The sequence below is a fragment of the Phaethon aethereus genome (genome assembly GCF_964289735.1).
Source record: "Phaethon aethereus genome assembly, chromosome: 5".
Classification (NCBI taxonomy): domain Eukaryota; kingdom Metazoa; phylum Chordata; class Aves; order Phaethontiformes; family Phaethontidae; genus Phaethon; species Phaethon aethereus.
The window spans coordinates 36050940-36118945 of record NC_138579.1 but is presented as its reverse complement, the minus strand read 5'-3'; the positions used below and the strand labels follow the sequence as shown (position 1 = coordinate 36118945).

Sequence of the window (68006 nt, the reverse complement as noted above, 5' to 3'; positions counted from 1 at the left end):
CTTTGTTTGGGTGGGTGGTGGGGCAGAGAAGGGTTTATGTAGAAAAGTGATTCATTAATGCCACGTCAGATTTTAAAAGGAGAAATAAGGTAATGTATTTATATTCTCTGCCATCTAAACAGAAATATGGAGGATAGCAGTACGAGAATGTAGAACACTAGGTTCAATTGCGAATAAATACAGTAGAGTAAAAATGATGCAGTGGCTTTTTTTTATTTCATGCTTGTGAAGTGCATACCTATACTTTATTGGTCTTGTAGAAAGAAATTTTAATAGTACTGTCCAATTTATATGCAGCCACATAAAGCTTTTACACAGGTGAGCAGGCTTCCTAAATTATATGTATTAATGGGGAAAGGTGGGAATCTTCTGTAAGGTGATTCAGACCACCTAAAATGGGGCAGCAATTCGACTTCTGACACAGATGGTCTGAATAGCCCCATAGAAGTGCCTTCTTTCAGTCATTGACTGTAGAGCACTAATTTAGTCTTCCAAATTGGGGGCTTAAAATTGAGAGTGGAAATAATTCTGTTTCATTTTCCTAAATAAAATCTGTACAGACATGAAGAAGGAAAGTCCCTTAGGATCTTACGACGAGAAGGCAGAGCATTTAAAATATTTTCTACTTTGTGGGAAGTTAGCCATTTCCAGTAAGGCTCCGATTATTCTTTATCAAATCAAACCTGTACAGTATTGTAATAAACAATATATTTTTGTGCAAGTACCTTTGTATCAACATCATTACATGCTTACTTGTGATGGAGTAAACATGTAGTTTTATCTATTTTTGAGGTGTATAAAGCTCCATAGAAGCAACCCACCCTTTATCCTTGGTGCAATGCACGAGGAGTGAAGAAATGCTTAAAAACTTTCCAAGCTCTTGCATGTGAGGAGTGGCACACCCACAGCGGTACGACCCCTCGGCTAGAACTGGGCTTGCACTGTGTTGACACAGAGTGATAAGCTTTCAACTTAAAAAAACAGCGAGATTTCTTCTTGGTTAAGACTTTGCAGAACAAGAACTCTCATGCTGTAAATTTCTCAGATGTCACCTGAAATGAACACCTTTCTGAGAGTAGGCTCTTATGCTCTGGCAATGCTGGGTGGCATTGTGCAGTATGTACCAGTATAAAGTAACAGAATATGTATACGGATTTTTAAAAGTTTATCATCTTCTGCCTTTCCAGCCCTTCGATTGTAAAAATACTGGGAGGAACTCACAGCTAGCTTGGATACACGTTTGTGCATCAGTTTTAGCTCCTGAGCACATGGACAGACATGATGTCGTTACTGCTGCCTCTCAAAGGAAGTGTTCATGTCTGTGTGTATGATCAGCTCTGCTGTGAAGAAATCCTGAGAAGAAAAAGGCTGGGTTATCATGTTAGACTTGTGGTTCAGCAGGGTGGGGGGGTAGTGAGGTAGAAGAGAGGGTTTTGCACTTAGTCATAAGTGGTGCTGGAGGCAACTAAAATCATTAGTATAGACTGGCTGTGTGGGGGATTCCATTACCAGCAGAGAAGGAGAGATTCACAACCCAAGAGTGGTTTCACAGAAATGCTGCAGGGTGGAAATTCCATTCCCTCCTGAGCTCTGGACCTAGGGGCTCGTTTCCCATTAGGGAACAAAAAAGAAGAAGAAAAATAAATTTCTGTGCAGAGAAACAACACCCATGCACCAGATGATCTAATTAGACACAGATTTGAATGACATTCCTGATGATAAGGGTAAAATTTGTTTTCCTTTCAGTTATTTGGTATTTTGTAGTATCTAGCAAGTAAACTTTGGCATGAAATGCTACTGAAGAGGCACATAAGCAAGTTCAGCATAAACATTTACCTATATGTACGGAAATCAATTGAGTTAGCATCTAGATAATTTGAAAAACAAATTAGAAACAAAATTAGATGACTTACCTGTCTTTTACTGTTATCTCTGTGGTTTTACCTCCTGTAATTTTAATGTTTGTTTCTCCTCTGTTGTATAAAGTACAACATAATTGGTAGGAACCACTTGGCTAAAGTATATCTGATAGGACTTGATATATCTGATTTTTCAGCAAGTAATACATAGCAAAACAAAGAAAACCTTTTTCATCTTATTCTTTCAGTGGCAGTTAGCTAAAAATAAAGACAAGCAGCTATTTAAGTTGCAAGCTGTTTTTAATAGGATGCTATTTCTTAGGAAATGGGGCTTAAAATTCTTTTTTAATTAAAGAAGAAGGAATGAATGCTAGTAAACTAGAGCTCTGCTCCTGTAACAGTAACATGCATTAGTTGCTTTATTTGCATTATTTGACTACATACAAAATTGGTAATTGTAAGAGTACATAAAACTACATATATAGTTGATTTTCCTTGTGATTTCCCAAAAAGTATTTCTTAGATGTTTAGGTTGTCTGTTTTCATCTATTACTTTGTGTGTGAGAGAACCATGCAGTGAACGATGGGCATTCTGATTGCCTTGACTGTCTGACAGACTCCTACATTATTGGAAATGCTCTACAAATCCTTTACTTGGCATGTTCTTAAGGGATGCAAAGCTGCACATGCACTTCCTGAGAAATCCACTGGATTGGTCTTGGATGTAGCGGCACATTATCTTTCTGGATATTTCAGCAGGGCACCTAAGAATGTCAGTGCAGGTTTCCTGCACAAATCTTCACTTTCAAAACTGGAGTTAAAAAGGGAAGATAGATAACCTCAGCACATTCTCCCCATTTCTCTACAGTAATGTCTCATAAAACGGGCACCAGAATCACCCTGATGATACCACATGACTGTGTGACAGAGCATGCACGGACACGCTGGAGAACAAGCTCTCAGTAGAGAGTCATACATACATTAGATCCTAGGGTGACTAGCAAGATCTTCATACTATTTTATGCAACACACATTGAGGTAGTTAATATAGGCTATGACAACAAGCACTGTAGCTTGTTTCATTTTGTTTCAAACAGAAAGGCTCAAGCAAATTATTTCACATATCATGAATCAGCCAGGTTCTGAAAAAATACATTGGTGTAAGATGTATTGCACCAGGGAGATGTACCATCAACTTAGCATAAGGCAATATAAAGAGAAATTTCTCTTGAAATATAAATGAAAAATTGTCATGATTCAGACAGGTGATTTCCCAGAAGAACCTGTTTTCAAAGGAAAAAAACCCCAAACAACAAAAAGCATCAAGTCTCTCTGGCTCCTGGGTGGTGTTGAACTCATTCCTAACTGGTAACCTTTTGATCTTGTGGACACTGATGTTGATATATCTTTCTCTCCGATTCCTAGCCTTTTCTTCCAAGTCAAAAAGGATTTTGCCAGTTTTGTTTAATGTGGCATAGCCAATGCAGTTGCGGCTTCTAGTTCCCATATTGCTTGTCCAACTTTGTTCCTAGCTTTTTTATCAAGGTGAAGATGAATTGAAGACATGGTCTTCCAAAAGAACATGATATTCACTCTATCCAATGACTTGGATGAGTCTTGCAAAGAACAAGGAGTCTTGCACCTCATCAGTCACGTCACCTGGACCAAAACCACGAAAATTTTGGAAAAAAAAATGAGATTCTTCTCTTTGTGCAGGCCAGGTACTGTGCAAAATGTCAATTCTAATCCATCCAATGAGATTAGTTACTATTGCAGTTACTATTGTAAATAACTTGTTTCTTTCAGTAAAATGTGAGTTGTTGGTTCCCTGGCAGATACACTGAGCAGCCTTAAAATGGCAATTCAAAACAAAAATCAGAACGGAGAGAAATTAATTAGGAACCCATTTCTTTACATTTGTATTTCTACACTCTTTGACATTGTATATTGATTTTTCTCTACAGACTCAATTATTCAGAAATATTGATAATGGGGAAAAAAGATACAAAATTAAGATGTGGCAATATCTAGGAATAATTTAAAAAACCAGCCTCAATTTAAAAAAACATTTTTTCTAGCAGTTAATTGATAATGTATCTACTAACATTTGAGTTATTACATGTCCTGACTTACAACCAGACTTACTCTGGATTACACACTACCCAAGTCCAGTATTTGAATTTAATCTTCAATTACTAATGCAATTAATTGTAGCTATGTATTAGCCTATTTTTAACACATCAAGCTCATAGTATAGGAGATTAAGAACTAGATCAAAACCCAATAAATTATGGTATGCTGTATATAAAATGTCATAAGCCTGATTAGATATTCTTTGTAACTGAATTTTCTAAAGAGCCTACAAGACTGAAGAGCCTAATGGGCCCTTTACTTTCTTTTGAAATGTGCCCTGCTGTTTACCCTTTGCATTGTGATAAGATTATTTCAGTTAAGAGGAACTGGCATGCTGAATTCTCTCTTACTATATTGCAATACTGGATGACTGGATAAAGTTGTGCTCTTGCGTACTAGAGAAAGCATTTCTAAAATAAAGGGTATGAATCTCACAATGAGTCCAGATTTCAAACAACATTACCATTTGTAAGAGTTTGGATCTCGGTTCAAAATGACACTTTGCATTTTAGGCCATTTTAAAGTTTTTAATACTTTAAAATTTGCCACGTAGTCAGTATGTTTTCAGAGAGGCCATTTCTAGCATAAAGTAGAGACACAAGAATATATATTGAAAGATTTAACTAGGTTCAATGGAGAAGAATACTGTTTAGCCATAACTTTAAGAAAAAAATTATCAATTAATCTCAATGCTAAATGGTCTGAGTTATTAAATGTAAAATGACCTCATTAAAATGATATGACTAAACGTGGTCATTCTTTTGTCAATCAATGTTTGCATTTAATTAAAATGTTCTCTTATTTACTAAGCCACGTGGTGTTTACGGTGTTTTTATTCAAATGCATTAAAATGGTAGAGCTGCTGAACTCTTTTTATCTATATATTTTTTCAGCCTAGAACAACCAGACGTTACCTATATGCAATATATGAACAATAAATATTATTTTCCACTAAAATAATAAATGAATTCAGAGAAGTAATAAGTGCTTATCGTTTGGTAAACCTTTTAAAAAATAGCTTTTAACTAAAGGGAAAACACCTCGCAGGCAAGTTTTATACATTTTGAATGTTCTATTGCTTCCAAATATAGTCAGTCAGTTCCATTTAATAGGTGTATATTATTCTTCTCTATATAGCAGAGCCTGATCATTTTGCTATATGATTGTCTCCTTTTTAAAAGCTCTTTCTCTAAGGGCCTTTGGTGTTTCCTTACAGAATTTTTTGTTGTTTTCCTTTCTTTCCATCTTAGTTCCAACACATACTCAGGCTGTAAAGGGAACATCTATTTAAGATCTCTTCAGAGCCTAAGCAAATGTATTCTTCTTTGGGTCAACGCTGAGTGACATAGCTTCTTCTTTAATCAACAGTTTCAAAGCTCAGAAACACTGCTGATAACATCTGAAACTTCATGTACTTTTCTATAGTAATCTCTGAAAAACGCTTCTTCCAAATCATTACCCCTTTGCAGTGCTGCTGAAAGGTATATAGTGGAGATTGTCTCTTGAATATGTAATTAAATATTGAATGCAAGGCAACTTAGGCTCTCACTAAAAGGGCTTTTTTCTGTGTCAAATATATACATGATATTTTTCATGGGAGGGTGAAAGTAGATCAAAATAGGAGGATGTGTCATCTAGTCTGTTCTTGTCTTGGTTTTTGACACCCGGTAGGAAACGATATTCAGGCCCGTGCAATATCTCATGCACTCAGCAAGGGACGCACCTAACTGGTTATCGTGTTCACCCAAGAGCAAGGTAGAGATCCATGTCCCTGGTCTTTTATCTGAATGCTTGTGTATATATTAGTGTGGAAACCAGAGTTCAGATGAGTACTCTAGACAGTAGGATAGAGTTTAAGGATTTTTTTTTTAAATTGACTTTTTAAATTATAAGTGTTACTTATATGCTTAGGTGGCTAAGTTCAAAGTAATGAGTGAATCACAGAGATTACAAGGTACACAGCTGTTTAGGCATAGACTTAGGGTAAGAAGGATGTAGTCTCCCATTAAGCACACATCAGCAGAAAGGCCATGTAGTTCCTCCTCCTCTACTGTGACGTTGTTGTCATCTGTTCTTTAAAGAGTGTATAACTTGTTTATATAACAGGACACACATTTGTGACTTCTTAAAAGACAGCAAATAAATTACTACTCTGAGAGGAGAGGGAGAGCGTGGAGGAGAAAGAAGAGAAGTGAAACCCAAGAAATATTTCTAATAGGATAAATTTTGCATTTGGTGAACCAATGCCTGGGAACTTTTTTCAATAAGAAATGTGGTTTTCTCTACTCAGTGATGCATACAGCACTGAACTTTACTCCCTTCTCTCCCTCAACTAATTTGTTCAGTGAGTTAAACATAATTCTCCATTGTAGAATTTCTTTTAACGTGTCTAGTCTTATTTGTCAGGTGTTACATGTCATACAAACAGAACGGTAGAGTCTATCTGTTAAAGAAATGTAAATTTTCCATTACATTTTTCTTACTGGGTAAGTGCTTACCTGACAGGGAGCCTTGTCTGCACTTTTAGATAGAAAGGAAGGGAAAAGAAGTTAAGTTTTCATCTCATCAATTTACTGTTTGAAATATAGGTGGTGTTTCTTTACACAAAAGTCTGGATTGAGAATGGGACTTCAGTTGTTACTCATTTAGAATTCATGTTTCAATATCTATTTGCTTTAATTTTATTTATTTATAAGTTTTTCCCATTTTCAAACCAGGAACAAGTGCTTTCTAAAGCACAAACCTAGACTATAAATGAGCTTTAAATAGATTTCACAATTTTGTAGCATATAGCATTTGCATTCAAGTTAGGTTAGTTTAGTTAATTAACTTATCTGAAATCCATCTGCCACATGTGCCTTTTTCAGACTCAATATAAGACAACAGTTGAGTTAGCAAGTAAGTTGGCGAGAAAAATTTGAATAGACAAAATATAAAAAGATTGCAACACAGATTCTTCTTTAAGCAGTCATTCCCAGTTTCCACAATTAAAGTAACTTGAAGGGCTATCCTTTAACTTACCACTCACTGCTTAACACCAGGTAAAACAAAAACATGGGTACTTGCCTTACATCATACCTATGAGAAGCATATGCAAAAAGGAAGATAACTATTTTACTGTAATTAACTCACCTGCTAACATTTCCAGTTTTTACCTTCTCTTTGAAAGGAACGGTATCAAATGCAGAATGACCCCCTTAAAGCATATGGCAGGTGAGCTTGATAGAATACTGTAACATGAAGTTCATGAACGTACAAACTCTGGCTTAAATCCAAGACTTCAATAAACATCTGAGAGAAAACACTTCTCAAATGCACCTGTGAAACCTGCAGCAACTTATAGTGTGAGAAAAGTTCAGGTCTGACTGTTCAGGAATTTGAACTAAATAGAAACGACTTGCACATGACTGAGAAAGAAAGTCAGACAAGAAACTGGTATCTGGTGATGAGATTAAGGCGCTCTTTTTTGTCAGATTTTACAAAATCACTACCTGACAGGCACGAAGATTTCCCAGAAGCACACTTTAAAAACACCTATCATACCACAGTTTTTAGCAGCACTCATATGGGCTGTGTCAAAATCAAAGCAGAACATGTAAGGACAGAGTAAAACCACAGCTTAAAAACAACATTCCCGCCTTTTTTTCTTTAAGTGGGGCAGTAAGTGCAATGCTTACAGGGTTAGCATTGTGTAAGTGTTATAATGCTTATAATTTTACATAATAAGAACTTACTTTTTCTTGTTTCTAACTAGCAAAATACAATTATTTGGGCTGCAATTCTTCATGACAATGTTTGCCACTAGTTGGGTATTTCTGTAAACTTCAGCTACTGCAAAGGGAATCACCTCCGAGAGTAAAATTAAGAGAGAATACACTGTAATGTCTGTGTTAAAATACATTCTAGTCTTCTGTAGACTGAGAAGATTAAATAATATAGGATCAACCTATGCACAGTACCGCTGTATATACTCAATCTTTTCATGCTTTGTTAAATTCACCAAGCTGATGGTGTGGATTTGCTTGCCCTGATTAAAACTTGTTTCATCTGGTAATTTTGTAATGACTACAGCCACTTTTACCAAACAGCAATTCACAGTTGAAGTCTTTTGTCTAGCCAAGCAATAGTCACATATCTAGTGTCCAGCACAGACATACTCAGAAGTTCTATGAAGTTCTAAGAATTGTTCAATGGTACCATGGCTTGAGGAGCTATTCAGGTTGATTGTTCCTGGACTCATGAGGTAGTGCGTGTTCCCCTTCTAGGTTAAGCCAGAGCAACAGTTTGAGAGTCATACTGTAAAGTGGAGGACTTAACTGATTTATGTTAGAAAGAAAGAAAACGTGCACAAATAAGGCAGATCAGTTGGCTGGCTTAGTTCACAACATAGTCCCACAGCCAGCTGTACAGGTATGAGTCTGGGGACGTGAACTGCAGCACTGGAGTAATGAACGCCCAGGCGTGGGAAGGACAACAATGCCTTAGACTGGCATTACATCGATTCCCTGGAATTAAAGCCTGAGGGGGCAACGAAACTCAGGGGAGTAATAACAGTGACCAGCAGAGCAGCTTACAAATGATACTAATTCAACCATGTTGCCCAAGTCCTTTGTGCAAGTTGCGTATCGGCACCGTTTCAGTTCAACCCTTAACAGTCACCTTGAGATAAAACATTGCTTGGATAAACATCTCTACTTGTTAGGGACAAATCAGGTGAAAAGAAGCATGTTCTTTTGCTACAGCTTAAACTAGTGTTATAGAACATAATGGAGGATTTTATATTAAATTGCCTCTTCCATACCGTTCCTCAAGCTAAGTATCACCCAAGACACAGAAAAAAGAAAGGCACCTGTGGTCTGACTTGCAGCAGAGCTGAGTTTCCTCAGCAGTTAGTGATAAGTATGATTTGAATATAAATTTCTAAATACTTGGAAAACCAGATTACAGGTAGCTTAGATGGGACACCCAACATTACTTGATTTAAGTGTTTGGGTTTTACTCGCAGCACTTTGGTATTCCATATATACAACATAAACAGTTTTTCTTTCAATCTTTACTAAAATGAGTTAAGTAATAACAACAGACATTGTAAAATGGAAGCTAATTATTCTATATTCAGTGCAGACTATAATAAACTGTAAATAATTCATGGAGCAGTATACTGCAGAAAATAGCAAACTGTTCATAGGACCATACAACTATCAGACCTAAATTATGCTATGGGTCACTAAATCTAATTTCCTGCAATTGCAGCCAACTACATAATCTGTTCCTTTTCCCAAATGTTCCAAATTGGTCTTAAGGACTATTGAATTGCTTGCCTATGATAGGAGAAGCCATAACCTAGCCATCTCTGTTTTTTACTGACCATTTTGACAGAAATTTCTAATGCTCAATCTGAATTTATTCATGGGAAGTTTCTATCTGTTCTCGTACTAATGTTTTCCTTCAGAATGAAATTTCATATATTCAGCTAAATGAACAAAGATTTTATGACAGATTGCAATATAGCAGAGAAATGGAGCACCTCCTTCCATAACATTTCTTTCACTCTAAATTCATCTTTCTTGAGCTTGGATGCCAAGAACTGTTGTAGATAAGATAGCCCCTGCACATAACTGCTTTACAACACTACTGTAACAAATGTCATCTGGTACACTTGCCTCTTCCACAGCCATATCACACCAGTGACTCATAAATCATTCTGTGATCAACCACTCACTACAGTTGTCCCCACCACGGCTGTTTCCAGTCAGTGAGCTCACAAATTAACAGGAACTCTCAGTATTAGTCCTGAAGAGTACTGGTACTTCACACTATTAAATTTAATCCCTTGTATATTATTCCAGTCCTTACAGTCACCCAGGTCTTCGTGGATATTGCAGCCGCTTTTTGCATTAACGATAGACTTTTTTTTTTGCTATCGGCAAACTCAATTATCACACTCTTGTATCTCCATACTAAACTTATTAATGAAATTATTAAACAAGAACTGTTTAAAGACTGACCCTTGAAGAGCTCCAGTAATCATACTCTTATAACACCAGTTTCCCTTTCAATGCCACTTGTTATCTTCCTTTTAGCTAGCTTTCTCCCTCGCAATATAGTGCTTTCGAGAATTAGTGAGCATTGATTATCCTGTGCACTGAATGCACAGTCATTAGGCAGGAGTCCTGCAGAAATAATATTTTCGTATTTAGGTAAAGACTAATGATGCATGTTTAGTAAAGAGACTAAAATAAGGTTTTATATAAATCTAGAGAATTTTTTTAATAATAAAAAACACCTTTTTCTACTGTACTATATTTGCAAACACTACTTGAATCTGATACATAATACTAAGAGGTATGAAGTATTAAACTCTAGTTTTTTGCTATTATTATGGCAAAAGTTTTCATTTCATAAATGATGAAATATTTTCTGATGTTTCATTTTAAAAAATCATACCTTGTTTCATTACTGAGCTAAATTAATTGAAAAGACCCAAAAGTTACATGGAATAAATGAATAAAATTCTTAATGACTCGCAATGAAATATTTTTTGTTAATCCAACCTATGGAAAGCACACTTTGAGGGGGAAAAAAAAATGTCCTTTTGACTGACAAAAAATGAATGTACTTTCTGATTGTTTTGATTTTGGAACAGAACTGAAAAAAATAATTTATTTAACCCACCTCTAGTTTTATAGGCAGCATGAATTCTGGTCTCCTCATATGCCAACCCCATCACTTTGAGGGTTTAGTGTTCTTTTAACACATGTTTTTCAGGACACAATTTAAAATTAAATAGCAGTATGGCAGAGACAGCTCTGGTCTTAAAGTTCAGATTGTGACACACTATCCATGAGCATAAATTCTGGAGAAGGTTGGACTAACAGAGGAGTGACAGCGCCTGCAAATCTCCCCAGTCTCTGCAAGAAAGTGTTTCATGCAGGGATAGACACAGTGCCATGTGCATAAACAAGTAGTTCTAAGATGAAGACACAGAAGCACATATCAAAAGCCATATGGACATTTGAGGTAATGTTTTTGCGCTGTTCCTCAGAAAAAGCTAGGAGAAGCTTTAAACAAAGATGAAAACCAATTATAGACAAGCAACAATGTGGACAGAGTGGGCCAGTGAGGAAAAAAGGAAGTCAAGGAAAATCACCCAGGAAACTATTGCATCACATGCATACGGCAGAAATAAAATATTGTTTACTGAAATGGGAAAAAATACTGTTATATATATCAGTTAGGGCTTGTGTACAATAGAACTCAGTATTTATTTGAAGTCGTAAGATGTCATGCTCTTTTGCATAATTAACTACTGGCAGAAACATGTATTAAATAAAAAACCCCGCAGATTTTTTCATCATATACTTTAAAAAAAATCTATTTCTAACAGATACTGTATATGTCAGAGTGATCACATGTACCCTAGCAACCAGGATGTTATTGAAATTCTCCATACAAGTGCATGAGTCATTTGAAGAGATGTAGTAAGTCTAATAATGAATGTTTAATGAATGGCAGAATCAGTAAGATATAAGTTAGATTTTATAAATGTGCGAATCTTGGTAAACTACTTTTGTTCATAAATATGCTGATAAGAAAGGGTAAATATCTGTGCGCTTTTTTTTTCAAAACAATGTTAAGTAATATTTTCTATGTTGTCAAGTTATTTCTCTTATTCATCATCTGAAGCTTTTTACACAGCAACTTCACTTACCTCAGTTGTAAGGATTTGTTCTAAAAACATATATCATGTCTCTCCTATCCTGCCCCAAACCTGAAAAAGAGTCTTCTCTACTCCACATACAGCCCAACTACTCAGGATTCTTTCCTAAGCAGCAGTCTAAGTACAAAATAACCTATTGTAAGGTCTACAACAACACATGATAGAAATGTCTGCTTAGGTAAAAATACACTTTTTAAAAAATCTCGCTCGAAGTACCAATGTATTATATAAATGCAATGTTTGAGGTTGAAAGGAAAGAGCATTGATGCATTCTAGAATGGCAATTCTTACATTCCTAGCACGGACAACATATTTGCTTCTCCTTACTATTCCAACCTCTATTCATCAGCTTAACTGTACTCATTGCTACCTTCTTTCATGCTAATTTGCATAGAGCATCAGTTAATGCCAACTTAAATTTTTTTTTAGTACTCGGCCATTAATTGATGCTGTATATACTAGTCATAACTTGTTGTCAAAGTTGTTTTTCTTAAAATTCCTTTTATGAATCAGGAACAAATTCTGATTAGTTATTAATCAGGTAGGAAAACTAATCAGAAGTTTCCGAACATTGGAAATTCCTAGAATAGTACCCGAAAGAGAAACAGGCCTTTAGAAACACACTCTACATAAGAAGGAGGAGACCTAAAAGTAACTGGAGGAAGGAGGTGGCTTTGTCAACATAAACCTTGTTACTGTTTTAACATAAACTGAGAGTGATGGACATCTAATCCAAACCAACCTCAAGTTTCACTGGCTGTTCCTCATAATATGCACAGGCTGTGTGGGATCACTGTTACATTAGTCTAAAGCACAGCACGCATTTTTCATGCGCAATGAGATGACATCAGTTATGGTTAAGCCAAGGATGGCTTTTTAGCAGCTCAGAAGCCTTATTTATAGACGTGAAACTTGAGGCCCCGATCCATTATTTTAGCCTGTGCTGAAAGAAAAGCAGGGGTAAGCAGCATCTGAGAGAGGCAGTGTGAATGAAAACCTGTCACTTCTGATGTAACTGAACCTAGGGCGTGGTGTGCACTTACTCTCTTAGTGTCAAACCCATCCCTCGGTCTGTTTACAGCAAGGTACTGAGCGAGCCAGGCTTTTACAGCTCTTTTGAACTCATTTGAAAAATTGTACTACAGTTATCAGCACGTGCACCACCAGCAACATCCAAACTAGGCGGAATTTCTCAATGTAGTTTTCATTCTCAATTTAGAAAAAGGAGAAATAGTAAGACCGTAATTCACTCTTAGGATCCTTGCGTTTTCTCAATAGCCAAAGAAATGAGTGCTTAAGAGTAATTCGGATTAATTCTTCATAAGGAATAATTTATTTGATTTTTTTTTCTGCTTTTAAATGATCCAGAAAAAAAAAGATGTACCAGTTTAAAATTGTCTGTACCTGCACAGTCGGTAACCAAATCCCCACTAATCTGCAGGAAGATTTCAAAAAGTTAGCTGTGAACAGCTCTATTTTCTGGTGTACTGGTGACTGAAGTCCTCAGATGTTGTTTCTGTTCTGGTTAATCATACAATAATCGACCAGAGGAATGCCGCACTATGTATTTGAACTGATTTTTAGAGTCTTTCATGGGCATCGGCATGCTAAGCACTGTAAAGACATGGACAAAGTGCTTGTTCCTGCCTGACCAAACTGTGTCTAAACAGGCAAAAGGGGAAATGGGAGATGAGAATTTGACTAAAATAACAAAACTGACTTATAGCAAGCAAAGGAATTGAGATTTCCTGCATTTAAGCCCGATAAGCAGTGGATCAGGCTGCTTTTTACTTGTAAAACTTACAGGGGAAATTAAATACTCCATTTTTTTTACTTGCTAGAATGTGGATACGATATCGGATCAGGAGACAAAATTTTGAGTTCTCTGGTTTTGCCTCTTGTTTTTAGTCTGGTTTCCTAGGGAAACGAAACTTGTGCAATCACGGTGGGTGCAGATGGCTGCCTGCACATGTATTCAAGCAGTAACTTTTGAACCTGTGGGTAAACTGTAGCAAACTTGCACACAAAATATAGGTCTCAAAGATAATGTAATTCAAAGGTGTCGGTCTCAAAGGTAATGTAATACAAATGTGAAAATACTGCTGTATTTAAAGGAAGGAGGAAAGAGAGATGAAAACTGGGGTGAAGCTATGGTCATGATTGAGAATATTTATGTTAGTGATCTCAGACATGATACGTAGGCCAGGTCTGCTGAAAAATATCAGTGTAGACATGGCCTCATTGAGGCTCAGGGAAGGCTGTGATTCAGCTGCTAACATTAAAATACGCAGTTTGAACATCTGTCTCAGGTTGAACTTCTTTGCTCTTTTGTAAGCACTGCTCCTCTTCCTAGCTGGCAAGATACCCTGCCAAGAGCGTGTGAATGAAGCTGGAGAGAGGGTATATTTGTTTCATCTGAGTACTGCTGAGTAGGTCAGAAATTTGGTTTCCCTTTTTAAAACAAGGGTTCCAGTTTTCCACCCTCGCTAATGTGAGCAGCCTTCAACCAAACCAAAGCGCACAATTTCCATTGTGTCACACACATTTCACTCAGCATAAGCATAAAATGGAAGGAGAGAAGCTGAAACTTTAAGACATTTTTACTTGGGATGGCCTATGTAGTGCTTTTCTGGTTGCTATAGTAATGAATACAGATAAAGCTGATTGTGCAATCGCTGCAATTACACATTTAAAGAGGGCGGTACTTTCAAATGGTAGCAATACAGCTGCAGTGCGAGAAAGTGATGTAATCAAGGAAAGATGGAAGCATAAGTCAACAGCATGCTTATGATGTGTCTGTGGGATTATGATGAAGTATTTGAGAGAGTAAGGCTGGTTCTTGGTTAAGATGTTAGCATCAGTTTTTTGACATCTAAATTCTGACATCTAAATTCAGTATTTTGCTCTTCCACAGCTTTATTTTGTGACCTTGACCATGTCATGCACTTCAGATCCAATGAAACATAGTGTTGACTAAAAGTTATAAGCATTAACAAGCCATTTTAGGTGCTTGGCCATGGAGCAGAATCCAGAACCTTAAATTACTCAGACTGACTACAGGCTGCATTCTGAGCTGGGAGCAGTTGAACACAATTAATAGTAATTCTTTCTAAGAGATCATATCTTAAACTACATCATCTGAGGTGTGTAAGTGGTCTTTGCTGAAAGGAGGCACTTCTTTTACTTGAGGTTCTGGAATGTCTCCTCAAGATAGATTCCCTTCAAAGGGCAAGGAAGTCAACACTCTGTTTTTGTAATGTATCTAAATTCAATGGCTGAGATGCTAGGAGCCCTCATAGAGATGCCTTCACTCATGATATCATTATATGAGATGCCTAGGTTCAATTCCTTCCACTGTCTGTGGAAATTCAATCTTACCTCCCCTGTCTCAGTGGAAAAATGTCTTCAATACCAGGCTATAGGATATTTAAAAGGGAAGGGTGCTCTCACTCGCTCCTATTCAATAATTAAAGAACCTTCTGTGTACAGGGAATGCACACAACAAACATTACACAGCCAACTACTAGAACACTTACTTGGGAAGAGGAGAGATTAGGCTCCATTTCTATTATATTTAATATTAAGTTGTCCCTGGATCAAGCTTTTCAACCAACATAGCCAGAGGAGCAAACAGCCTATGGGTTTTGATTGCTGGGGGCTTACTAGCCTGTCCAGAAACAGAGCTTTAGATGCCACCTGATTGAGGAAGCAGTTATGTCAGGGTATTGAGAATTTTAACTTGGATCTAAAGAATTTGGAATACAAAATACTCTATGGACTGAGATGTTAATCATGCTGAACAGTTGTCCACTAGTAAAATGACAGTGTTGGTAGTTCCCTACCTGCTCCAGGTTCTGTGTGATTAACTACATTAAAACTATAAGAAAATCAGAAATTACCACCATATGGCCATGGAAGATAAAAATACAACTGTCAAAGATTTAACAAAGTTAAACAGCTTCCAGTTAAGAGATTCCTTTAAGCAATTTTCAAAGTATCAAAAAGATTAAAAGAATTAAGCTTGCAAAAAGCATGGTATTTAATCAGTCAAAAGATAGCACAAGGACTTTGTATAGTGGGAAGTTTTTGTTGTTTTTCAAAACATAGTCCATAAACTAATTGCAGAACACTTTGAATAATTGTCTTGTTAAATAATTTGCCTTGTGAGAGCCAAAGAGACAGATGAGATACAAAGAAATAAAAAATAAAAAAGGGATATTTGCACAATAGATAAAATGAAATAAAAAAAACCCCACAACATGTGGTGTTCTATACATAAATGAAAGAGAGAAGAAAAATGAAAAAGAGAAGGCACATGATTGAGATAAGCTTTTTAAATAGCTGGGGTGACATCCTGAATTTCCTCTTACCCCTGATGTTTTCCAAAAACACTGAGATTAGAGTTCAAGGAACAGGAGAATGAGGTAAATGATGAAAGTAGTGTTAAGGGATACACTCAGTGCTTGAAAAGGTTTGAAAAGTTAATGCATATTAACTTGAACTGTATATAAGTAAATACAGGCTGTTAAAATAAAACATCAAAACAAAATAAAAAAGTCAATGAAATAACTCTTTCAGTCCTGTGTGGTATATCTAACCATGTTCTGCAATCTACGCAGCTCCAAGGGAACAACTTCATATGGAAGTGTCTCAAACATTAAAATTGTATCTGTTTATCTGAGCATCATCACCACAACTATTAGCCTAGCACAGTCTTGGAAATTTGTATGAAAATGAAATGGTCTAGCACATCTACATACTTGCCCAACTTCTAATGGTGATGAACAATGTTGTAAAGTCAGCATGGCATGTGAAAGCTTCCCACTGATGGATCAAACTGAATCCTCAGCAACTAGTGCATAAATACACTATGTGTCAGAGAAATCATAAAAGCTAGGTAAAAGAGGTATAACGTTCTGAATCTCAATCAGCAATTACTCCTACAGGCTGCTACTATCTATTTTTTGCCACCTATCCTGCAAAAAAGCTGAGGGATCTACAGATCTGTTTTGTTTAAGAGTTTCAACTATTTTTTCATTGCCACAATCACAGACTGAGAGAAAAGCACTTAATCAACCTTCCTGTCTGAATACAAATAATTTGCACCTTGTAAAATAGTGATTTGAATATTGGTAGACTCTGACGTGTCCATTTAAGCACAATTTTCCTTCTTTATTGTCATTTCTTTCTACTATGGAAACAATGTATTTTTGCCTTTTGCAAAAGAAGACATTCTTAAATAATATTCTGTAACTGATGCTGAAAATGATAGTGTTTGGCATGTTCTTAAAAGTGATGTAAAACAATCTGCATTAAGAATACTAATTCAGTTACTCTGGTTCATTAGTCACACGATTTATTGACAATGTTTTTCCCACCTCCTCATTGTTTTCTGGCCTTTTAAAGATAGATACCACTAAGTTTAAACTCAAATTTTAAAATGTGCTTGTATTTGAAAAAGAAATAGCACACTTTTTTTTATGTCAGATTTTTTTAAACCTGTGAGTTTAAACATGAGTTTTTTAAACCTGAACAAACATTAAAAATGCTTCCTTTCAAAATTCCAAAGAAGTGATAAAACAGGACAGGTAGATAGGAAGAGAGAAAACACACACAATCACTTTTCAGACAGAAATAGAATCACTAACTTTCACTACCATATTATTTTCAGGTTGTCATATGACTTCACTATTTGTGTTTATACCACAGGATTTTAGAAGCTTTCAAAAGTGTTAAAGAAAGGTACTGTTAACTCTTTTTTACAGATGATCAAAGGGGCAAAATAAAAAGCTGCAAACTAATGATTTTGAAAAAAAACTTCTAGTTGAGGCTACAAAAAGTTTTGGATACTTTACCTAACCTTCTTGTAGCCTGACTACCAGAAATCTTAGCACTAAAGGTGCTCAGCATATCTTAATAATTGTGCATTTTTTTCTACATTAGATGTTCACAGACACCACTATAATTAGAGACTTAAGTTCCTGAACCTAACAATGTACTTAGGCTATGGCTTTACAAGAACCCCTTAATGTTGCCCCTTGAGGAGCTCCTAGCAAATAAGGATTTCTTTCAAACCAGATTAATTTGTAGCATATGAATTTTCAGCCTGTCCCTATTTGGCATGTTAAAATAAGAATAGGTTTAAATGTGTTTGCTGAATTGGTGCCTAAATACCTTCAGACGATGTGATTATTGATATGGTACTGAACATTGGTTTTGATATATATTTGCAGTTACATTCTGTTCAGTACTGCTATAGCTACTCTCCCTGATTAAAACTGAAGCCAGCAATAGGTAATGCTTCTAATCCAGAAAAGTGACAGTAATGCTTGACAATATTGCTGTTCTGAGCGTCCTTTGAAACAGGAAACAATACACCTTGCTTTAAAGCTGGGAGGGTAAGGAGGGAAAAAATCTTAGGAGTTCAGGAAAATTTACATAATTTTAGGTCTAAGTAATTGACATTTCCCCATATTCATTTTACATCTAACCACAATGGACCACAAACGAAGGTGGTCCATTATCTCTCTGCTTACTCAAAATTTTCTGTATTGCATTCATCTGCATGACCCTGTTCTAGGCATGATTTATTGCAAAGTGTCTATTAAATCCAGCAAACGAACATGTTTTACATTCCCTTCATGTAAGTAGAAGTCTGATGGTACCAACATAGGAGTATTATATTCTCCTATAAAAAGTCTGAGCACAGTTTTGCTGGTATTTTGGTCACCTACCTCTTCAAGGTATTTTCTCCATTCATTCTTATAAAGACTGACCAGTCCATTGACCCACCCTGATGATATTCTTCAGGGACAAAGTAGAAAGTCAGCAAAGTACCGTTGTGTGTAACAATTTTTGTAAACAGCTCTGAAAAGAACAGGGGTTTTTTCTAACTAGCTTCAAATATGTTGTGAAATATCAGTTCTGTTCAACTGAAAGGTATCAAATTCTTCAGTCAAGCACCCTTCCTTCTGCAGTATACATAGACCTTGAGCCTCTAGGTCAAGCTATAAGTATACAGAATAACTGAGAACAAGATAGCATGTGAGAGGTAAGTGGAGTCCTACAAAAATTAATCTTTCCATTCATGCATACATATGGCTGGTAAACTTACTATTTTCAGCCCACAACTAAGACTTTTTTTTTTCCTTTCAAGTAACAGTCAACTTACTGTTAATTCTTGTATCAACAACAGCAGAAGACAGAAGGCCCTTGGCAGCCACTGCTCTCATCTGTAGCCACACTGCCTTTTTTCTTAGCCCTGTTCTGCTTCCTTCTGGTCCCGCAGCACCAAGGGCTCCCGTGAGTTGCTGGATTGTTTGAGGGAAGATGCTCTTCCTCCCCTCTCCTCTCACTTCCTCTCCTCCCCAGCTGACTCACATACTGAGCATAGGGACAGAAACAGAGAACCTGGTGAGAAGGGAAAAGAGCATTTCCCTTAAACCGATGCAAAAGGAGAGTCCCTCAGCAGAGGAGGAGTATGGGCCTTGTCTACGTGGCGTGTCATGTCCACTTACATTTTCAGCATTCAATCCAGTGTTCAGTTCAAATCAGCACAACCTTGCATTTCAGAGTGGAATCCCCTTGGAAAAGGTTCTGATGAGATCAGAAAGGGTGGAGAAACACCACTTCCTACACACCCATGTCCTGTGAAACCCCTGTGATTATTCCTCATTTCTCCTCACCTCAGCTGTCACTCCTGCTTCTTCACGCAATCCCGACCACTGACTGTCGCTGCATGTAACAAGGGCAAAATCATTAATACTGGCCTTGAACACTGCAGCAGCAACATTAAATTTTGCGCACTCAGTTTTTGGAAATTTTGAAGCAGTTCTGTCAGAAACAAACCATGTGGAAATCAATGTCTACGTTTCTTTCCAACTCAAAGGAGCACCGTAATTTTAGCTGCTATTTGTCAAACAGAAAAATTTAAAGTAAATATTAAACAAAAAAAACCCCAAATCACTTCTGTGATTTCACACCACTTTCACACCACTTTCATCCTGTGGTACTTTCAAAGGGACTGTTATGTCCACAACAATGTATCTGTGAAACACTTTTAAAAGGTTAAATACACTTCATATATTTCTAGTGAGTGGTGTCTTGCCTCTTGCTGCTGACCAAGAAATATCCTGTAAGGGAAATAGCTAATCACTGTCTCCCTGGAAAATGTTTACAAAGGGACATTTGGGATGATGTTATCTACAACCTGTTTAAGCAGCTGTTTTGTTCTTTTACATCAGATGCTGAACGAAAAAGAAGCATTCTTGGTAGTATTGTTACGCTTTTCCTTTCTGTATCTTGAGTCTCACTGTTTCTGGACAGTAGCTATTTCAAGGGTACCAGCTGTTTTTCACTTTGTCTATCCATACTTTATACACATGCATTTTAAGAAAGAAGGTGTTGCGGCACGGTTGGGGTTTTGGGGCGAGTGGGAGGAGGAAGGGAAGGAGATTAATTTTTGTGCAATTCTTATCAAAATCAATTGGTAAATTGTATGTACATATAAGCATTCTGATGACCTGAATCAAAACTGATCAAGTATATTAATTCTGAAAGACCATAAAGGAAAGAAAATTATTTTGCTATGGACTACTGGAGGGAAATAGAAGTTATGATGATAATGCTCTTGGACTCAGTTATAACAAAAGCTTTTATCTTTCTCTGATACCAGAATGAAATGTGATTTTGGTTTTAGTGATACAGAACACAGATTTCAGTTAGCAATACCATTACCTTTCACTGCATATTGCAGTATCATAGTGGCACCATTGTGTATGCAGATGATCCTTCTAGGCAGATGATCAGTGCTTACTGTATTTCAGCATTCTCCTAAATAGGAAAACATTAAAAGCTTTAACCAATAGAAAGGCTGAGGTATTACTTGTAGGACTGAGCCTCAAAGCCACACAAATCAAAGTGTGCTTCTACTCACTTCATCTTGTATGATATGTCTGAAAAGAAAAAAAAGGGAAGAGGAATTTGGCCATTTTGGAGGGAATTTGTCTCTGCTCAGAATCCCAATCAGGGTACTGCTGAAACTCAGGTACTGGTGCACTGTATGCACTGCCTGATGCATATATCCATCTATCAGTGTCAAAGTTCCTGGACTGAATGTGAAATCTCTAATCTGGGCTGCAAAATCATGCACTCATGTATACTGTGCATCACTGGAATATATGAGCACTTTCACAGGCACAAATGCAATTATTTTCAGCATATTACTAAGCAATTGGATAAATTCTCACCAACACAGCTGTAAGTCAAGAAAAGGCTTTCTCAATCATCTTTGTGAAGTACAGCAAGATTGTTTTTCCCATTTAAAAAGGGGGAGCAGAGGCACAAGGGAAAGGCCACAGAAGTTGTGGTACTTGAACTGAGACAATGAGGACCTTTTTTCAAAAAAACTAATTAGCATTACTTAGTCCTTTGCATGATCAAAGTACATGTTTTTATTTATTTTTCACTAGTGAATGCTCAGATTTCTGCAATTTCTGCAAGTAAAAGAATGCCCCATCAGCATCCAAAACCTGAGGAATATAGTCAATACATACGTAGAAAGCTCTTTTCATCATGATTACCTGGAGGGCAAGGGACTCTAGGAGAGTCCATAGAAGATGCACAAGCAGTTTTCAATTATCTCAGCCATCAGACCACAATTTTACTCCCACAATCCTCTTTCCCTAGTGACTACAAGCCATCTACCTTCTGTAACCAAAGCAATTGAAAATTACAACTCCCATCAGTATGCCTCCTTATTTGCCCTTCCTACCTATACATACTATGATCTGAATGGAAGCAGAGGTGCTATGAAAGAAATTGTATCTTGTTTTACTGACATCCATATACACAATGAGACATGAATCTCCTAATTTTGAAGTACACGGTTCTTTAAGGGGCATCTCTACATGGTAACAATGTCATAACTGCTTAAAGTGGCTTAAAGACACAGTCAGGACAAGATCTATATGTAGAAATAATGCCTTTTATTAGACCAAGTAGTATAACATAGGAAAAGGTTGACAGACGCTATTTTTTTAAGTTTAGTAAAGCTTCCAACATAATTTCCTACAATATTCTTCATTCAGTTTGGGACATTGAAGTCTGGGTGGGTGGACAACTACATACCCATCTAGTAAAAAGCTGTTTGAATGGTTAGGCTCAGAGCGTATGGGTTGTACTCCAACTGGAGGCTGGCACTGAGTAGCACAGGGGTCTGTCCTGGTCTGTTCTGAAAAGCTTTCGGAACCAGGCTGTGATTTTACAACTATGTATGTAAAGTAGATTGAAGTGAAAGCTACTGGAAAAAATGTGTACATGGTCTTGCTCTCTTGCCATTGTTTGGTTGTGGCAGCAGTTGAGCTAGTGCGAGTGGGTGGTGAAACTAAATAAATAATTGATACTGTATGAAAGAACATATATCATTTTTAGTTGGGTTGGGTTTTTTGCCTTGATTAATTTTTGTGTGCAACTCACCATGTGGTTGTACAAGCTCTGCTAGTTGGCCCATTGTAAAGAGCAGGAATATGGATGCAGGAAAGATGGCAAATTAAATAAGCTTAAAGTAGATATGAAAGGACAGCTTAAGAAAATTATTTTTACTCCACCTCAGGGGCAAGCTAGGTTTGTGGACTCACACTAACTTGGAGGTAGAAAGGCTTGAAGTAAAACAGAACTTCAAAGACACAGCTTGCACCAAGGCAGTAAGTTGGTCTCTTCACTTGGTTCCAACGGTAAAATCCAATTTATAAGTTATTATTGTTGCAAGATCTTCCAGGAATCTGAGCACAAGAGTATAAAAATGCCTGTCTGGTCATGTTCCCTTGGGAATAATACGGCCCATCCTAGCCATCATCTTGCAACTCTGTTAGCATGGCTCCTTTGGATTCTAAATTCTGTTTTAAAGTAATCATCTGCTGACTGAAGCTCTGAGAACAGAAGAAATATCTTACCTTTCTACAGAGCAAATCTCTGATCCTCTGAGGACACAAAACAGGCATGAATCTCCTTTACATCAGGAAACCATTTCATCTGAAAAGTGTCACATTCAAGGATCAGTATGTCAGACTGCTGTGTGGGCATGTAAGTTACAACTGAGTTTTTGTATGAGATTGTGTACTGTAAGATTTATGTATGGATTACCTTCAGACTACAAAGCTAGAGAGTACTATTTTTTTCAAATCTCCATTTATTTGTGTGTATATGCATGCACATGAACTTCTCAAGCAAACTGTGTAAAAGAAAAAGCAAAAATAGCTGGGATGTACTTCTCTCAAGTAGAATTTGGCAAGGAGATTGGCTTAACATACAGATAATATCACAGACCATGTGGCATCCAGAGGGTAGTGGTCAATGGCTCAATGTTCAGATGGAGATTGGTGATGAGTGATGTCCCTCAGGGGTCCGTATTGGGACCAGTACTCTTTAATATCTTCATTAATGACATAGACAGTGGGATTGAGTGCACCCTCAGAAAGTTTGCAGAAGACACCAAGCTGAGTGGCGTGGTTGACATGCCTGAGGGATGGGATGCCATCCAGAGGGACCTGGACAAGCTCAAGGAGTGGGCCCACATGAACCTCATGAGGTTCAACACGGCCAAGTGCAGGGTCCTGCACCTGGGTCAAGGCAATCCCCGGTATCAGTACAGGCTGAGGGGATGAAGTGAATGAGAGCAGCCCTGCTGAGAAGGACTTGGGGGGACTGGTGGATGAAAAGCTGGACATGAGCCGGCAATGTGTGCTTGCAGCCCAGAAGGTCAACCATATCCTGGGCTGTATCAAAGGAAGCGTGGCCAGCAGGTAGAGGGAGGTGATTCTGCCCCTCTACTCCACTCTCATGAGACCCCACCTGGAGTACTGCGTCCAGCTCTGAAGCCCTCAGCACAGGGTCTGGAGAGGGTCCAGAGGAGGGCCACAAAAATGATCAGAGGAATGGAATACCTCTCCTATGAGGAAAGGCTCAGAGACTTGGGGTTATTCATGCTGGAGAAGAGAAAGCTCTGAGGAGACCTTATTGCAGCCTTCCAGTACTTGAAGGGGGCTTATAAAAAAAATGGGGACAAACTCCTTAGCTGGGCCTGTTGCGATAGGACAAGGGGAATGGTTTTAAACTAAAAGAGGGTAGATTTAGACTAGATCTAAGGAAGAAATTTTGCCCAGAGAGGTGGTAGATGCCCCATCCCTGGAAACACCCCAGGTCAGGTTGGACTGGGCTCTGAGCAACTTGATCTAGTTGAAGATGTCCTTGATCACTGCAGAGGGGTTGGACTAGATGACCTTTAAAGTTCCCTTCCAACCCAAACTATTCTATGACCTGTGGTCTTAGATATATATTAATGTATTTGTGTTTCTTAAACCACAGCGACCTTTAAGCTCTATGCTAGGAATGAGCTTAAAACTTACTCATAATGTCACCCACTGAATCACTGATGTGATTTCCAAGAGTATGTAGGGTTTTCCCTTTTACCTGGAGGTCTTCAGCAAAGCAAAAGTCACGGTTGCACAGCTCCTGTTGTGATAATGGTAGTTACCACTGCCTCTGAGGAAAAGCCAGCAAGCTGCGTCCTTTGCAAAACTGGTCATTTCGGAGACCTAAGGAGAAATGTGCTCTGGTTGTTGGCCGAGAGTTACTTTGAATACCTGAACCTTACCAGCTAGTCTTAAAGAAACAGCTTATGAAAACTGCTTGGATCTCGGTGTGAGGCACAATGGGATTATGACACCCAAGTAATTTTTAAGAACATAAACTGAGCTCTCAGAATAAGCTGTTGACAAGGCAGCGGCCGAAGTGCCCTGTGACCCAGTACTTCTGTGCTGCTCCGTTGAGCGTGTTTCTCAACAAAAGACCATTTGGTCAAACCGTAAGTTACAGGATGCAGGGTGAATTTGCACTTTCAGATTTTCTGCCCGGTCATTCCTCCTCAGAAGCGAAGGACTTGTCAACATCGAGTTGGAAGAGCTCTCAGAAACTTGTAATTGTGATACAAGGGCCATGAAAACCACCGGGTCCCCTTTCCTTGCTCTATTCTTGAACTGGAGGCACAGTGTAAGGTGCCAAATAAGCACAGAGGCTTTTACAATAATAATCGTCAATGTGGGTATCTCAATTTTATGCCCTCACCCCAGCGCTGCGCAGACGCTTACTCTTCCACCTGCGTGTGCCACAAAGAGGAGCGCAGCGTAGTTCTGCCGGCGCCGAGCGGAACGACCCGGGCCCCTCCCCAGGCCGCCGCCGCGCACCACCGGGGGCTGTGCGGCGAGGGGGCCCCCGCCCTTCAAAGCCACTCGCCCACGCGAGCGCTCACCCCCGCCTCCCCCCGCCGGCGGCGCGCAGCGGCCCCCGGCTGAGAACCCACCCCTCCGCCGGCCGTTGGCGAGCCAGCCAATCAGCGCGCGCGGGTTCAGGGCGCGTGTGGGTCCACCCCACCCGCGGTCACGTAACCTCGCGGCGGGAGGGGGGACGGCAGTAAGGTCGCAGGGGTCTGGCGGTGGCTGGTGTTGTCACAGGCGGGGTGTCGCTGCGCGGGGAGCGGCTGGGGTTCGGCCGAGGGTTTGGCTGCGCCTGTCCGCCCCGCCCCGGCACAGCCTTCCCAGGTGCCCCGGCACCGCCTGTCCTCAGCCGGCGGGAGCCTGCTGTGAGGCACGCGCGAGCCCCGGCGGCTCAGCCAGCCGTGCGTGGGGCAGGGGCTTGCCCAGAAGGGAGGGCCTGCCCTGCCCTGCCGGGCTGAAGTTGTGCCGTGGAAAAAGTTGCGGCCAGGCGGTGTGAGCAGGAGAGCGTGTCTTGGTACCTGGTAAATCCGGTGGCTTCGGAGAAGAGCAGCCCAGTAGCTCAGTACTTCCTTCTGCCGATAAGATCTTCGTCTGCGCTCGTCACGGGTGGCGGCTGCCGCCGCCGCTGCCCCGCTTGAATTGGTTTCAGACTCCTCCCGAGGCGAGACGGGGAGCGGGAGAGCGGCGAGGCGGGAGGGGGCGATGCGCGGGGCCGCGCTGCTCCCCCCGGCCTCCTCCGCCCCGCGTGGCCCCGCTCCCTGCGCTGCTGGCAGAGCCGGCCGGGCGGCGGAGCCGCGGCTGGCACCGACATGGGAACCTTAGGAAAAAGGAGAGAAAACCAGTGAGTTCGCGATTGCTGATTTATCCGCCGCCGGCGGTGGGACGGTGCCGCGCCGCGGGGCAAGCTGTGACCCGGCGGAGGGTCTCGGGGTCACACGCCGCCGCGCCTCAGAGCCTCAGGTGCCCGCCCTGGGGACGGGTGCGATGCGCTGCCGCTGTGCTGCCCCCGCGGCGGGGCTGGCGTGGGGCGTGGGGGCGGGAGTCCGGGCGGCTGGGGCTCTGCGGAGGCCGGCCGAGGCCGTCCCGGATGGGAAAGAGAGGGGGAAAGAAGCGCGGGAGGGGGGGCGTGGGGGGAGGATTTTGTTTCACCGCTTTGAGCGCAAGCGTGCGCCTGGCAGGTCGGTCCGCAGGGGCTGTGAACAGTCTGACATGACGGTCCCAGCGTGACGGCCGAGCGGGAGGGCGGCTCGTTCCTCAACCGGGCTCTGGTTCCCTGCGGCACCGCCGGCGGTCTGCCCGGGGGGCGCCGGGCGAGGAGCCGGGGCAGGCGAGCAAGGCTGTCCCTTCCTCGCCGGGGCAGCGCCACCTGCCCTGGGTGTCACTGGACGAGCTGATGGTCACTTGTCGTTTTTTCCCCTCCACCAAATAGCGTGCAGTGGAAATGCAGGGTGCTCGGCCCGTCCCGTCCCTCGCCGCCCCCCCCAGCACAGCTTTAATCTGTTTTTCACGTCAAGTTACTGCTGCAAGGGGATCTGTTCAAATGAATGGTTAGTTTCAGACGTGTCACCTGCTGGGTTTTGCCTGTTTAGTGTTGCCAATCGGCCACAGTATCACTGTACATTTTTGGGGGCTGTGGACGCTTCAGTTTTTCTATGCTCTGTTGCCGGAACCTAAAATACCCTTTGCCGTAACTCCTACTTTGTTACTACTGCATTGCTGGGATTCTCTGCCCTCTGTTGAAGATGCACTGGAATAAAGTTAGGAGAGGGGTTTGAGCTTCTAAAAAGAAAACCCTGAAAGCTGATCAGGCCCTTGCTCTTTTTATATGAGAACAGGAAGTCAGATCACAAAGCTCGGGGGAAATTTGGAGAAAGGGGGAAGGGAAGAGAACATTCTTTGCATAGTCGCTGTCAGCTTAACTACGGAGGAGGTGAGCGATGGTCACTACCTCTGCGGGGTCAGGGCCGTATTTTTCTGGCTTTGAAACTATGGAGGCCTGGGGTCAGTGTTGGGTTCTAAGTGACATCATGTGCAGTTTCGTGGCCTTCCCAGCATTCAAATGAAACAGAAATTTAAGATAAGGCTTGAAATTCACTGGGGCGAGCTAGGGTCCAGTCCATTTTCTGTGCATGTGCATTTCCAGCTTCATCCAGGAGTGCCTATATGGGGATGTGTAATATTTGATTATAGTTATAACTTTTTTCTCCTTTACTTTTGAGGAGCACACAAGTATGTGGTTGTAGATAACTACGTAGCAGTATTACTCTTACATAGTTTGAAGGGGTTTTATGCTTGTGCTGAAATCGTAATGTAAATGTAACTCCCCAACAAAGAAACAAGACTTCTGGTAATCTTGACAAATCGTTCAGGGAGCTCTATAACCGTGGGCTCTACAATCCACATGTAGCATTAAAAAAAAAAAAGTCACTTACTGAGCAGTCTCTTTGTACGTATTAAGTGGGAGGGTTATGTCTTTCAGCACCCTAGCTACAGGGAGTTAATTGTCCTTTAAATCTTGCCTCCTTTCCCATGCACTGCAAAATTCACCACTGGATCTTCTTTCTTGTATTTACTTCACTATTGTGCTTTCTTTTAGGCAACCTGCCCAAGCATGCAGCGCTGCCCCTGAATCAGCACTTGAGCTGAAGCAGATCAGTCATTGTCCCAGCCTTTCAAATCTTACCCAGGTCACGATGGTGCCGTTGGGGCACTTAGCCAAAGGGGCCACTTTGGAAGATCTTCTTGAAACCTGCATTCAGTCTTTTGGTGAGCGTCTGGAGGTTTTTAGAACCGTATTGATTTGTTTGTGTCCTGGCTATGTTTAGGTCACTTACTAGTGAATTACACTGGATTTATTAGTGGAGTAGAAAGGCATAACTGAGAATTTTCTATACTGTAGGTGACCGCATATTTTTATAGGATTGTGGATCCGTTTATGTGTATGTGTGTAATATATGCTAAGAGATTAGTGTGACTGCTGCTTTTTCTTGAGAGGATAAGACCAGTGCTAGTCATCTGTACTTCTATGTGTGTGTTTTATTGTTCCTTCAAGAACCAATTTAGCAACCAACTTTAACAAGTAATCACTGTATTTTGCATATTGCAGTAATATTCTCATAATTTGTATAAACAACATGTTTAATATAAACATTTTGAAATGAGCAGGGCTATTTTTAAACTAGGTGAAATACCACTGGATTGCTTCTTGTATTATCAGTATAGATTTAAAGTTGTTTCTCTACAAAGGAGAAAGGTTCAAAAAGATACACAGTTGTGATTTTTGTTTGGATTCTATCAGTTATCCATTTGTCTCTTCACAATAAGAATTGTAATATATGGACAAGCATGACTATTGCCTGATCCCTATATCCCTAATTTCCTTTTCCAACTTTTTCATCAGCAAATATGTTTATTTTTTATATTATTAAAATATGTTAGTGCTGAAGGCACTCTGAATTATTCTGAATAATTTGCTTGTAAGTAGTGCACCTGTTCGTTAATGCTGTGTCTTTCAGTGCTATGAGCTATTCCTAAAGCACATATGGCAAAGTCTTAGTTGCAGAGTAGTCCTTAGAAAATAAATGTAGTTGAACACTCACTAAGCTCTCAAATAATTAATCTATATAGTTAAAGAGTAACACATAGTGCTGATCTAGTGATACAGCACATAAATACTGTATAAACAATGACTAATCTTTCAGATTCATTTGAAATGCTTTTTTTTTTTAACTTTGAAGCCTTCTAATCAGCATGTGCAGAGAAATTCATGTCTGATAAAAATTGATGACGTGTAATTGCCAGTAACATCTTGTTTCTTTTTGGCTTATTTTCTCCTCTATTTAGTTATTGTGAAGAATATACCCACTGAACTGCTATAAAGCCCTCAACAAATGTCAATGCATATTTTTATAAGTCTTGTCTCACTGTGAGTGAGACCTTCATGCAGTTTTAATATAGTGGCTACTTGACCAATATTAATATGTCCACCTTTTTATGAAAAAAAAAAAGGTATTATAAATGTAACATTATAAAAATCTAGTAAAATTATTAGAGTGATTGATTTGAAATAGTGTAGGTGAAACCTTGAATGGGAGATTGTTGTTGGCTTAATTATTTTAATACTTTTTTAATACTCTGTGTATATCAGCATACACATGCTTATGTGTTCTCAGATTCCTGGGCATCCATATATTATAAGGACTAAGGTGACAAAGAAAAGCAAGTGTACCTATCCAGTTCAGCTATATATGCATGTGCATCTTCCTAAAGGGTTTCAAACTTCAGTTAGAGAATTTACCATAGTCCACTAAATAGGGTTTTCTTGAACCTTGACAAGTGGTACGTAGATCTAGCAAAGTGAATTGTAGTGCATCTGCAAACGTAATTGTAAGCTCACTAAGGACTGCTAGAATTATGTGTGCTGCAGAATTTTAGACTCTTCAATGGGCAATTCATAGTAGTGTCTGTATTTGTACATCTTCTATGACATTATGCATGTTCTTAAGCTGTGTTGGAATTTCCCAGTAGGGTATTTAAATAAATTGTGAAGTGCCACCGTTACAACTATAGATAACCTATATAATGAAGTTCCTTAAAGAAGGTTCTTGTAGCTTCCAACAAAACCACTGCAACTTTAATTCACATCATTGTGCCAATAAAGGAAGACATGGAAAAAACTTTAATCTGGGAGTTTGAGGAGGGGTGGGCTTAGGGAGAAAAATGTGTGGGGAAAAAAAAATAGCTGTAGAATGATTACAAGTAAACCCAGTGATTGAGCAAGTTTCTTCCCATGTGTAGCACTAAAGTGAAGCTATTACCCTGTACTCTTAATAGTTCTGCTCAGACTGAGGTTGTATCTTCAGTCTCAGATATGCTGACCTATAATATTTTGTATACTGTTCTAGAAATTCATTATTGTGATATGAGCAAGTTTTATTTCCACATTAAAAATACAGAAGCCCCCAAGACATAAGTACAGATTTCCTTTGTATATTTTAAGTTTACTTTCTGGAAAAAGCCCTTGATTCATTTGCTGCCTAGGGTTAAGGAGAACAATAGGCAGTAGATAGAGATGATGATGCGTCACATTTCAGAGTATATACTGCATCATGTTAATATTATACTTTACTTGCTAATATTACATATAAAATTCCTAGATAAAATATGCAGCTGAATTTATGTTCCCAGACTCAATTATACAAGTTTGGGAAAAGCAAATAATGTGTAAGAGAGGGTGCTGTCAACAATGACGTGTAAGGGGAAGTTGGCAGCCTTTTGCCACATATACAGAGAATATCATAAGAAGGTCTAACTAAGAAGATATTAAGAATTAATGCACACTTACAGCTGTGAAGAGCACAAGTATGTTATTTATCTTACAGTATGAATAAAGGGAAAAAAAGAGAAAGGGGGATATGCTAAATTGAAGTTAAGAGTGAGAAGGCTAAGCTTTGCCACAGTGTTGTAAATGGATTCCAGGATGTTTTGTAGAAAGACAAGTTTTGTCCAGAGAGCCAAATTAATCCAAAACCTATGCTAAGGAGACGAGGAACGAAGATTGGATCTTGGAGTTAGCGATATTGTCTGTGGGCCTACAACAGTGCTGGGTAGAAGTTCATGCTCGAATGTAGACAGAGTACTGTGAATTACCATTGTGGTGGTGTACCTGCTAATTCCAAAAGTAAAGAGTTAGGAGGCCTTTTCTTTTTTTTTTAGAAGAGACCAAAAGCTTATTCAGTGTAATTAATTTAAACCACTAAGTTTAAGTTAATTACACTGAATACTTATCTACTTTGGGATGATTAGTGTGTGCATGATAAAGCAAGATATTTATAAACAAACCTTAGAAATTCTAGAAACCACTTCCAGACTGATCTGGATGAAAGATGACATGGAATTGTTTTGATAGAAATAAGAAATCTGGCAAAGGTGCTGGTGCTGGTTGCCTCTTAGGTGCTAGCTGCCTAAAACGGTACAAGTTAATGATAGTTAACATTTTCTAGAATAAAAAATAAGCACATTGTTGGAGCTGTCTGGTTCTGTGAACTGATAATATTATTATAGCTCACTTTTGTATCAATATCATGCAAAAATATTTCGAGTCTCAGGAATTCTTTGAGAGCCAGGTAAGTATTGCATCCATTTTACAAACAACGAAACAGGCAAATTAGAGTTCACTCATTAGGAGAACCGTAGCCATTTTGTCATCTAAAATACAGAAAATTTGAAAGTTTTATCCAATTTTTCCCCTTTCAGTTATCTGGAAAAACCCACTCTACTCTTAACATAAGTACATTTCTCAAGTCTGATTAAAACATAAATAACTACTAAAGCAATCACAGTTCAACTACTGAGTTAATCTTTACCCTTTTACCCAATTTGCCATATACCAAATTCTAATACAGAATTATGACTCAAAAGCAGTTAACGTCTTTCAAGGCATGTACGCACCCACAGAAGGCAACTTTGGTCATTTATTTTTTTCTGTTAGGTTTGCCTGAACAGTCATTTGTTTTTATCTCATGCTCCACAAACTTGCAGGGTTTCACCCCTTGCTCCTGAAGCCTAGGCTGAATATTGAGGTTGCCAGTCACCACCCCCAAAGTAGTTAAAGTTTGTTCACTGTATTGTTCTGTATTAAAATGTTGTTGATCATTGTGTGTTAAGTAATCTGGGTACAATTCGGTGAAATACAGTGCAGAAACTTTAGTATTGCTTGGCAACAGAAACTATGTTAATGATCAATTAATGACATTGTGGGAACAGAAGAGTCATTACTGCTCTGTAGAATGCATGACACTGTGGGAACAGGAGAGTAGTTACTGCTCTGGAGAATACTAAGTGCTGTTTAGCTTACTATTAAAGTTAATTGTGATTGTATCAAAATGAAAATAGATTTCTTTTTTAACCTGATGTCTGTGGAAAAAATTTTCCCAAAGAAAAGAAACTTTAGGTATCTTATATGCATTTTAAGGTTCTATATAGCTAATTTGACTTGAGTCTTTTCAATATAATTTTCCAGTGTCACAAAATAAGTAATAAAAGAAAATGAAGAAAACTTAGACTTCTTGCTTTATAAAGCAGTCTCCCATTTGCTTATATTTACCACAGGGATATGACAAAATCCTATCTTCATACCTCTAAATATAACTTAAGAAAAAGCAATATAACTTTTATTTAGCAATGCAAGAAAGCTTAGATAGGAATAGAAAATAATTCTTTCTCCTGAGAATGTTGTATGAATTTAATTCTTTCTTCTCGTCAATTTATGTATGAAGTTGAAGCGAGAAATAAATCACTTGTTTTTTAGGCTTCCCCATACATTTTACTTTTTGGGTTATTTGGTTTGGTTTGGTTTGTCTGTGCTTTAGTGGGAAGTCTTTCAGTGTTTTGCTGTGTATCGCCAAGTGTGAAGATGTATTTTTGCATTGCTTGTTTAAAAGTCTGAAAAAGAAGGGGCTTCCCTTAGATAGCTCAGTAGATCTTTCTGTTATGCAGGACAGGCTGGAGATTAAAAGCTAAGATAACTTTCTAAACATGGCATCACTTTTTTCACCCTTTACTGAGGTAAGAAGGTGCAAGTGCAACAGCTGGCAAAAGGCAAAGATAAGAGAGTACCTGTTGGGAGCTATTAAGATTACACTTGGTGTTGGAGATGACCTTAGGAATCCCCAGACACTGCAGTTTTAATACTCAAATGTATATAGAGGTCATGTTAAGAAAAAGTCAGTGTCTCGTGCCACCTATATTGTGGTAAAAGATCATTTAGGGATATGCCATAATATCTTTCTTTCGAAATATGGAACTCCTCTGTCAGAGAACAATAGTGTGAGATGTCAAGAGCTTCTTTTCTATTTTAAGCTTTACATTTTTTTTGAAAAAGATTCACCTTCAAAATACTCACTTTGGGTATGGGTGAGATTGTGTTCTCCCTTCCTTCAGGAGACCCCTTTATGTTTAATGTCGATCTGCAGTATGCAGTGTTACTCTTCTAAAAGTATATGTTAAACAGAAAAGTACTTGTTTAGATTGAATAACAGAAAATTATCAGATAGCTTTACTAGTAATATTAAGAAATGCCCTGCAACAGTACTTAGGAGGCATAAGACTCTTGCTCTGTGTCAGACCAACTGATACAATGAGGCCAATAAAGCTGACACATGAACACATGTGAGAATGTTTCTCTGATGAAAATTTGGCATAATGCAGCTTGAATCAGCAATTGGGGAGCTTCTTCTGTATGCAGATATTTGCTAGTGCTACCTGGTGATTTGTATGTTTTAAGTTTGGAGTGAAGCAGTGAGGGTTTTTTTGAAACTTTGGTTCTTTTGGTCCATGGTGAACAAGAGGTGTTTCAGTCTAAGGACGAACTGTTGTGGGTTAACCCTGGCCATCAGCCAAGCACCACACAGCTGCTCACTTACAGCCCCCCCTCAATGGGATGGGGGAGAAAATTAGAAGGGTAAAAGTGAGAAAATTCGTGGGTTGAGATAAAGGCAGTTTAATAAGTTTTTTTTTTTTAAAAAAAAAAAAGCAAACCCAACAACTAAAAAACCCAAACAAAACCAAGAAAAACATGTGATGTGAAAAACCGTAATTGGTCATCACCATCCCGACTGATGCCCAGCCAGTCCCAGAGCAATGGCAGCCCTAGCAAATTTCCACCCAGTTTTTATTGCTGAACATGACATGATATGGTATGGAGTATCTCTCTGGTCAGTTGGGGTTGGCTGTCCTGGCTGTGTCCCCTCCCAGCTTCTTGCCCACCCCCAGCCTACTTGCTGGTGGGGCAGTGTGAGAAGGCATGCTCCAGCTGCTGGGTTAGAAGCTAGTTTGCCAGAGAGTCTGTGAACACTAATTCCAGAAATATATCTAGAAGTTTGAGCAAAGACTAGAAGGCTGAGGTATGTAAGGGAGGGAAACCTGAAACAGTAAGTCAGAAATATTACAGCAGGAGAAGAGTTGGAACATGCATCAGTAATGAAAATCAGGGCCAGGAATTGGGATCTAAGTGTTCTGCAACATCTTCAGGTCTCTGAGAGGAAAGCAGCTTGGTGTCTGCTAGTCCATTACAGTTCGAATCTTTGGATGGAGCTGACTTTGTGCTTCTGTGGATCTGATGATTGGCTGCTCCAGGATCAATCATGCAGTTAGAGAGGAACTTATTATAAAACACTGCAGTTATGGGATAAGTGCTAAGCGTGTAGCTGGGTTCAGTGGTCAAGTAGTGATACTGGGCTCAGAAATTTCTGATTCTGTTCTGGGAGTCTCATTTGTCTTACCCATTAGTGCTTCTGCCAGCACAGCAGGGTTGCTAGGCATTATGCTTGAATTATTCAAGAGTTGCCTGCAGCTCAAAAGCTGCACGTGGTTCCAGTATCATCATTTAAAGCTTTGAAAAAATCTTGAATGCTCAAATTATGTTTTGTAGGCTTTGGAGAAAAAGACTACTTGATTAAAAAGTTCTCATCTAAATTTGCTAAAATCATTATTTTAAACATGCTGTAGAACAATGTATGGGGGGGTGGTGGTGTTAACTTTTTGTCTTGTTCTGTGGACTTGATCTGAATTTCCAAGGCTAATGGAATTCTTTACACCCACATTTCATTTGGTTTCTCTCAAGTACGTTTTAATTTCTCAAAATCATCCCATTTTCCCTTGACAAGAGCTTTTATCATCTTGTTTTCGTTTCAAAGAATTACCACCCAGAGCTCTTTCTGCAAGATGTAGCTTTGCAAAAGCTGTTTCTGAGAGAGGGTAATGTCTTTCCCTTGAGATTTTTTCCCCTTGATGTTCCCTACCCTCACACAGAATAGTAGTCTTATCCTTTTTGGATGAATATTAGACTCACTTCTGTCTTGGATATATCTGCATAGTTAATGAGTATTTGGAGGAACAGCAGTGGGTCGTCTCCCCCCTATTCTGTAGGGAATTTGAAGGGGGAAGGTAGACTTGGAAAAACATCAAGTTTATAGGGTTTCTTCCAACATCTGTGTTTACTTGGCTTGTTTAGGGTTCTGTTGGTGCAGGATTAATCACAAAGTAGTATAATTCTTTCCTCTCTGGAAAATTCTGATTTGTTCTCATTTTAATTTTGGAGTTTTTCCTCCTAAGATGAATTACTTGTCTTGATAAATTTATATATAACTCACTCAATAGTTACAAGCATGTATGGACAATAAGCCAATGAAAAAAAAAAAGCTTTAGCACAATTCGCTGCATATTTTGGTGCTGTCTGCTAAACATTATAGCATTCTTGTTGCATGAGAGGGAACACCACCATCCTGTATAGAATTAAATGTAAGCTGGAGAGCTCAAGACTCCACCTGCTTTCTGCTGAGGCTAAAATTAAAGCAATCATTCTTTTACTTAATTAATTAATGTGTCATCTTTGTGAGGACATTGTAATTAAGTCATGTTCTTTCTGAAAGATATTAAGCACTCAAAACAATGATTTGACATAAAAAAATCACTAAGGACAAGTACAAAGTTCTACACTTAAGGTAATCAGTTGTAAAAAGACTAAGGTGAAGTCCTTCATGTAGAGCATTTCTGCAGAAAAGGATGTCTATATGAAGATAGATTTTAAAACTGAAGATGGTTTAATGATACTGTACCACTGCAGAAACTCTTAAGGAGACAAGTGCATGTATAGAGGGAATGTGTGTGCTTATTTTTATTTTTTTTATATATATGTATGTTATATATGTACAATTACATATATAAAATTTATATTTGTATAAAGGTAGTATGTACAGGATATTAAAAATAATATTCTAACTGATGCTGAGACCTCCTCTGGAGTACTATATTGAGATTTGCTTCATAAGGTTGCAGAGGGTTCAAAAAAGGAGATTAAAGTTGACCAGTGATCTAGAAAATCTGGCTTCTGAGATAAAAAATTACGAATTTGGTGTTTCCTCGCTCAGAAAAGAGACAAGGGAAGGAATTCTTAAATAGAGAAAATATATTGATAAGGGAAAGAGGATGTTTTTTCTGTCTGTGGGGGGCCAGGCAGAATGGGCTTAAGCTGCCCAAGGTGCCTGAAGTCTTTGATTAGACAGTAAGGAGAACTTTCTAATGACAGAGATGTTCAAGTGCTGGAATAAGTCACCTACAGAAGCTGTGAAACCCTCATCACTGTAGAATTTTAACAGTAAGTTAAACTGGTTCTGAAGCATATTGGCTTCGAGAAAGTTGATTCCGCATTGGAGCGGGGGAATAGAGTACTTTAGCTCCTAGCCCTTATTTCTGCCATCAACTGAGCTTTCAGCTGTCATTAAAAAATAGAGGCTATTTCCACCGCTGAAAGTAAACACGCTAGTTTAAGTTGAATCTGCTTGCTGAACCTCAGTATCCTAACTGATGAGCAGGATGGTGGTTTCTTATGAGTCTTATTCTGACCAAATGTGATCAATTTAATGAAGAGAGTTAAATGACTAGCCCTCAGGGTAACCAAATGCCAATGTGGCAATAATAAGCCTGTAGTAAGACTACGATGTGTTGCATAAGTTTCAAGCTAACAGGAAACAGCATGTTTCCTATCTGTGAAGGGAAGTTCCAGGCAGTATCCATGAAATACTCATGAAATATTTCATTCAATTTTGGTTACTTCTAGCTGTTCTAAGCGTATCTCATAGTATTGCACCTCGCATGTGGGGCAGAGACATTGATTTATGGCTCTTTCAGTTCAGTCACTAAACCCTAGCATGTAGTCCCATATGTGCCTCCATATTTCACACATGTCTGTTTGTTTCGTCAAGGTCTTTGAGACCTTAGTAACATCAGTTCCCCCAGTTTTAAAATCACATGCTGCTTTAATAATCTTTGCAGACAGTTATAACACCATCCTCACACCATCTTTAAGACATGAGGAAAAAAAACACTTTGCAGAAATCTTGAAGAATTCTATGTTGCACATCAGCATAGCAACCCATGACTTTCAGCTTTGCACTTAATATGACCACCTGGCAATTGCTTGATGCATTTTTACATTGCATTATTTTTGATGCTACTTTGATAACCACTGGAATGCTTAGGGGAGTTTACAAGAAGTTATTTGTGTTCTTAGTAGCTTAGTCACTGATGACCTGATGTCAGTGCTCTGTGATTCACTTATGATTCATTTCAAATTGTACACTAGGTAATAGAGTTGGAACATGCTTATGAAATAAAGACAATGCTTATGAAATAAAGGCCTCAGACCTAGAAAAGTTAACTTTTCTTTCTTGCAAAATTCAGTTCAGTTAAGACATCCTTAGCGTTCTTCCTGTTGCTTTATCATTGCACTCATGAGTACGAAGGTCTCAGTACAACGATCTTGTCTATTGAACATACTCTTTTAACTCTGTGAAGTGTATTTACCACAGGCTTGGCCATCAGGACCTGCTGAAAAGCAAGCAGTTTGCTCTTAAAGCCGTGTTTACTGGCTTTTGAGCACTTTGATTCTTTCAACCATTCTAGGAACAAGTGCTACTTCAGTTATTTCTAAATCACGGATTACAGGGTGCCACCAACTGGATCGTGCAATAGAATGGCTGATGGGCCTAGATTAGGATATTCTTACACTTGTGTGTTCCGAGTCTCACATATGCAATGGAACTTTTGTGATTGTAGTTTTTAGTGGCTTTGTGTTATTACATACATAACAATATTTAGCCCTAAATGTCTTTGTGCTTTCACTCATGCAGTTAAATATTGGAAAATTATATTCAACTCCCGCTTCCTTGTTTGTTTCACAGAAATTTATTAAAACATCTAAGTACAATAAGGGCATTTACAGGAGGAAAAGCATGTAACCAGTATTTTTTTGTATTTTGCTGCAGTGAAACAAAGCTAAGGCTTATGCAGTATTTTGCAGCTTTCTTTAAGGTAAATTGACTAACTGAAGCACACCCATTCCACTTTATCTAGTATTCACTTAGTGGTTTTTGCTCAGCAGGGTGTGTGGTTAGAAACAGGTATACAAACGGAAATGAAAATGAGTCTCAAATTTTTAAAACAAACTGCTGGAGGTTCGAGAGAATACTGCAGAGGTGTTCAGAGACACACTGCTGCAACACAGTCAGGAAAGCCCTCTTATTGGCTCCACCATTTGCACAAAGATAGGTTACCATAACTTTTTTTTACTTCCTTCCACACAGTTATGTTTAGCAGGTTAGATCTCCAAAAAGAAGTGAGCTAGTCATCAGAGGTGTGAAAGACCCAATGACAGCTCTGAAACTGAAACGGAGCTGGATCTCTTCTCGCCTAAGGCCCATTAACTCCATGGATTTTTTTGAACTATGAGTTTGTGAAATACAAATGGAAGTGGAATCAGGTTCAATATTTATCATTTTATATCATTTTAGTAACACTTGCTGTATCATGGTCTATGCACTTGAAAAATGCTTCCTTTTACAATTGGGCAGGAGGATGACATTAAATATTTGATACTACATGTGTTTGTAAAATGATATGCTGCTACACTTCCAGGCAGACTTACTGTTCAGTGCTGAGCTGTACTGGGAACCTTAAGACTTTTTGCTGCAGTGCCTATTTTGTGTTTTAAGACGTTACTAATAGGATGTTTTTCTTTGTGGAGGCGAGCCTTTTAGTTGGGTCAGAGAATGGATAGCACAAAACTTAGTACTGCTTTAATGTGTCTAAAATAACTGCATGTAGTCATAATGAAGTCTATCTCTGTTGTGAGATAATTAGTTCTGGATGTTGTGAAGCATAAATGCACTTTTATTATGCAAGAAGATACCATAAATATGTTGACCTAATCACTAATAGTAGGTAGAATATACTGGCTTCCTCTGCATCTTTGTAAAATGGAAAAGAGACCTTCTGGAGGACAGGAATTCAATCTGGAACATGATGCCAAGTGGTACCGGTGTTATGTCATGGCAGAGGATTTTGGAATGCTTACAGAGGAGAAACTACTAGGAGAGAGAGTTATTTGCTGTCTTTGTCAGCTGGAGATCTATATTGAGCACTTCTGAAAAGCTGGTGATTTAATTAGGGCTGTATATACTTAATAGTATGTGTGCACATAACCATTTGGCTTCCAAGTTAAGCATATATTGAACTGCTTTTCTGATTGAACAAGAGCTGTTGGAGGCTCTGGCAGAACACCACATTTTATAAAATACATGAAAATTAATACAGGCCTCTGTGTGCAAGGCCTAAAATAATTTCACCCTTCCTGGAGTCACTGGAAGAGTACAAAATACCAAATACTGAAGGCATGAACAAGTATTGATTCCTGATGTCCTAGCCTTCCTCTGCAAATTTCACACTTCTCTGGCTGAATACTTTGGTGTTTTGTCCTCAGTGTACCTGCTGTAATACCTAGGCACTTTATATCCCAGTAAGATTCTTTAGGTAATGAATGAAATTATGTGAGAACATGAACAAAGAACACACAAACTTCGGTTCGTGCAATAAAACTGAGAACTTGTAGTATGTCAGAAGGCAGCTCAAGAACTTTTAGTTACTTGGGGCCTATACTGCTCTCATTTATGGGGCTGTTGGAGAGGCAGACTTTCCCCCAGCCCATATTGCTGTAGGGAGAATTGCTCCTTAGAATTTAAGTTTAACTGCAGAAGGTGGATTCAGAAAACAGTCTCTCATGTTCAGTGTTGAAGATCATCTGATGCATAAAGTTCTCATTCTGGGCTTGATAGTGCTGAATGGGTTTCTGCATGTTCACATAGGCTTTGCCAGAACTTACTGATCAGGATTTTTCTGTTTGTCTTGCCCGAGAGGCTGGCTTTAGTAAGATATTCAAGACTGCTCATTGTATTGAGTTTCTTCCAAACTCACTATGCTTTTGCTAGAAGAATGAAGTTACCCACACTGGGTATATGATACCCAGCATGTCCTCTGCTTTCAGGGCTTCAAACACTCAGCTAAAACAATAATTTCACTTGTGAAGCACAGATCTAGGCCATTCTGAGTCACTTTCCTACTAAACTACATCTACTCTGCATGAAATAGAGTCAGCCTGTCTAAATTTGATGGAAAGATAGGAATCTCAAAGAACTGCTTGTGTAGTAGAGAGCCATCCAGATAGGTGCCCACGTTTGTGTAGGGGCGTCTGTGTGAACACAGCATTGGTTTGATTCAATTTGCTGCCTGGCCAGTCAGCCTGGATTCAACCACAGCATGTATTGCTTTTGTGTAGCTGGTAGCTTTAAGCATTATTGTGGGGAAGAGAAGGAAAAGACTTTCAGGGGAAAGTATAGTGATAAAGGGCATGAATAGGCCTATTGTGGAGTGAAGAATAGAGGAGACAGATCTCGAGGAAATCATGCTCTATTAGTTGTACCAAAGATTCAATATATTGTTCAAAAGGAGAGGCCTGGGCTCTGGGGTTCTCTCCTCACGTTTGGTACCTTCCTGTAGAAGGACATGGAAACTCTTGCTCAAGGACTAACATGAATTATATTGTTTTGACAGTGGGCTAAGTTTAATGTTCCTTTTTGGTGTTATGCAATTTAAATTTTTTTTGTCCTCTAGTAATAGGTGCCATTTCATATGCTGCAGATCTGCTGTTTCATCTACATCTTCAATTTTGCCTTATTGCACATTTTTTTGTATATTGTTCCTGTTACTGCTATTTTAAGTGATAACTACATTTATCCTCATAGAGGACAATGTATTTAAAATCATTCAAAAAGGTAAATTTTCTTTTGTGTTTGAAAGGGTGCCTAATTCCAATTCAAGCTGCTTAGGTTCTCTCATGGCAGACTGTGGAAAAACATCAGCTGTTAATATTTACAAACACTTTCACTACTGTGTTTGTTACAGAAATTGAAACTTCTAAAAATGTTCTGCTATATTTGATGTCCCATATCTTTTCTGAATATGGAAAAAAACCCCACAAGACCCAGAAGATAGATGTGGTCTAAACAACTTCAAGTGAAATCCTTGTAACACACAGCTCAAGGAAATGTGTTAGCACATTTAGGTCCACCACCGGCAATTTGCATAGGTTAGCCTCTGGGCTTCTGCATACATTATATCTCATTCTGTGCGCATCCAAGCATAGATCCTAACCTGTGCATGTACTTTAGGGTTAGGTATGTCAGCTGCACAAAAAGCCTAGACAAACACTTAAAAATATTGCCATTCTGTTGATAAGTTCAGTCATGCTACTGACTGACTGGTCTGGATCAGTAACTGAATTCTTTTGCTCCCCTGTTCATTAATTTGTTTCAAAGGTTATACGCATCTGCCTAAAGCTAAGCATTTCAGTGCACTGTTGGGCTGAGATCATTATATATAGTTATCTGGATGTTTTGAGTGCTTTTGAGACACAGCTGCTTTTTTTTTTTTTTTAATGGTCTTCCAAATCCTGGTAGTGAAATACAGTTGTTGTATAGCTCTCATTAGAAAAATGATGCACTTACTAAGTTAGAAAGTTACTGCTATCTTTGAAATAGCATAGGTGGACAGGCCTGATTAGAATTAGTATTCTGAAAAAGCCTTTTGCAAGTTGTTTACCAAGATTTCAATATGACTACTCCTTTTTTTTCAGATGTAGAAGGAAATGCATATCAAAACAACCAGCTACTAAAGATAATTCTGGCCATGCATCAGTTTATCATCTCCTCTGCAGACATGCTCCAGAAACTCATTGATCTATATCCTTTGTGATACTCACCTGCTATTAAGGTAGTATTAGATAACTTGACAACTTTGAAATGGGCTAAGTAGAGGATATTTAATCTATGGGTGTATTACTGTTCCACTAATTAAGCAATGTACTTGTTCTTTACAGTGTTTTGGTTGTATGGTGTGTTTTTGTTTGGTTTAAGGTTGGGTTTTTTTGTTTCTTTGGTTTAGCTTATCCACAGAGAAAAAGATGAAACTCCAATTCAGATTACAAGTAGGATAAGTCACCCTCCGTTGGCCATGGAGGGAGTATCTAGCAGGTGGTAGATTAATGTAGGCACCTCAGTTAGGTACTGTGAACCTGGGGCCAAGTTTCAGATAACTTTCTCTCTGTCCTCCATACAAGTACAGGAGCAAAGAACAACAATGTAACTTGAAAATATTCTGATTGTATCATCTGGAGATGAAAATTTTCAACAGATACTATTTCTCACACACACACTCAAAATTACAATGCATTGAAATAAATCATAAGCTTTTTCCTTCCTATTTGTTTCCATTTTGAGGTGACTGTCTGGACTCACGCATGTGCATTTCTGGCTCATTAGCTTTTTCGCAATGAAGCTACTAGATCAAACTGGCAATACTAGCCTTTCTCAGGAATTCTAATTTGTGGCATATATTACCTGACTTCTTAGCTTTACAGAATGTTTATTCCTAATTAGAGGAGCACAGTATCGGAAGCAGACCTGACATGCTAAGAAGGCCCAGCCAATTTTGGTACAATTTAACTTAGATAATCCTTTCTTCCCCCGAACTCTCTGTTTTACTGGCTTTTAGAAGCAGCATCATTTACAACAGAGCTTTAGTGTAGTGTTTGATTCTGACTGTCCTGCTGCTTCCCTAACCACAGATGTTAGATCAAGTATGCCAAGCTACAACTGTGGTGTAGTGTTGCATTTAACTTGGGCTCATGTGCTCTTTGAAAATGGAAGAAAGTAGTTGCACGTTTCTGAGAAGTAATGTTGTCTACAGTGAGAGAAACGATTCAAGCTTTTATGAGATTTGCATATTTTAAAAGCTTGGTTTTTGACTCTATGAATAGCTAAGACATTGAAAGGTAAAGACAGTTTGAATGGGTCAGATAGTCTGGGCTCTTGTATTTTGAAACACCTTGCAAATGTCCCAGTTTCACCATTTTTATCCCCTAAATTACATGAATGATTTTAGATGGTTATGGATGATTTGTAAACCATCTAATTTCGGATACTCAGTTTGGGGCCTTTCAAAATATTTGGGAACTTATTCAGAACTCACTATTCTAGAGTCAGCCTGATTTAAGCACTTAATATGGCTATGTCCCCTCAGTTGCAGTAGAATTAGGATGCAGTTGATTTCAGTCAGATTGTGGGAAGATCCACAAAGTATTTTCATTAAATTATGTTTTTTAGTATTGAAAATATGTGTGTAATCTACAGCAGAAGAATAAAGATATGCATAATACATTTTCCAAACGGGTTTTCCATGTCTTCAAAAGACATTGGCTACAATATCAAAACATGTTTTATAGAGCTAATAGACTAAAAATGTGGGTGTTTCTTTCCAGTTATCACAGTAAGTCAAATGAAAACTGTTGTGTAGCTGGAAAGGTGAGGTTAGGAAGGAGAGGCATTTCATATTTTTCTTTCCCACTCTATACAACTGGTTATGTTTAAAAGAAAATAGCATCTTTTTTCGAAAAGTGCCAGTGAACCGTAATTAACTGAAAAGGACTTCTTTGTAAAAGCAGTAATTGATAAATTTGGTATTACTGTCTCAAATTTTAGTGAGATGTGCAAGTGCATGAGTTTTATTAGAAATTGTGAGGCATGTTACAAAGAAACACATGTAGAAAGCAGAATCATTTCACTACTTAACGTTACTCATTACTCAGGTAATGCATCAGTATTACTCATAGTAGTCATATGTACAGTAAACTTTTGCTAACGATCATGGGATATATTTTGTATGCACTTGTGTAAAACCCTAACCTGGTATTATATGCCGTCAGTAGAATGATTCCTATTGCTTACAGGTAGGGAAGTATCAAGCATTTTACATTTCACAGCATATGTGAATGGATGTGGTTTTCCTTAACAGTTTTCTACCTATCTTAATGCTTTAGAGAATAAATCTTCCACGCTGTGTGTAAAGATATGCTATTTTGTGAGGTAAGAATATGCTTGCTTGGTAGCTCTTCGTCTGCAGCTATCCACGTGCCATGCATAAGAATGCTTTTGCATATTGTAAGCTGACATTAAAAAGAGAAACGCCTATACTGCTTCAGCTTTTCAAGGTTCACTTCAGCAGCTTTACAGAGAAAGGCCCAACTGTGCGAGAATTGTTGTGTCATAGTTTTGAATGGAGTCTGTGTGAATCTGTATCTTAAACATCAGTGAAAATTGACAGTGCTCAGGAAGTGGTAGCATTGTGTCTATTATTATTATTATATAGGTCTATTAAAAAAATTAAGTGGGATCTTGCACCTTTTTTTATATTAAGCAAAACTCTATTGTTTTCGGTAGGTAATTCTCTGTGGTAATTGTCCTTAGGAATTCTACTTAGTCACTTGCAATGATCCTGGATCACTTTTTTTTAAAATTAATTATAGCAAAGTTTGATATCTCAGTTTAGAGAAAACAGAAGAGAAGAAAAAAAGATGCAACTCTGATAATAGATTAGCATATGATATCTCTTTTTTATACAAAATGGGAAATAAGTAGTAACAGGAATGTAAAATTTGTTTTAAATGGTGATGATTTTATTGTCTCAAAGTGGCTTATTTGTTAGGTCAGAATGCTTTAGTATTGTATGTGATCTGGGAACATTTTTGCTTCTAGGAAAATTCATACATACATGCATCCATAAGAATGTGCATTTCCATTTTTCAAAAAGCACAGATTTTTACATCCAGGGGTGTACTGGGTCTGTCTGGGATGGAGTTAACTTTCTTCATAGCAGCCCCTATGATGCTGTGCTTTGCATCTGTGAGTAAAACACATCAACGTTTTAGCCATTGCTGAACAGTGATTGCACAGTGTCAAGACTTTTTGTTCCTCACTCTGTCTCCCCAGAGTGCAGGCTGAGGATGAGCTTGGGGTTGGGAGGGGACACAGCTGGGACAGCTGACCTGAATCGACCAGAGGGATGTTCCATACCATACAGGATCATGCTCAGCAGTAAAAACCTGGGGGGTAGTCATTCCACAGTAGCTGTTGCTTGGATACTGTTTGGATGTTTTGTGGGAGATGGTGAGTGATTGCCTTTGCGTCACTTGTTTGTCTTTTTTCTTTCATTGTGTTATTAATCCCTCTTTATCTTGACCCACACATTTTTCTCACTTTTGCCCTTCCTGTTCTCTGCCTCATTCTGCTGTGTCGGGGAGGAGTGAGTGGGCACCTGGATGGGCACTTAGTTGCTGGCCAGGGTCAACCCACCATAATGGGTGACAACTGACATACAGGAATTGAAATATAAAATATATGACTGCAACATACGTTTCAATGTCTAACATAGAAAAGTGTAGTGCTCTGAAAATATTTTGTGCATGTGAGACTGAATCTCCTGTTAACTGTTAAATATAGTTAATTAGTAAATTTTTCTTCAGTTAATAGATAAAATTCTGAGTAGCATATGCATTTTTTTGTGTCCAGACAAAATAATTTCAAGTTTTAAAGGAATATATAAAATTATCTAGACATTCATGAAGAAAAAAACCAGCATGCATATCATCTAGATTTAATGTGAAACTAGAAATTTTAATATTGATTTTATTGCAAGCATATAAGTAGTATAATTCTACACAGTATTAAGTCAGGTAGTTTCTAATTTGTTTCTAATTTTGAAATTTTGATTTTTTGTAAAATCAGGGCAGCCTAGCAAAAGCATCTAAAAATTAGATTTGTCCCCTGAAGTTGGTCAAGAAGAAATATAAACAGGAGCAACTGTCTAAATTTCAGCCTTACTGATGTTAGAGCAAAACCTTTATTTTTGTGTTTCTGTATTTTCAATGTGCAATAGGTATTGGATTACGGAGTTCTGGGTTACGTTCAAAATGGACTCTAAACTATCAACAGCTATGGAGGAATTTCAAGAACTGGTTAAAGCTAATGGTGAGGAGTTACACTGTCGTCTAATTGACACAACCCAAATGTGAGTGCCAAAGTCTCAATATTCTTGGAAAACAAACTTGTGCTCTGAATTTCCTTTATTCAAATATAGTGTCTGTCCAGCATAGCAGGATAATAGTCCTATAGTGGGTTAATTTTAATAAGTTGTATGTTATCTGTCCTTAGAAGGCTTTATACATCATTATAGATGAAATTATATATTACATAGAGGAACGGAATGCCTTTCAAGAATGGCCGAGATCGAATTTAACGGCTCTGTACACTATCTAATTCTCTGTGCTAGATAAATTTTACTCTATCCAGGGAATTTACAAAATCTGTAGAGGCCTAATGATTCGAAAGATCACTTGAAACCAGTGAGAAAGGAGAATACATTTTGAGTGGGTAACAGATGAGGTAAAAAAAGTGTGTTTACATTTTTAACGCCAAAGGTAAGTGAGAAGATGTAGTTGTTTACATTGCCAAACTCTTGATACTGTTTTCTCTGATTTTAATTATAAAATTACTTGTCCTGTCAAGAATAAATCCTACACCTATACATCATACAGTTCTTTCTTGGGAAGAGAACCTTCCTTGTTATATGAGAGTAAGCTAGTTCTGTGGAACAGTATTGCCAATTCATACTTGGTTGGAAATGCACAGGCAAAAGCAGAGCAGAATTTGGCATATATTTTATATCTGGTTCTGAAAGAGGATATGTAGTTTTTTAAATCCAATTAAATTTCTTTACTCCATAGGCGAATAGTATAAGGGTACAGTTCATACTCAGAGGCTGGTCAAGGAAATCTCTAAGAATTATTAAATAGAGGAGCGCTGGATGTGTTCAATGAAAACAAAGTTACGGACAGCAATTTTAGAAGTGCAATATATAATCTCATGCTGTTTAGTAATATAATTGTGTTGTACTTACGTGCTACAACAGTATAATGAAGACTAACAGTAATGTTTTGTCGTATAATCACTAATGCGGGAAAAGAGCTTGCTGTTTAGAAATTCAAATAATTCACTTTTTATTGCAATAAGGTGTGAAAACAATCTTACTTTTGTATTAGGGAGAGAGGAAGAGTTTGTTCTTCAGAAAATAACTCGGGGTAATTCTGTTTTAAAATTTATCTGAAAGAAATTCTAGGGATTGGTCTAGAAAGCTGACACAGCGTGTGAAGGCTAACACCAGTAAGAAACGGAAAGTCTCACTTCTTTTTGATCACCTTGAGCCAGAGGAGCTGTCAGACCACCTTACCTATCTTGAATTTAAGTCTTTCAGAAGGATATCAGTAAGTGATTTTTATTTATTTATTTATTTATTCATTTATTTTGAACAAAGATGGGAAGGACATTGAAAAGATGGGAGAGGGGTAGTATTACAAGATTAACCCTGCAGTGCAAGCTGTTGGACAAGCTGAGTCTGTGTCCAGATTCTTTCTGTTTTACTAGTGTTAAGGTAGCCAGTGGTACTTACATACCCTTTTGCTGCAGTCATCTGAGAGAGGGAGAGTGAACCTTTTAAGCAACTGTGGAACAATCGGGGCAAGGTCAGTTGAAAGGAGGAGGAGTAAACCATTTGATCTTCCAAATAATCTCTTTTTTTTTAGAACTAGTGGTGTCACTGGGCACAGGAACAAGCAGCCTCCTTTGACTCAAATCAGTAATCAAGCTGAAATGGGATGAAGGAGACTTGGAATACTGTCCTAGAATGCTAACCTCCTGTGGCTGTAGGAAACAGAGCAGCATTCTTGTGCAGCGACTAATGGATTGTCTGTATAGAAGATGTCCACTGGACTCTGGCTTGCCATTTTTGATTGTGCATTACAAAATAAAGACTAGGGATAAGAAAGCACTTGAGAAAATGCCTTTTTTTTTTTTTAATTAATGTAAGGGGGGGTAAGATATTTTATTGGACAAGCTTTCAAACACAAACCATTCTTAAGGATTTAGCTCATTTATGTTTTCTTTCATTTTATTTGTTTTCTCAGCTACGTTAGTAGCTGATAAGATGCTAACTCCCCTATGCACCTTGACTTCACTTGTATCCTTGTATGGTACAACATTACTTCTGTTCAAAGCTGATATGGTTCACACATGGAAAAGAAAAGTGAACATTACAGACCAAATTCTGAGATAGTTGCAAAGTCAGCATGACGATAATAGTGAAAGCAAAGTGGTTTTGTTTGTTTGTTTGTTTTCATTATTTAGTGGCTTGGGGTTTTTTTGGAAACACTACAATTCTAAGGGGGAAGTCTTGCAAGGACAGAAAAGATTTCAGTCATGTGTTAGTGTACTTTATTTGGAGCTGACAGTACATGACTCTTCCTGTTTTATGTTAAATTCAAAAAGCCAGAGAACTAAAGTCATGCACGGATTGCTGCTTGTAGGCAGCATAATATGCAAAGCTCAGTCTTAACATTTTCAAGCTCTGTGCAGTCATAAAGTAATTAATGAATAATGAGCATAAAAAGTATGAGTGTAGTCAGAGTGCCAGATGTGTCATAGAGTTCCAACAGTTACATACTTGTATACATTTTTATGCAGGGTCCCTGCATATGTTTTGGTATAAATTGTGTTTACTGAGACCTCAGATCAGAAAATAGTGTGTAATTAATAAATAGCTATATTCATTAACTCTGCAAAATATCTTCATGATATACTAAGCCACAGAATCCTTTTGTTATTCTAACGTGGCAGCATATCCTGGGAGAAAGGCTGCAAATGACCTGCTGTGTTATCAGTCACTGGAATAACTATTCATAGGTTTGGTCATTTGAAAGTCAGAAAGGAATACTTGATCCCCTGAACATATACAGCACCAAGCAAAACCTTCCACAAGACACCATATCTCTTTCAACAAAGAAAAATGTGGGGATTGGTGTTCACAGAGTAATGACTGCAGGTGTACTGGTGTTTGGAAACCATTTTAATTTATAGTTACAAGATACAGGGAGGCTACACTCTTTTGTAAGAATCTGGATTCTGCTTTCCTGTTGAAGCTCAGAAGTTAGTCACTGCAATACCAGACTCTTGCATTATTTAAGTACCTGGACTTCTTTACCATCTACCACAAACAATCTTGTTACAGCTGAGCTCATATTATGTTAGATATTAAAAAAAAAATATTTTCTGAAAAAGAGAGCTGCTGAGAACAAACTAATCAAACTGCAATGAAGTCCATAATTATGTAGTCAGGTATCAAAAAATTATCTGTCTATGTAGAATAGCTGCTTAAATTTCAAGATGCATCCAGATCTGGCTGGGGTTCAAAATTCAAACAGTAATTGCAAGTAAGTACTATGTAATCTCAGAGACAGCTCTACTTATTACTGTTAATGTTTCTTCCATTTTTAATTTAATAAGAGGACAAATCCAGAGATGTCTGCTCTCATATCTGCTTTTTAAAGTGTTAATGTTTTTCCATCCACTTAGTAAGAACTATTAAAAAGTGGAGAGAAAGTGAGAGAGGGGGAGCAAGAAACAAACAGCAGCCTGACAATTTATGACCTTTTCTTAAGGATCAGTGGCATTCAGAATATTCCTCTGGCCTTAAGAAAGGAATATGTGTCTATTACACCTCTGAATGTTTTCAGTAAGATATCAGTATTAATGGTCATAGTAAAGAATGGATGTATAAATCGCGTGTCACATTTTCTGATGATTCAAATGCTTGTGTATCCTTGTTAATGGATAAATCAAGAGAATGGATAAACATTGCATCAGCAAAATAAAATAATTGTTTCTCTTTTGATATTATTGGGAAGAATGGCTTGAAAAAATCTATTTGTCACATACAGGTGTCTACTGAACTACTTTAGATCGCTTTGGTTAAAGAAAAGGCTCTCCCAAGCTGCATTAAAAATATTAAGGAATCTGTAGGCCTCATTCGTAATGGTCTTATCTCAGTTTTATATTAATCTCATTGAATTTGCTTTTTGTATTAGTGTAGCTTAATTCAGAGGTGAGACCTAGGTACATAAACTGAACACTTCCTTAAACTTCCTTAAACTATTACTGAGTTACTAGATTACACTTTAAATTCAGTTTAACCTTCCCTGTAGAAGCCTTGATGCAATGAATCTATGGAGCCACCAGGGCTGGGAGGAAAGCCCCAGTTCTACTCATCCTAGGGTTTATAAGAACCAAGGCTCCTGAGATATACGTGATGCAAATGATGTGATAGAAACTATGGCGAAAAGATGCTTTCAGTTAATTCAATTAGTTGAAGCCTTCTGCTTTGAACTGAACAAAGCTTTGTCAAAGTAGAGATACCAGTCTTACAGATATTTAAGTTACAAAATACATCTTGCATATTTCATTTGAAAAGTAGACATGTAACTGCACACAGATCATGAGGTATATGAAACTAGATGAGTTTTGATTTACACTTTTTTTGGTTTTTTTTAAGTTCTCAGATTATCAGAACTACATTGTGAATAGTTGTGTGAAGGAGAATCCAACAATGGAAAGATCAATTGCCCTTTGCAATGGTATCTCTCAGTGGGTGCAGCTAATGGTCCTCAGCAGACCAACACCACAGCTTCGGGCTGAAGTGTTCATCAAGTTCATTCATGTTGCACAGGTCAGTTAAATTTTGACATGTGTGGTGCTTATTTTGTTTTTCTCTGATACAGCCCTTTAGTTGCTCTTCCCATGCTACTACTGTAGGGTCAGCTGGGAGCGTTGGCACTGGTCTCCTGATTCATACATAAGCATGCGTATTTGTGTATGCTGTGGTTTCATACCAAGTATTCAGATACTACAGTGTCATGGCATCATGACTTTCTCATACCCATTCTGAAGAAATAGTTTTCTCTGAAAAACTAGACTTGCTTTTGAATCAGCTGGTAAGATTCCAAGCTGTGACTGACCTTTCCAGAGCGTGAACCACTGTCATGCCTTTGGCCATAATTAGAAGCATTTCGACCAGGTAACGCCGTACTGGATAGAAGCAGAGCTGTGGTCCTAATTGGTATTCTTTGCATACTAATTCAGCTGCAGTCATAACCAAGATAGTAGTGTTTCCTGGTTGTGGTAGACTGTGGGAAGAGGGAGAAGTACTGAGGAAGTACTTTGAAGACTTACTGTATCTGCAGAATTAAAGTCTGATTTAATAACAGTAGAATAAGTACATGTTACACCCAGTAAAATCACAACTCACTACCAAAATGAATGAAGTCCAATGGATAGCGGCACAAAACTTGTAAGACTTTAGAGAGAGGCAGTAAAGGAAATGTAGAATTTGGGAGTGCATATTGAACAACTTGCACCTTTAAATAATAAATACTGATTTTTTTTTTTTTGTATGTCAACACAGAAGCTCCACCAGCTGCAGAATTTCAACACGTTAATGGCAGTGATAGGTGGTCTCTGTCACAGTTCCATTTCCAGACTCAAGGAAACGAGCTCATGTGTTCCTCATGATGTAATTAAGGTTGGTACTGCTCCTCTAAGTTTTACAAAGAAGATAACCTTTAACTTTCTTGTCATTGCACACACAAAATCCAACTTTCCTTCACTGGATAAGATGGAAAAGTGGGGGGGGTGGATCATGGGGGAGGGAAAAACTTCCTTTGGTTTTGGAGGGTTTTTTCTTTGTCATTTCATCTCTATGACACCAGTTACTCCCATGCTTCCAGCTCCACCTTTCTTGAAGATTTGTATAGCTTCTCTAAAGTTTCCCTTTTAATACTCAGATGTGACGGGCTGCGTTTTCATTGATATGCAGTAGTACAGAATAGCATCCAAACATAAAAGCAGAGAACTGTATCCTTGAACATTTGAGAACAAAACTATTGTCATCCATAGCAACATCGACCATCCTGAGTCTATTAAATGCTAACACAGAGCTCTGCACTTTGAGTTTAAAACTGAAAGGACTGGTTTTGTTCATCTGATCTTTCCCTGTGACAGATTTTATCTAGTTCAGACTTGAACAAACATAGCCCTAATACACACATATAATAATACAGTGGAATGTTAGGAATCAGGTCAGGCATTGGAACAGGCTGCCCAGGGAGGTGGTGGAGTCGCCATCTCTGGAAGTGTTCAAAAAACGTGTGGATGTGGCGCTTCAGGACATGGTTTAGGGGACATGGTGGCGCTGGATTAATGGTTGGACTTGATGATCTTGAAGGTCCTTTCCAACCTAGTGATTCTGTGATTCTGTGAATCAGTTGTAATTTCCAGTTAGATTCTTGTGAAATATAGATGGATATGTTTTTTTGCTGAGATTCCAGCTACTAAAACTGTGAAGGAAAGCATATTTGTCAGCAATGAAATGGCTTCTTAAGAGACTTTGTAAGAGGCTAATATGCTTTATTATTTTATGTTGTTTGGGGCCTGAAAGATTTCATATAAGCATTTAATGAACCTGTTTTGATCACAGTATGATCAGCTTGAATGAACAGTGCATACCTGGAGTGTAGACCAGTAGTATGACCTCCCACTGAAAATGACTGCAGCCCTCAGGATCTATAAAACCAGTTAGCAAGCTTATTTTAGAAGCACATTGTTTTAAAAAATTTTGTCATTATGAGGAGTGGACTGCATATGTGAACATCATTTGAATAACTTTTTGCATCAAGAAATTCTATAGAAGCGCTAATAGAAAGCAGGTAAATAAAGGCTGGTAATGAGACTTGAGAACACACTTTAAAGTTTAACTATAATGAATAGTTTGTGAAGGTTAAAAATCAAGGGGTTAGTAACTTCCACAAGAAAACATTGGTCCATTGATTTTATAATGTTAAGAGTCATCTTTGTACCTGTACAGTTTTAAATAAGGGAAATATTTATACTGCTGGACTTAAGATTCATTTGGCCTTTACAAGAAGTCCAATATATTCTTTCTTCTTCGCTTCTATGGAAAAAAAGTTTCCTTAACAGCACAAATGTGCCACCTTGAACTGTAGTAGTTCTGGTCATGCTGTGATGGGACCATAGCACAGCACAGGGTTTCTCTGCCACAACTTTCCAATTCCAGCAATTCCAACTGGTGACCTGGAAGCCAGAGAAGTGCATTCCACATTTTAAGGTGAAGATGGTTGCTTTTCTGAAGGTCAAGAGAGCTTGTGCTGTGCTTATGCATTAACTGCATACACATCCCCTTGATTTGAGAAGATCCTGTTTCTTTTCATTGACTAAACAGGGAATGTAGGAACACCAGCATTATAGATTAGGTGATAATTATATATTATAGATAGTTAAATTAGGTGAAGTGAATACCAAGATTTCATTTGAAGCCTGAAGTTTTAAAATCATTTCAAGAGTCATTGTGAGCAAACCCCTTAACAATAACATGGGAAATTCTTGTGCTGTATGACCAGAACAAAAACAGTAACCAATTTTGTTTTTTTGTTTTCATTTTATTTTTAGGTGTTTAATGAAATGACAGAACTGCTTTCATCTTACAGAAATTATGATAGTTACCGACGTGCCTATAATGAGTGCAGTAACTTTAAGATCCCAATCCTTGGGGTCCACCTGAAAGACTTGATATCACTTTATGAGGGCATGCCAAACTACTTAGAGGACAAAAAAATTAACATATACAAACTATACTCTCTGTATAACCACATAAATGAGCTGATACAACTCCAGGAAATGCCACTTCCTCTGGAGGCTAATATGGACCTTGTTCATTTACTTACAGTAAGTCTTTTAGATGAGATAAATACCTCCATTTTAAAAATAATTTTGTATTCCTCTCAAACAACTAAGTAGAGAATTCCATTAATTATAAATAAATACTATTGTAAGAATTTTTTTTTTTCCTTAAGGAAATGATAGAAGAAGAGAAAAAGTTAAGTGATGCTGTTTTATCTGCAGCAAGGGTAGAGGTGCCAGTTCAGCAGTATGCTTCCAATTCTTTTGTTACAGTAGTATGCATTCTCTGTACTTTCACTAAGGAAGTGCTCTGAATCCTCTGCTGATTAAGTCTAACTAGGGAGAAAGGTAGAAAGCTTCCTTAGATGGACCTTGGAGACAGAAGCTGCAATACAAAGCTTCCTTGTGTTGAACACACAATCTTTCATATAAAAGTTCAGTCCCTCAAATGTGTAGGGTTAAACATAGCACAGTTCTAGCTAAGTTCTTCTGGTGCTAAAAAAACTGACATAAATATTAGTCAAATATAGTTGTTATATTGCTCTTCCAGTCATATCTAGTCAGTGCCATGTTACTGAAAAATGTATACTACCTAGGATGTATGTCACAACAATAGCTTGGTTTCTCCTAGTAAGTTAAAATACTACCTTTTATTAAAATAGAAACAAGAAAGGTAGATTTACTCAGTTTTGTTTGGCCTTAACAAGTACCTCAGCTTGGAAAACTAGGTAGGCTGCCTCTACTTTCTGGTTACAAGCCCTGTTTCAGCAAAAAGCTAATGCTTATGTGCTTGATGTTATTTGTTCGCTCTGGGAGTACTCGTGTGTGAAATCAAGCACATATGCCCAGGGCCTGAAATAGACCTACATAAAGTGATGAATTTCTTCCTGCTAAATGTTTTACATGTTTTGTCTCAAACTATTGTAAGTCCCTTTTTTTAAATAACGTTTTCTAAAAATGGTTATTACAAATATGTAGAACTTTGGCCACAATTTCATGCAGCTATATATCACAGGACGTAAATTAAAATAAATACTTCATTTCGAAGTAGGAACTTCTAATCAGCTAATATTCCAGGGCCCATAATTTTCCTGTTCGTTTCCTGATTTTTCCAATAGTCTTTCTCCTTCTTCTGTTTCCTTTAGTCATATGCTTTCCCACTATCAGGCAAATCGGTTTGAAAAGGTGTTAGTAATTATGTACATAAGTCGATGATTCGTAGAAGTATCATACCACTTAGACTGCTGTTTTTTGCGTGTCAGAAACTACTGTAAGATTTCTCCAAGACTCTAACATTATTCACTATTACGACTACAACAGTAATGCTTGCAGTTGTTCACAAGAAAGGTACTGCCTATCTGCAATTTAAGTAAGGTTATTCATTGGATAAAATAGCCTGTTTTGATTTCATAGTTTATGTACATATGATCTTGACTCTGTAACAAGTTTATATTTTCTTTGGACTTGCCACAGATTGAGGCTTGTAACACATTCGTGTCTGGCTTTTCTATTCAATCACATGTCTAGTGTGAATATTTTCATGTAAATATTCAAGAAGCATCATGTTACCAGTCTTCAGTCTTAGCTTGAAATTTGTTTCCAGTCAATAGAATATTTGCTATACCATTTTCCGGGACACATGCAAAAGCAAAGTTATAAATTTGATATTTTTCCAAATTCCTTTATTTCCTTTATTTACCTGAGTATAATGTTTTTCGCTTTACGTAACTGCTGTTGACAGCTAAAGATTCTCACTAAATACATATATAAGTCCATCTTTATCCTCATCATATACTTCTTAGTTCAGCATGGTCAAAGCAGGACTGGATAAATATGTTTAAACAAGAGTTTTCTGAGAATTTGAGTTGATGAAGAGTTTCATTGGAATGGTGCTTTTGTGCTTAGCTGCATGATAGACCACATATTACGGGAGTAACAGTTTTTTTCAGGTTACATATTAGCTAACTGCTAATTATGCCTACAGTCGTTTGCTGTGCTAATGACTGTAGCTGTGTAATGTTACAGATTTCCAGATAATGACAATAACAGTCTGGAATTTAGAAATGTACCCATTTCAAATCACTGTGAACATCTGTGCAGCTCAGGTGCAACATAAAATTTAATTCACAGGAAAAAAGTAATGCATGCCACGAACAAATTTATCAAGTAATAGTGACTGTTTTGGAATTAAACTAATGTTGTGTTTGTTTTCAGCTGTCCCTTGATCTTTACTACACAGAAGATGAAATTTATGAGCTTTCATATGCACGAGAGCCACGAAGTCACCGAGCTGCCGTAAGGGCCTTTCCAGATTCTTAACAAAAAGATTTTTTTTTAATGAGTAATGTAACTTTTATCCCTTGCATTCAGTTTCTTTTATTTTGTGCTAAATTGAAAACATTTAATCTGTGCATAGACTGAGCAAAATCTATTACAGCATAAATTGTTTGGTTGATGATGAAGCCTAAGCTAGGATGTATGGGAGAGTTGACATCATATCAGATTTTATAATATTAACACAAACACAAATGAAGTTACTTGTGTAGAGACATGATATCGGGCTCAATCTTGGCAATTGATACTGATTCTTTTAAGTGAAGAATTCTTATGTGATTCAAATCATGAAACCCATGAGTTATATTGGAGTTTTGTTCCTGTTTTATAAATATGGAAAAGACAGTGAGTTTACAGGGTTGTCAGTGAACTGTGACAGTTTAAGGAACAACCACTGTTTTGGACAGTTTGAGGAGCTTACTCTGAAGTACCATGTCATTATCCAAGGTATGATGTTGAGTCCAACAGGCCATTTCTGCAGTCCTGTATCACGTAGTCCATTGTCACAAATGAAAGAAGTGTATCATAGAATGGTTTGGGTTGGAAGGGACCTTAAAGATCATCAAGTTTCAACTCCCCCTGACACAGGCAGGGATACCTTCCACTAGGCCAGGTTGCTCAAAGCCTCATCCAACCTGGCCTTGAATGCTTCTGGGGATGGGGCATCCACAACTTCTTTGGGCAACCTGTTCCAGTGCCTCACCACCCTCTTAGCAAAGAATTTCTTCCTTATATCTAATCTAAATCTACCCTCTTTCAGTTTAAAGCCGTTGCTCCTTGTCCTATCACTACATGCCCTTGTAAAAAGTCCCTCTCAAGCTTTCTTGTAGGCCCCCTTCAGGTACTGGAAGGCTGCTATAAGGGCTTTCTGGAGCATTCTCTTCTCCAGGCTGAACAACCCCAACTCTCTCACCCCGTCTTCATAGGAGGGGTGCTCCATCCCTTTGATCATCTTTGTGGCCCCCCTCTGGCTCCAACAGGTCCATATCCTTCTTGTGCTGGGAGTCCCAGAGTTGGACGCAGTACTCCAAGTGGAGTCTCATGAGAGCAGAGTAGAGGGGGAGAATCACCTCCATCGACCTGCTGGCCACGCTTCTTCTGATGCGGCCCAGGATATGGTTGGCTTTCTGGACTGCAAGTACACGTTGCTGGGTTATGTTGAGCTTCTCATCAATCAACACCCCGAAGCCTCTAAGCCCTTATTCTCAGGCCTGCTCTTAATCCATTCTCTGCCCAGCCTGTATTTGTGCTTGGGATTGCACCAACCCCTGTGCAGGACCTTGCACTTGGCCTTGTTGAACTTCATGAGGTTTTCATGGACCCACCTCTCAAGCCTGTCAAGGTCTTTCTGGATAGCGTCCCTTCCCTCCAGCGTGTCAACTGCATCTTGGTGTTGTCAGCAAACTTGCTGAGTGTGCACTCAATCCCACTGTCCATGTTGCCAACAAAGATGCTGAACAGTGCTGGTCCCAATACCAACCCCTGAGGAATGCCACTCTAATACTGAAAATCTTTCCATGTGGTACTAACGAAGTTCCATTCAACTTATTCTAGCCTTTGACACCTTCCAGACCACCAGTGGTTGCAGACTGGGCCTCAGGAGTAGCCCCAAAACCTGATCCAAAAACCATCAGCAAACATGTTCAGAGGATGGTAGATGTAAGTATGGCTGGCCCATTTACCTTACATATCATTTATAGCCTTAATCTCTAGGTATGAGAAGATAAAAAGAAAGGAAAAAATACTGAACACATTCAAAGTTTTGCTGAGTTTGTAAGCACTTCTTTCCTCACAAATAGATATTTCTGCCTAGCTGTAAATAGCAGCAGTGGCCTGTGAGATGTAGAGGAAAATTCCTTAAATGGCTAAGGAGCCAGTGGGGAGTGCGAATGCTGGTTTGTAGTACTTCCAGAGTCATTCTTCCAAGGAGCCAGGAAGTCCATTTCTACCAGGGAGTCCAACATCATGTTATTGGTGGAGTCTGAAAGTGGGCCTCTCAATGGCTTTGTTACTAGCAGCCATCACTTTTTCTCTGTCCTTTGGGTCGCCTGCTTTACTTGAAACCATCAGGTAAGCTCAAGTGATTTATTCCAAAACTGACGGAGAGGGAGAGAGGTAAAGAGGTTGTCTTTGCATCCCTGCTTCATCCTTGACTTAGGGCCAGAGACAAACAGTAATGTCATTCCACAAGTGGAAGTAGGTGTCTACATAGACAATTCTGTCATATAACTACTTATCACGTAACATTGACCTGATGAAGTAAGCTAGGCAGCTACACTGATCTGGCTAGAGAGATCATCACTGAGAGCACTAATTAAGAGCATTAGTACAAGTTGTATATGTAGGCCTGAACATAATGGTCTTAAAGTGAAACTAAAAAAGATCTGTTGTTGTGTAGTGAACCATGTTGACTTAACTACATTTTGCTACAAATCGAGAAATCATAATGCTTCTTTAGACTTAAGCAAAAAAAGCAGTTAGACTGTTGCACTGTTGAATAGATACTGGGAGAGGAAATCCATAAATACTGTGGAGGCTTTCTAAAGTGGTAATTCAGCCCATCCTTGTTATAAACTGTTCTACTATTATCTTGCACAGTCTGTCTTCAAAAATTATGACCATGATCAGGATGGATACATTTCCCAGGAAGAATTTGAAAAGATAGCTGCCAGTTTTCCATTCTCATTTTGTGTAATGGCTAAGGACTGGTGAGTACCTAGTTCTGCTTATCAATTTTGTAGCATCTGTTTTGGGATGGGTTTTTGGGGTTTTGTTTTTAAATTTTATTTCTGTCATTAGGGAGGTAAAATCATCTCCGTCACTCACAAATAGAAATGAAAACATAACAAAAGCATCTTCTAAATGTGTTGTGAATGACATCTTCATGAGCTTGCAGCAGGGGTAAGCAGGCTGATGTAGGAGGAAGAACAGATAATAGAAGAAGAAATACTTTTTTGAATGATATTCAGTATATACTACTGAAGAACTTTCCCAAGATGAATGTGTCCCTCAAATATAGAGAATAGGCAAATGTGTGTTTTGATCAAATTAAGGACATTTTTCTTAACATATTAAAGCATAGAAAAATATAATAGTGATTATTCAGAGGTTTTCTGTAAAGTAGTTTTGAGGTTGCATCACCTATACAGATACTTTGTTTGTCCTTACAGACTGCATTTTAAGTGTGTAGATAAGCTTCTGTAGACTTTGGGAGCAGTTGACAAGATTTCTGAGAACACTGGCCCATGGAACTGTTGACATTATAAATTGTGAAGAAAGATATGTTTAATTGTCCTTATGCTTTTCAGAAAATGTATGTCTCATAAATGACTTTTCTTGTTTATTTTCAGGGAAGGTCTGATTAGCAGGGATGAAATAACAGCTTACTTTATGAGGGCTAGCTCAATCTATTCCAAATTAGGACTTGGCTTTGCTCACAACTTCCAGGAGACCACTTACTTAAGGCCTACCTTCTGCGACAACTGTGCTGGATTTGTAAGCTTACTTTTTAGTAAATTATGTTAATGTTGTTTGGAATAATGCCTTTTTTATATCATAATCACCATGTGTCATATACAGAAATGGATCTATATAAAACACCAGTGAAGCTATATAGAAACCAGGCTTCTGCCTGTGTAGCTATTTAAGGTACCCTTTACACCCCTCTTGGCAGTAATATCACCTGTTTAAACATGGCTCGTACCTTTTGGTGTTCAACTGTGTCACCACACACAGTCTTAGGCAAGACTTCCAAATCCAGAGCCTTCCACTCCATGGAGCTGTTAGAACTCATGTCCTGGTACAGACATGACATGCCCGCTGCCCACAGCACAGAAGGATTTAGTAAAACTGACTGTCCTACCAATCCCCAGTTTAGCTGAGGTCAAACAAGGGTGCTGAGAGAGAATTCTCCATGTACTCCAGCTCCACAACTTCTCGGGGGGCTGTCAGATCTGCTGATGTATTCATTATTTTGCTTGTGATTGAGGAACACACATAGAATATTCTGTTTACCTTATGCTGAAGAGGTATATAGTTCATATTTTGACATTACCATTAAAAGGACAGGAAAACAAAATATTCTGCAGATGCTGAGATCATAGAAATGAGTGGAGCTTTTAGTGGATTTTTATATCTGGAGGTATAAAATGTGCAGAGAAATGTATTAATACATAGTCTTTCTGTTTGAATTTCAGCTATGGGGAGTCATTAAGCAAGGATACAGATGCAAAGGTAAGTTACTTTATACTTTGTTAATTTTAATCTATAATTGATGGTGAATGTCAAAAAACCTGATCAACCTGTGATCCATTGTTTTGTCTATGGACCTATTTAATCTGACCTCTCAGGGAGGAGAAGACTGATTCAAGAATAGTGTGACAGACAGATGGTCCAGGAGAAATGCAAAGATGAAGGGACTCATAATTGATAGCTCTAACCCTTTGCAAAACACTGAATTCAGAGGGTTTGGAAACAGACCCTTCTATTCCAATGGGCTCAAACACCAGCACTGTGAAAACTGTGCAGCACATTCACAACACGTATTTTGCAAAGTTTTCTTCCTCATACAGGTATTTGCTTTCTCTGCAACTCCTACAGTCAGAATGCTGTTGTAACTGAATGTTGCTATTTTGTATTTTCACAATGAACACGAGTTTTAGGTGTATATAGCAAAGGGATGTCATTGGTCTGTTTACCAGGTGTATGTTACGTTACAGGTAATGCATGTAGAGAATACCAAAGAAGCTTTCTTGCTTCCTGGGCAGGCAAGACAATGTGAGAGCTGATCTTAGATGCTACAACAGAGCCACTGAATCATGTAAACTTTGTTTTGTTTACAGACTGCGGAATGAACTGTCACAAGCAGTGCAAAGACCTGGTTGTAATAGAGTGTAAGAGAAGACCCAAAACTTCAGTTGCAGACAGCAGCCCAACATCTGCTCTTGCTTCAAGCCTCTGCCCAGTAGGAGTGAAAGAGCAATTCCATGGTGAGAAAAGATCACATAAAAAAGATGAAAAGATGTAAATAATCTTTCTTTTTCTCCTTTTTCTTTTAAAGCTGAGTTGTACAGCATCGTTTTAGGTTTTTTTAGTCAACGGCAGTGTTTTATCAGCATACAAACTACAACCAGGCATAAGTGAGCCTGTGCCAAGTAACACCATTCCAATTCTAGTCTGAGTAAGTTAAGGACTCTCTCTCTGGGAGATCTCTTGTCACCCTACGCAATGTGTGCTGCACAAATTCCACAAAAACTAAGTAAATCTTCTGCCAGACTCTCATGAGAACTAGATGCCATGAACTGAACAGCTGACAGGTTCCCTTAGCGCTCTCACCTTGTGACAAGCAGGTCTTTGTACACTCCAGTTTTTACCACTGTTGTCACATTAAGTGACTACTGCACTGTTACCATTCTGACTCAGATTTCAGCGTGGAGTTTATAAAGTCAGTTTACTTACATATCTGTATGCTAGGAAAACAAAGAGCTGATTGTGTTTATTTTTTCCACTTCAGTAGCTGAATCTACAACTCTTCTTGGTCTGTCTATGTTTCATTTAATCAGAAATGAAAAATCTACATGTCTCTCTTTTCTCCTTATATCAAACAAGCTGCATAAACTTGTCTATTGTCTATTACCATGTAGGCCTCCCAAGAATGAAGTGGTGTTCTTGAATAAGACCGCAGGCTACGTTTATTTAGTTTTTCTTTTGATTTTGATGTTCCAACTCTCTCCATGCTCACTTTCTTTGAATTTCTCTCCTGTTCCTTGGTTGTATCCAATGTCCTTCAAATCTACTTCTGCCACTTTGATATAAATGGTTCATAAAAAGATTCATACCACTGGATTGCATCTTAGGCTTCCCATTAGCGCTTATGTTGAGCACAGTGCAGCCAATTTCTCTTGATAACTGACTGTGTGCCTATGATTGCACCTGCAATGGCTGTAGCACTGCATAATAACCACCTTGTGGGATGTCATGCTTATAAAGAGACCAAACTGTAGTGTGTTGCCCCACCATCACCCAGTGCACCAGACTGTGGTACCACTCAGTGGTACGTCATGCCAAAGAATGAGAAGTCAGGTCTAGGTTGAACGTGTAAGCCTCACCTGTTCATTCATATGCTTATTTAATTCTCTAGAGCCTGCAGCAGCTACTGGAGTGACTGTTCTTTTCCCTCGTGTGTTTGAACATGCAGTCTCATTTTGTTTTCTTCCCAAGAACAGAAAATACTTTATCTGAAACAGGTCTCTTAAATCCTTTAATCCCATCTCTTGCCCACTGCTTCTAACATTGTGGGTGTTTTCACTCCCATCCCTAAGTTTTGACTTTTAACTGCAAAAGTAAAAGTATTTCAGGGTGATCTGTACAAAACCAGTGTAAAATTTAAAATGTCATTATTTCACCTCTATAAAGTGGCTGAGATAGCTGTAGCATACAGCTGCAAGTTGTGATAATGCTGAACTAACACTCACGTTTAATCTTCTAGCCCAATTACTAAGATCAATGGTCTGTATAAAACCTCTTAGCCATCTAGAGGTTTTTCTGTAGCTGACTTAGATGGTACACCTGTGTTCCTCTTACTGATCCATATTTGTGTTACTGAGACAGGGCAAAGAGTTGGTCCAAGAGACACAGCATTGAGAAACTTCCAGTGGCACATATTTTGGGGAGCAATGAACGTAAAATCAATAAAGAATTGTCGTGGTTTAGCCCCAGCTGGCAACTAAGCACCACGCAGCCGCTCACTCACTCCCCTTCCCGCAGTGGGACGGGGGAGAGAATTAGAAAAAAACCCTCGTGGGTTGAGATAAACACAGTTTAATAGGACAGCAAGAGAGAAAGAAACAACAATAATAATACCAACAAAGGAATGTACAAGAACAAGTGATGCCCAATACAGAAATTGCTCACCACCCGCTGATTGACAGCCTGTCCCCGAGCAGCGATTTCCGCCCCCCGGCCAACTCCAGTTTAGGTACTGGGCATGATGTCGTATGATATGGAATATCCCGTTGGCCAGCCTGGGTCAGCTGTCCCGGCTGTGTCCCCTCCCAGCTCTGCGTGCACCTCCAGCCTCCTTGCTAGCAGGCCAGCACAAGAAGCTGGACTGTCCTTGACTGCTCAGCAACAACCCAAAACATCAGCACATTATCAACAGTTTCTCGTCCCAAACCCAAAACATAGCCTCACACTAGCTTCTGTGAAGAAAACCAGCTCTATCCTGGCTGAAACCAGGACAAGAATAAATGTTGTTTTATTTATTAAAATCATGTTTAATTACTGTGCCTCCTGTTTCTTCTTTCCTGGGATGAGATCGTGACTCAATTTACCGTATACATTCTACAGGACAAGAAGAAGGACCATTCACATTTCCTAATGGAGAAGTAGTAGAACACAATGAAGACAGCAAGGACCGAACCATTATGCTCATGGGTTCCTCAGCTCAGAAAATCTCAGTGAGACTGAAACCAGCTGTAGTTCATAAAGGTACACAGACTGATCTTGCAGTGCTGGCTGGTGATGTATCTCGTAGGCAGAGAGAGAAGAAAGAATATAGGATGCCAGAAAATCCTTATCTCCAGACAGCTCCACCATCCCCATGTCCAAGCCCAATTCTTGGCCGCAAAAAGGCCTATGTTAAATGGGAAAACAAGGACTCCAGCCAAAAAATGAAGGAGGAGCATCACAGCTGTAAACCTTCATATCAGGAACTTGAGCAGGTACGTACATGGTGAAACAAAATCTGTTTTACACAATGGTACCGTAAAGTGGTTGAAGGGTGTGGGGGAGTGGCTGGCTGGGAAGGTGTTACCTTATTCCAGTTGTAAATAATTGCTAGAACAATCCATGAGTTGCATTGTAAATTCTTAGCCACTTTAACTCCAGCAATGCTTCACTTCAAGCATAAATTTTAGTACCTGTATAGGGCTTAGGGAATAAATTTTGAAGCCCTTGTTAGGATTACACTGATACCTGTTAGTCATAAAAGTGACAGGCAAGACTGAACATAATCCAATCACTTAGGACAGGATGTTACTCCATAAAATAAGTAACATAGTCCTGAATTTCTTCCTGCTTTTGGTGGCCTCTGCTCCCCTAAGTGACAACATACATGGGGTGAGGAGCTTTGCGTTTGTTCAACTGACAGTGAATCCCATCTGCTTTTTTGACAACTCTAACTCACCAACAAAATTTTGCAATATGAACAGACATGATGCCTCTTGCTAGATTTCACCTGCATCAGCCCAGTTGTGGCTTACCTTACTCTACAAGTGTTCTGACAAAGTAGCTATTTACAAGACTGTGTCACGTTAGATTTGGCCCAAATTCAGGTTTGCAGAAACAGCATGTTTCCAGACAGATTAAAGAGACTATCACAGTATCAACACTGCAACTGATGGATGGATCCAGATACAATTATGAGGAACAAAGGGGGACTCATTTCCATACTTTACTCATTATTATCACTATTCTGAGATGGACCAACATGGTAACAGTACAACAACAGGACCACAGCGTGATCTTTGAATGATGAGTATAACTTTCAAAGTATCCTTTGCTGTTGATAAAGTGAGCTCATCTTCTATGAAAGATGATTGGTTTATTAAGACAGAGATTAGGACAATTAGCAAGAATCTTCCAGTACAGAAGATGACTTCTTTTCCAGTGGATGTATTTTCAAGAACCAGTTCTTTAAAATGTTCCCTCTGTGCGAGTCCCACAGTTTACACTTGTCCTTGTTCTCTCAGCAGATCCTGACCTCAATTACTAAACAGCAGCTGTTATAAATTAATGTCTTCGATTACTGTACATCAATTTTTGCATTAGTAGAGCAGCAAAGCATAAGCTGTGTTCTTGTTTCCCCTAGACTACTGCTGTTATGAGAGGAGCAGCGGAGAGTGGATAAATGCAGGTTGTGGACATGACTGTCCAGATACCTGCTGCTGGAAAGTTTTAAGAGTATAGCCAAGGGACAGACCAGTGACTATGGAAATGTTCAAATAAGTTGCTGGTTCTATTTCCACTGATAAGAGCTACACCAAAAACAAATTCAAAATAAAATACCATTCTCTGTTTTTTTGGTGGGGTGGTTTTGTTTTTTTTTTTTTAGGAAAGAAATATTCTAAAGGCAGACAATGAAGGTTTAAAGATCCAACTGGAACAGGCACATAAAACAATTGAATCTCTCACAATCCAGAGAAGAAACCATGTAGTCGACAACCTACAACCCAGAGACTGCTCCTACCAGACAAGAGAGGAAATCTCCTGTGAAAGAATGTAAGAGTGAAGGAGGGGTTGTGATAAAGCTGCTTTACCAAGTGAACTGGAAAGAGTCTGAAGGACATTAAACAGAAATACTCTTTTTACTCAACACATTTCCATTTTAAACATACACTCTCAAATATATAAATCCATTCCTTTGACTTTTTAAGGTAACTTAGCATTATCTGTGCAATGAAAATAGTATCTTCTGGGTTTGCTTTTAAAAGGAGTGACATTGTTGCTGAAGTTTCTGTTCATGATGAAGACCATGTGGATTCCCCAGTGGCTTGGTTGCCAGCAGCACACCTTACTCTACAAGTGTTCTGACAAAGTAGCTTTTCATAAGACTGTGTCACCTCAGATTTGGCACAAATCCAGTTTGTAGAAACAAATGTTCGGTAAAGCTAAGTATTTAAGTAAAACTGTAGAAATACTCCATTAACAGTTCCTTCTCATTGTGGCTGAAACCAATTAAAATAATGAAGTGAACTGTCATCTTTATTTCCAACATTTAACAAGAGTATTAAAATAAGTAGTTAAGCTACTGATACTTGATTATTTGATTCTTAGACTTTGTTAAGATAAACTGACAATTTTTCTAAACCTCTTTCAGAGCTTTAGAATTCCTGTTGCTCAAAAGCTTACCTTTGTTAAGGTGAAATAGATGAGACTAGAGAGAGTTTACATCGAATACTGCTTCCATTTTTGTGTTCCATGCCACAGCTTGTAACACTTAGCTGTACTTACGTGGCTTAAGGGATAACTTGTTGTCCACATGCAGTAGATATGGGACAAGGTCGATTATTTTTCTCTCATGTCAAAGTGGATGCTGTTGTTGAGCAGAACCTCAAGGATCATATTCTGAGGGAAACTGTACAGTAATCCCAGTGCAACAGTTACTGTATTCCAGAGCTTCTAACCAAGCTTTCTCCATTTTCTCTCTCCTAGATTTCACATGCACTTTAGGTGAAGAGTCAAGATGAGTGTGCTCTTACATGTGTAAATTTTGTATAGTAAAAGGTGCTAGGGAGGTAACTTCGTTTTCTTAAAGCTACACACTGTACATATTGTTAAGAGACAACAAAACAGTCTTTCAAGTTACTGATAAATCTACTTGTCAGAATAGCCAATTTTAAAATTGCATTTGCATTCCAAGAGAAGCTGTACACTTACAGTTGTATAAAACTTGCTTGCATTTATCAGATAGGAACTTGTCATCATATTTAAACATCAGAAACTCATGACTTTGATATGTTTATCTACAAACTCCACTTAATGCTCCTCAAAACTTGGAAGTTACAAGTCCATTACAGATTGAATTTTAGTCAACCTATTACAATAGCATGTGTGCTTTGTGGTCAAAGTGGTGTAAATGTACATTCCATTCACAATTTACAGTCAATATCAACTATATGAATGCTTTATTTATAAAAAAAGTCCATTTGAGACTACTTGCCAGTTTAGTGATTCTAAATTCTTGTTTTGCACTTTGATCATGCTTGCATCTCCATGTGTAAGTAAAAACAAATGGAAGGAAATAGTAGTAGTAGTAGATTTTCTGTTATGTTACTGTAAATAACTGAAATGCATAGAACAAAAGCCAGCAGCTGTGAAGATTGTGCAGCTTTTTTCCTTATACACTAAACCTGAATTATTAACAATTAACATGGAATTGCACTTCGATCAGTGAAGCAATCAGAATGGCTGCTGGGTCATGTCTGCAAACTTTCTTTGCTCATTTTCTGTAAGCTTCCTGATTTTGTCCTCTATTCAGGGAAATACAACAAGGCATTTAGCAAATGAAAGTCTGTTTCTGCAACAATTAAAATAAACAAGATAAAGTTGAATATATTTTCACATATTTTGAAAATACCCCAGAAGAGCAGCTAAGATTCAATCTTGTGCAGCTAAGATAACTGCTTGCTTGTGGTCTAAACTTTGGATTCTAATAGAATTTGTGTGTTGTGTGATAGAGATCACTAACAAACTCTCATTTAAAAAGAAAATTCCCTAACAAACACCAGCCCTAGCCCCCAGGCTACTGTGTTACTAGGTTGAGTACTTAATACTCAAAATTGAGTTATGACCATAGATTTGTAGTCTTAAATGCTAACTTAATGTTAGCAATGTTTCTCCATGTTGTCTTCTCGTTCTTACAACAATCTGAATGACTTAAAAGGGACCTGCTTGGAGGAATGTCTTACAGAACAAGTATGTGGAGCTTCGTGTATGCTGAAAACTTCCTGCTTCAGAGAAGTCAGTTGATATCTAGAGAATTCCATAGCTCTCAAAGTACCTTCAGGTTCTCTGTTTGCCCAAAGCCGCTTACAGTTTTCCCTCTCTTCTTGTAAATCTGGTTTGGTTTTTTTTTTTTTTTGGTGGTATTCCCTTCTTTCTTCTTTCAGGACTTCCTCTCTGCTGCATGAAAGACTAATAGCAGAAATGGACAAGGATACTGCTAAAACTGACAAAGCTACTGAACAAAAAAATCACTCAAATCTGTATTAATCTTCAAGCTGCTTCATGCTAGGAAAAAAAGACAGAATTAAAGTACTAAGTGCTGTTTAAAAGTCATGTTAGCAAACACCGATACTGTCATGGCTAATTTAAATGAAGAGCACTCGCCTTTATTCCTTCTCCAGGCTCAGCTGTGTTTCATGTACTCACAGGAAGGAACTGAAAACAAGTACCCCCCCCCAACTACTGCTTATTTTTTAAGTGTGGATTCTGATCATTTAAAGATAAAAGTAAATAGATTGAGTAATATCAGAATTAACAAGGCAGGGCTACTGTTGGTATTCAGATTAAATACAACTGCCTTTAAAGTAGCTTATATATGTTTTTGGAAATATGTTTTTGTTACAGTAGCAATCTGTTATTTTGTTGTAACTGATCTCTATGGCAACTTGAAAAAGTTTTGTTTTAATGCTGTTTGAGAAGATTGAAAAAATGTACAGATTGTAAAGATTTTATATAAATTGTAAGATTTCAGTTTAATATTTATAATAGAAAAATATTAAAATTGCTCTTCTTGCCTCTGAGTTTGTATCTCAAAGAAATC

The 68006-nt window shown here is 38.5% G+C and overlaps 1 protein-coding gene across 1 annotated transcript; it reads left to right on the top strand.

The window, feature by feature from the left end:
- Positions 1-25792: 25792 nt before the first annotated feature.
- RASGRP1 (RAS guanyl releasing protein 1) lies at positions 25793-65344 on the top strand (the record flags this gene model as incomplete). The annotated part of the gene is made up of 17 exons (XM_082000721.1): positions 25793-25824; positions 27580-27749; positions 41509-41606; positions 43725-43795; positions 45645-45776; positions 46875-47028; positions 50148-50321; positions 51057-51173; positions 53117-53392; positions 55562-55642; positions 57236-57340; positions 58280-58389; positions 59032-59176; positions 59878-59914; positions 60523-60669; positions 63029-63402; positions 64794-65344. 17 exons carry the CDS (start codon positions 25793-25795, stop codon positions 64962-64964), a joined length of 2394 nt encoding a protein of 797 aa, XP_081856847.1. The 3' UTR covers positions 64965-65344.
- Between the last annotated feature and the right edge of the window lie 2662 nt (positions 65345-68006).